Source organism: Notamacropus eugenii, chromosome 5 (assembly GCF_028372415.1).
Source record: "Notamacropus eugenii isolate mMacEug1 chromosome 5, mMacEug1.pri_v2, whole genome shotgun sequence".
Taxonomy (NCBI): Eukaryota; Metazoa; Chordata; class Mammalia; order Diprotodontia; family Macropodidae; genus Notamacropus; species Notamacropus eugenii.
In genome coordinates this window covers 460,140,562-460,212,650 of record NC_092876.1, presented here as the reverse complement: position 1 = coordinate 460,212,650, position 72,089 = coordinate 460,140,562, and the positions used below count along the sequence as shown (strand labels likewise).

The window sequence follows — 72,089 nt, the reverse complement described above, 5'->3', positions numbered from 1 at the left end:
ATCAAAAGACTAAAGTATTATAAGAACAAATTGAGTGTCTATTATCCGAAACAACTGATCAGGAAAATAGGATAGGAGAAATAATTAAAGAAGCATTGGTTTTCCTGAAAATAATGACCCAACAAAAACTTCTGGATGCCATATTTCAAGAAATCATAAAAGAAAATTTCTTAGAACCATTAGAGTAGTCAGAGGAAAAGTGAAAATAGCAAGGATTTATGTTACCTGCTGAAAGAAACCTCAAATTCAATACAATCATAACTGTCATAACCAAAATCCAGAAGTTTTCATGTAAAAAACTTTTTTTGCAAATTTCTATAAAGAGACCAAGAGATCAAAGGACCACAGTCAGGTTCATATAAGATAGTAGTTATTACCACAGAGGAAATCTTGGAATATACTATACCAAAAATCAAAACAAACTGGACTTACAAACACACACAAATTAATCTAGAAACAGATTTAAAATGAAAGAGAGCTAAGTAGAGAGAAAGAAAGAGAAGAGAATTTAAGGTTATAGAATTGATGAGACAATAGTGACAAATAAAATAAATTTCAGCTATAGTGAATGGATAATAGGAGAGGAAAAAAAATCAAGGTCTGGGCTGAGTGAAGGAAGGACAAAGTACCTAGAACACTGTATTTACACATTACAGGTATTGATCTGAATTCCTTTCTTTAATCACTTCTTTTTACTTTGTAAAAAGAAGAATGCAAATTTAAGAAAGAAAATTGTATAATTAGAAAGGATGGGAGAAAAATAATCATAATGATCATAATCACGAGTGTAAATGGGGCAAATTCACTCATAAAATGCGAGAATGGTATGCTGGATTAGAAAAAGAATATCCAACAATATATCATTCATAAAGAATATATCTACATTTATACATAAATATTAATATAAGATGAGGGATTGGAGTAGAATCTATTATGTTACAACTGAGACCACAAAACAGGGTGATAAACATGACTTCAGAAAATGGAATAATGAAAATAGATAAGATAAAAAGATATAAACAGAGAAACTATAATATATTTACAAGCATCATAGGTAATTAAGAAATTTCAATATTAAATATGTATGTCCTAAATGATAAAATCTCTAAATAGTTTTAAAAGTTTAATCAAACTACAGGGAAAAGTAAAAACAAAATGATAATTTTGAGGGACCTTAACGTGCTCCTTTCAAACTTGGAGAAACCTAATAAAAAGATTGAAAAGCAGTTAAAGATTTGAATAGAATTTTAGAGAAGTTACATAAGTAGGCCTTTGATAACTACTGAATCGGACTTATAAAAAGTATACATATTTTTCAGTTTTGCAAAGTATTTTTACCAAAAAAATCCTGTATGTACTAAGTCATAAAACACTAAAATAAAAAAAGCAGAGCTATGTAGCAAATACTATCCTACTGACAACACAGTAAATCCAAGAACTAGCATTATTTGGAATAGATGAATTTTAGAAAGCTTGCCACTATGTATGTCATCACTACTTTATTTAACATTCTTCTACAAATGCTAAGAGGCTTTAACAGTACCAGATGTCAAACTGTATCATAGAGTAATAATCATTAAAACAATTTAGTATTGGTTAAAAATAGAATAGTTGATAAATGGAATAGATTAGATAAAAACTAAATAGAAATGATCAAGCCTAGTAATATAATGTGTATTTAACCCAGGGACACTACCAGGTTAAGGACTTCATGAAATGAATACATAAATGAAGAGCTATTTTAAAAAAGATAACAGATATAGGCAATCCGCTAGGTAAATTGAGTCAAAAAAGGAGGAAAGCTAAATTCCCAATACTAAAAAATGAAAGAGAAAAATTAACAACAAATAGGAAAATTTTTAAATTGTTAGAAATCATTTTGTCCAATTATATTGTAACAAAACTTACAACTTAAAAGAAATAGATGAATCTTTATAATAACACATCTGTATTAATAGAGCAAGAAATAAAGAATTAAAATAAGCATGTTCCAGAAAAAGAAATTGCCCAGGCTACCAATAAATTTACAAAGGGAAAAAAAGGCCTATATGAGTTTAAAAGTGAATTCTGTTAAGCAATTCAAGAAAAAATTAACTTTAATACTAAAGTGCTTGCAAAATTAGAGAAAGAAGGAATACTAACAAACTTTTATGAGAAAAATATTTTATTTCTATATAAATCAGAAAGAGATAAAGAAGGTGAAAACTATAAAACAATATCTCTAATTTTGAAACAAGATATTGAATAAATATTAGTGAAAAAGCTTGTAGCAATATTATTTTAAGACTATTCATTACCATCCCATTGGATTACCCCATTAATTGCAGTGGTTCAATAATAGTAAAACATACTGTCTATATTAATATTATTAAATAATTATATTAACATTCTATATTAATAATTAAAACAATAACAGTCATCAAATTTGATAAGTGCAGAAAAGACATTTACATGTATTTTTTTTTTAAAACCCTATGAATTGAAGGAATGAATGAACCTTTTCTTAATGTGATGACTAATGCCTATCAAATTCAATAACTTAACATTGCGGTATGTTAATATAAAGGGATTTTACTGTGTCATAAGAAATGATGTATGTGATGGATTTAGAGAAATGTGGAAAGAAATGTATAAACTGATGCAGGGGGAAATGAACTGAAACAGAACAATTTATCAGAAGACCACAATAATCACGTGAAGGAAGCACTATTGAAAGACTTCAGAACTCTGACCACAGCAGCATGACTGTGGGTAGTCATAGTCATGACTTCAAAGACTGAGGATGAAATATGCTCCCACCTTTTGGCAGAGGGGTGATGGATTAGGGGAATGGAATGAGGCACACATTCTCAGACATGACCAATGCGTTCATTTGTTCTGCTTGACTACATTTTTTACAAGGGAAGGCTTCTACTGGGGAAAGGGGTTAGTGGTTGCTAACAGATCTAAAAAGCATCAATAAAACATTTTTTAAATGAAAAAAGAAGTGCACAGATGATTTTGTTACCATTTCTTAAAGCCTGAGAGATTTCTTTAAAAAATAATAGAAACTTGAAATCTTTTTTTTACAAACCTTTTTCCCTTTCTTTATCTCTTGAAGGGTTTCTTGATGATTGCTAAGTTCACAATGAAAAGGAATTTTTAAAAAATATCTCCAAGTTCTCCTCCTGTTTGTTCCTTTTTAGTTTACTTTGCTGGGTCTTCAGGTCTTTTCCATCTATATATTATTTTTCTTGGTGATCTCATTGGCTCCTGTGGAGTCTATTGTAATCTCTATTTAGATAATTCTCAGGGTTCTTTATAAAACCCTGACTTCTCTCCAGTTGTGCATATCCAACAGTCTGTTGAACAACTTGAATCAGATATTCTGTAGGTGTCTTAAACTCAACATGTGATGAGCTGAATTCATTATCTTTTCCCCCAAACCCTTCTGTCTTCTTAACTTCCCTAATGAGTGCATCACCATTCTCTGGTCACCCAAGATCACAACCTAGGTATCATCCCCATTTCTTACTCTCACCTCTAATACCTTAGGCTTGTTAATTTTACCTTTGCAACATCTCTCCTCTATGTCTTCTGTCCTGTGATAATGCCACCACTCTGTCACAGACCGTTATTACTTCATGGCTAGACTATTGGAATAACCTTCTGGTTGGTCTCTCCCAACCTTATCCCTGATTATCCTCCACTCGGTTATCAAAGTGATTTTCATATAGTAAGATCTGACTATGTCAATCCCTCCCCCTAGTCAATAAACTAAAGTGGCTCTGTATAACTTCCAGGATCAAATATAAAATCTTCTGTTTGGCTTTTAAATCCTCTCATAACATGGTGCCTTCTTGCCTTTCCAGTCTCCTTACACTTTTCTCCCTTCCACATACTTTGCAATCCAGGAAATGCTCAGAGCTGAACGTGCTATATAAATGTTAGCTGTCATTGCTAATAAGCAATGACTTCCATTTCTGAAGTCAGAATTCACTTGATTTATTGTTTTCTTATAAATTGATATTATCAGTCTGAGTCTTGGAGGAAATGGACTTGAGGCCAAACTTGGCACACCCTGGTTGTGCGACCTCAGGCGCAGCATCTGACTTGGGTTCTCCATCTGTAAAATGAGGAGGTTGAAAGAAAAGATCAGCTCTGAAGTCCTATGGTTGTTAATTGGACATTGAATAGTATTATTAACATGACAAAACGCTTTAAAACTATCTACTTGGTGTGTTCTTATGGTATGGGTTAGGGATTCAGGTTCTTTTCTCTGTCAGTCTCTTTCTGGGTAACCAAATGCAAGCCATATAACCAAAATAGGAATGATAAATCTAGATCTCTAAATTAAGAATATCAAAGATCAAATTAATATTAATTTTTTTTATTTAGACCAAATTCATAGGACACAGTGCTAAAGTCATAAAGACATTCAGGTGTGACAATTTTCTTCTCATTGGGCTGGTAGCTATAGTATAGTATATAGTGTATGTACTATATACTATACTATCCTATCCTATCCTATCCTATACTATATAGATAGTATAGTATAGCTATAGTTATACCTACTATATGTTATTGTGTCATTTTTCATCTGTGTCTGCCTCTTTGTGTGACCCCATTTGGGGTTTTCTTAGCAAACATACTGAAGTGGTTTGTCATTTCCTTCTCCAGCTCATTTTACAGATGAGGAAACTGAGGCAAACAGGGTGAAGTGACTCACCCAGGATCACACAGATAGTAAGTGTCTGAGGCCAGATTTGAAGTCAGGAAGATGAATCTTCCTGACTCCAAGTTTGGCACTCTCTGCACTCTGTCACCTAGCTACTCCCATACATACTATATAGGGACTGGTAACTATTCTACACATTTGAATTCCTGATTCAACTCAATTCAATAAATGTTTACAAAGTGCCTGACGTCAGGTAAGAGTCAGCAGGTCATAAATTGTGAATAAAAAAAATAAGGCACAGAATCCAATGACTTGAATTCAAGTCCTGTCACTCATACTGACAAATACACATATGTGTGTATATCTATACATATATATGTATAGATATACATGCATGCATATATGCATATGTATGTACACACATGCATAGAAAGAGCATATATGTTTATAATATATACATGTGTACACATGTGTTTATATACATAGATTTATATGTAGATTTATAAATAAATTATATTAATAACCATATACACACATGTGCATGTGTACACATAATATGTAGAATATGTGTGTATACATATTTCTATACACACAAGTGTATGTATATACACATGTGTGTACATACATATATGCATGTATGCATACACACATATAGACATATATATATATGAAGAGAGTTTGAGAAAGGAGACATAGAAAGAGAGAGAGAAAGGGAAAGAGAGCACATGTACGTATATAGTCAGTGATCGGAACTGAATGTGTGCCGCGCGTGTGTGTGTGTGTGTGTGTGTGTGTGTGTGCGCAAAACCATGGACAGCTCTCAACCAAAGCAACTAAGGCTATTAACTAAAAATGAATTGGGAATAAACTTTGTTAGAGGGACCTTCCGCACCAGCAGTTCCCACATCAATTAAATCACAGATTAAAAAAACAGTACAAGGGACTGTGCTAGGTACTAGTTATAAAGAGACTGAAGCAGCACCAGATTCTTGCTTCCATGCAGCCTGCATTTGATTGGGAGAGATACAATGCATATATTGCTGAGTAAACACAAATTATTTACAAAAAATGCAAAGTTATTTCAGAATGGGAGGGGGTACTAAGAACTCAAAGGGACTCAAAGAGATTCCATGCAGGAAGGAGCTTATGAGCTAGGTTTGGAAGGAAGCTAACAGGTGAAGGTGAGGAGGCAGGGGATTGCCTTCAAGACATGGAGACAACGTATGCAAAAACACCAAGAAGGTCGGAGACTAATTGACTAGCAGTAGTAGAGGTGAAATGTGGAGTAGCTGACTAATCTGACTGAATCAGAATCTGTATGCAGGGGGATAATGTGAGAAAAGAACAGAAGTTTAAGTGGGGGTTTTAAACGCCGGGCGGAGGATTATGTATTTTATCTTAGAGGCAAGAGGAAGCCAAGGAAGATTTTTGAGTAAAGGAATCGCACGATCAGATCTGTGTTGTAGGAACATCAGTTAAGTAGGCAGCTTCCTGGAGGATGAGCTGGAGATTGAAAACAAACAACAAACCGTGGAATCCAGGAGATCAGTTAAGAAATTCTTACATTAGTTTAGGTAAGAAATGATGTAAGCCCAACCAGAAGGCTATTTAAGTAGAGGGGAAAAGTTGTATGCAGAGGAAGCGCATGGAGATGAAATCAATAAGAGTTGGCAACTGATTGGGTAGTGGAGGGTGCAGGGAAGCAAGGGGAGTCAAGAATGACTCCAAGGTTCTAAACCTGGGGTACTGGAAGGATGGTGGTGTCAGCAAGAGACATAGGGGAGTTTGGGAGAGGGATGCATTTGGAGAGAATTTGAAAGTACCTATGAGAAACATTTCTCATTTGTAACAGGGTCTAAAATAACAATACATTATATCTAGTTATTCAGTTGTCCTAAATTAACATATATTTACCTTTAAAAAAACTACTTGTAGCTTTTTCCTATCATGCCTACAATTAGTTATTAAAGATTAAAGGATGAAAACTGCTGAAAGACTTTATGCAAAGTGTGCATGTAGAATAGGAGATGCCCTTTTAAAGAGGCCAATAAGTTAATGTAAAAGAATGAGTAATTTTGATGACTGTAATATTGAATTGTCTCCTTGGAACTCTTCCATCCAGCTTTGGAGTTTTGATCATCACCGAGATGTGAGCTGCTGATAAACGCTAGCAGCAGACCAATCATGGGCATAGTAATTGAGAATAGAGTGGCGCTTGGGAGGACAGAGACTCAGGACCCACCACCATTTTAAAAGAGACAGATCAGTTAATAGCAACACACCTGAAATAATGGCGGCAATGACAATCACATTTTGGAGCAGGGAGAACCACTGACCACAAAAACTGTCCTTTCAGTAATCACAGTCGGTAATATCATATTGGAATTTTAGGTGGAAAGGAAGTGAAGGGAATATGTATTTATTAAGTGCTATGTTTCATGGGCAGCCATGTGGTGCAGTGGTTATAGCACTGGGCTTGGAGTCATGAAGACTCATCTTCCTGAGAGTTCAAATCCAGTCTCAGACACTTACTAGCTATGCGATCCCTGGAAAGTCATTTAACTCTGCCTCAGTTTCTTCATCTGTAAAATGAGCCAGAGAGGGAAATGGTGAGCCATTCCACTATCTTTGCCAAGAAAACCCCAAATGAACTTGGGTATGACTGAAAAACAACTATGTTTGGGCATTGAACTAAACCCTTTACAATTATCCCATTTGATCTTCACAGCAACTCTGGGAGGTAAGTGTTATTTTTATTTCCATCTTACAGTTGAGGAAATTTAGGCATACAGAGGTGAAATACTAGTTCAAGGTTGTGCAGCTAACTGTTTGAGGCTAGATTTGAACTCAGATCTGCCTGACTCAATGCCTGGGGCTCTATTCACTGTACCAGAGAGTGTAATGTAGGGAGAAAGTAAAAGGCTAAGAAGCAGAAAGCACACAAAATATGGAGACAGAGCACAATGAAACCCTGGGGAGATACGGGGAGAAGGAAGAAAAAACTCTGGGTCTGAGGCAGAGAGTAAGGGTGTAACTAGAAGAGGGAAACTGGGGTTTTTAAGTCAGAATATTGAAATTTAAAGGACACTAACAGCACTTTTAATCCTTTAGCAGTTCTCAGAGACCACTGAGTTTAGAACATAATTAGCAAGAATAAATAATCCAAATTAGAAACTACCAAAGGGCCTACTTGTTTCTCTCTGTAGCCACAGCCTAGCTGAGCTCTCTTCTTTTCTTACCTCTGCTCCATTGACCCCCATCCCTAAGCCAGGAGTGGAGAACTTATGTGCATGAGGCCACATGTGGTCCTCTAGCTCCTCAAGTGTGGCCCTTTTATTCTATGAAGTTTGGATTCAGTCAAAGGGCCACGCTTGAGGAGTTAGAGGGTCACATGTGTCCTGGAGGCCACAGGTTTCTCACCCCTGTCCTAAGCCTTGTGGTGTCCTGAGGTCCGCTTAGATGCAACAATTGCTCATTAAAACTCTGGCACAGTGAACTAAGATTAAATAAGGCAAGTATTGCTTACAATGTAGATTTTATTATAGTACAAGTAACTATTACATGTTCTTGAAAGCATATAAAACACTACAGCTAGTAGAGATTGTTTCATAGGCTATTTTCTTGTTTTCTTTGTAAGAGAAAATGCTCATGATTGTTGCTGTTTTGCAAATTCATAATAATAAAAAGGAAATTTTATATAAAAGAAAAATGGAAACATGCTGATTTTTTATGTAACAGTCTAGCAGAGATTCCTTAGTCTGGGAAAAGATTTTTGTGGCTAAGCTTTACATTTTCTTAACTTCCCACTATAACCCTTCACTTCTCTTCTAAATTTCCTCCTGAAGCTGTGTTTCCTCCAATATATCTTCCTTCAGAATTTCTATAGTGAAAAATTTTTAAAAATATAATTACAAGATGCATTTCTGAGGAACATGTCTAGAAGAAGAAACATTTTAAACAAAGGGTAGAACACGTCACAAACAGTGTTAAGAGTTGAGCTGATCTGACACTTCATTTTTATCCTTGTACTTCAATGACTGACAATTTTGCCCATATGAGTACTTTCTCATTGTAAACTGTGACCTCTTCTACACTTTGGCAGATAACCTTCATGAATCTCTGTGGCCCCAAAAGGTCATCTCCTGTTAGCTGACTTTACGGTTATAAGCAGTCACATTTCTCTAACAAGAAACAAGACAGTAGGCTACCCATAAAATGATTGCACCACAAATAATGTATGGTTAATCATTACTGGGTCTGTATCCCAAAAAAGATCAAATAAAAAGGAAAAGGACTTATATGTACAAATATATTTATGTCAGCTCTTTTCGTGGTGTGAAGAATTAGAAATTTGCTATCCATTTGTGGATGGCTGAAAGAGTTGTGGTATACGACTATAATGAAATACCGTTGTTCCAAAAGAAATGATGAAAAGGATGGTTTCAGAAAAACCTTGTAAGACCTATGTGAACTGATGAGGAGTAAAGTTTGCAGAACCAAGAGATCATTGTACATGGTATCAGCAGTATTGTAATGAGGATCAACTTAGCTATTCTGATCAATAAAATGATTCATGACAGTTTCAAAGGACTCATGATGAAAACTACTCTCTACCTCCAGAGAGAGAACCAATGAACTCTGAGTGCAAGTATATTGTTGAAGTATATTTTTTAAACTTTTTTGGCAACATGGTTAATATAGAAACTTGTTTTGCAGTATTTCAAATGTATAACTTTTGCCATATTGTTTGTCTTTCCAATGAGTGGGAGAGGGGTTGAAGAGAAGGAGAGAATTTAAAACTCAAACCTTTTTTTTTAACGTAATAAATAAGTAACAAATCAAATTCCATGAAAAGCAAATTTGGGAAATTAACTTTGCAAACTTATTTTATGAACAACCTACTCACTCTCTTACACAAAAGTGTGTATATGTATGCAGAGTCAATCTTTAAATTGATGAATAAGAAATATTGCAGAAATTTATTTGCAGCCTATTTACTTAGAGCTTGAAACTCTTGCATTTATAGAATCAATGTTATTAATGATAACCAGCTACACAGGCTCACCCATAAAAGCTTATTTAATCTGCAATGGACCTGAATTGACTACCTACATCTGTTTTAAAGGACAAACAAAAGAAATCTGTTTAGTCAGACACTATTCACATATTCTGTATGTAACTGTAAATATGGATTATTTGTATGATGAGTACATATGATACCTATGAGTATGTAAGAGATACATATGATTCATATTATGAGTGTATTTATATGATTTGTACATAAGTCAAGGACAGTCTATAAATGGAATTGGAATAGATGACAACTATTTGATGGATTGATTGAGAAGATGCTGAGGTAAGAATAGAAAGAGAAAATGGGAAACTGATGGTCAAGCATGGATGATTCATAGAGCAGATTCTTAACTGAAGTCAGAAGGGTGTAGCCTGAGGCAAAGAACAGTCATTGAGGGGGATGGAGTCACGGGTAGAGATTGACCAGGAAGACTAAACAAAAGAACTGGACAGAAGGCGAAAAGTTGATAGCAGAGGGGCTATATGTCGGCCCAAGAAAAGAAAGTTATTTTTGGACTCAGAAACATTACATCTCAAAATTAATCTCATCCATACTCCTTATATATGCAAGCCAAAGTCTGAATAAAGCCCATTCTATAGAAAACAATAGTGGATGAAGTCAACATTCAGTCTATTAAAGCCAGTAAACACCAAGATTTTATTTCTGTTCTCAAATATCATCTGGTCTTAGATCTTTGAAGAAATGTGTTTGAATCCAAAGTTTGGTTCCCGTTGATTTTAACTCCTAAGTCAGATTCAGTGTGCCAAAAATCAGACTGTAGTTGAATAAAGCCAACCTATCCAAATATGATTTATAATATCTGATCCAAAATAACAAACTAAAAAGTAAAAATCCTTTAAAATCCCAGTTATACAGAGAGACTTGAAATGTGACTTCTTTACTTATCATTCCAAAAGCAATTATTCGTTAATGGAAAATTCACTCTACCACTCCCCTTCCAATTTTGAGTTGAGATTCTCTCAGTGTGGTGTATTTCTTTAGCTCTGCATTCCCTTGGAAACAAAAGGCCTTTTTATTTTCCCCTCCTGCTCTTGACTTCCCTTTTCTTTTCTTTTTTTTTTTATTAAACTTTTAACATTTATTTTCACACAATTTTGGGTTACAAATTTTCTCCCCTTCCCCCCCCCCCCCAGACCCAAGCTTTCTAATTGCCCCTGTGACCTATCTGATCTCTCCTCTATCCTCCCTCCCTGCCCTTGTCTCCGTCTTCTCTTTTTTGACTTCCCTTTTCTGGAAATAAGAACTAGTACCTCAAATTTCTGCAGTGGAGAGATGCTGTGTAAATGACCTACATGTGTAAGACACAGATAATTTGTGAAAAGGACATTGAATCCATAGCATTGACATTTTGTAACAAGAGGAAGACACTTCCTCATGGTCTAAACTAACATATTCCTCTATGGAAAGAACTAAAGATCAGAGAACTTCAGAACTGGCCATGACCTCAGAAGCCCCCAATCCGATCACTGCCTCCTAACCCCCAAAGAATCCCCACTCCAATACACTGGACTGATGGTCATCCAGCTTCTCCTGGAAGGCCTCCAGTGAGAAGGTGGTGGTGCTTGCTACCTGACATTATCCCATAAGTTATCTTTTCTGATATCAAGGGTACACTTTGTTGTTGAGTCATTTCAGTTGTGTCCAGCTCTTCACGACCCCTGTTGGGGTTTTCTTGGCAGGGATACTGCAGTGGCTGGCTGCTTCCTCCTCGAGCTCATTTTATAAATAAGGAAACTGAGGCAAACAAGGATAAGTAACTTGTCCAGAGGCCAGTGTCTGAAACCATATTTTGAACTCAGGGAGATAAGTCTTTCTGGTTTCAGGCCTGGCAATCTATTTCATTTATTTATCTATCTATCTATCTATCTATCTATCTATCTATCTATCTATCTATCTGTCTATCTGTCTGTCTGTCTGTCTGTCTGTCTGTCTGTCTGTCTGTCTGTCTGTCTGTCTGTCTGCCTGCCTGCCTGCCTGCCTGCCTGTCTGTCTGTTTGTCTGCCTGTCTGTCTGTCTCTGTCTGTCTGTCTATCTGTCTGTCTGTCTGTCTGTCTCTGTCTGTCTGTCTATCTGTCTGTCTGTCTGTCTGTCTGCCTGCCTGTCTGTCTCTGTCTGTCTGCCTGCCTGTCTGTCTGTCTCTGTCTGTCTGCCTGCTGTCTGCTTGTCCATTTATTTGTTTATTTGTATATTTTGTTGTTTTACTCTATTATCTCCCACTTACATTTATTTCTTGGTAAAACTGGGTGGTACAGTGGATATAGAATTAGGCTTGGAGTAAGAAGTCTTGTGTTCAAATCTTACCTCAGAAATTTACTAGATGTGTGACCCTGATCAATCAATCAATAATTATTGATTAATTGCTTACTATATACCAGGCAAAGGCTGGGATTCAAAAGAGGTAAAATAAAGTCCTTGTCCTCTACCTAAAGGGGGAGACAGCATGCAAACAGCCAAGTTATTTAACCTCTCAGCCTCAGTTTCCTTATTTGTTAAAAGGGCAGGGGGATGGGGCTGGACTCAGTGGCCTCTATATATTTTTTCTACTCTAAATATATTATTTTTGATCCAATGATTCTGCCCATTACTGGTCAGGGAGAAAGTCTAGTCTCTTATACATGATAACTCTTCAAATACATGAAGAAAGCTATAATGATCCTGCTTCCCACTCCCAACTCAGGATGAAATGCCCTTTTTAAAATAAAATAACTTATTTGTTTCCAGTTTTCTACAATCATTTCCATATATCTTAGATTTCTCTCCCTCTTTCTCCCTTCTTTCCTCTCTCCTTCCCCCATTCCTCCCCGAGATGGTATGCAATGTTTTATAGGTTCTACATATACATTCTTTTTTTATTATTATTATTTTATTTATTTTTTTAATGTTCTACAATCACTACCATAAAACATAGATTTTTACCCCCCTCAAACCTACCCCCCACTACCTCCCTCCCTCCCCAAGACAGCATACATTTCTATATAGGATCTACATATACTTTCCTACTGAATACATTTTCACTATAGTCATGCTATGTAGACGAACTAAAATAAATGGAAGAAATCATATAACAAATCAAAACGTAGCACCCACACACCCACACACAAACATGATCTGCTACATTCTGTGAATGAATTCCATAGTTCTTTCTCTGAGTGTGGAAGGCATTTTGTCTTAGAAAACCATTGGGAATTTTTTTTTTTTAAGTTCTTGCTTTATTAAGAAGTTCCAAGTGTACCAGAAAAAACTCTCTCACACTGTGGCTGTTGCTGTGCACAAAGTTCTCCTGGTTCTGCTCCTTTCCCCCAGTATCAGATCATATAAGTTCTTCCAGGCCTCTCTGAAGTCTTCTTGTTCATCATTTCTTATAGCACAATAGTACTCCATTACATTCATATACCATAATTTATTCAGCCATTCTCCAACTGATGGGCATAGCCTTGATTTCCAGTTTTTGGCAACTACAAAGAGTGCTACTATAAATATTTTTGTACATGTGGGACCCTTTCCTATTTTTATGATCTCTTGGGGATACAGTCCTAGTAGCAATATTGCTGGGTCAAAGGGTGTGCACATTTTTTGTAGCCTTTTGGGCATAGTTCCAAACTGCTCTCCAGAATGGTTGGATCAGCTCACAGCTCCACCAACAATGAATTAGTGTTCCAACTCTCCCACATCCTCTCCAACATTTATCATCTTCCTGTTCTGTCATGTTTGCCAATCTTATAGGTGTGATGTGGTACTTCAGAGTTGTTTCAATTTGAATCTCTCTAATCAAAAGTGATTTATAGCATTTTTTATATGACTATAGAAATCTTTAATTTCTTCCTCTGAAAATTGCCTGTTCATATCCTTTGACCATTTATCAATTGGGGAATGGCTTGTATAGCTGTACATTTGAGTCAGTTCTCTATATATTCTAGAAATGAGGCCTTTATCCCCGAGATTAGCTGTAAAAATTCTTTCCCAATTTACTACATCCCTCTGAATTTTGGTTGCATTGGGTTTGGTTGTGCGAAAACTTTTTAGTTTAATGTAATCAAAATTATCCATCTTGCCTTCATAATGCTTTCTGTCTTTTCTTTAGTAAAAAATTCTTCCCCTCTCCATAAATCTGATAAATACACTATTCCTTGCTCCTCCAATTTGTCCATGGTATCAAACTTTATACCTAGATCATGTACCCATTTGGACTTTCTTCTTGTGTATGGTGTTAGGCATGGGTCTATGCCTAGTTTCCACCACACTGTTATCCAGTTTTCCCAGCAATTTTTGTGGAACAGTGATTTTTTTATCCCAGAAGCTGGGGTCCTTGGGTTTATCAGACAGGAGGTTGCTATATCCCTTGCCTACTGTGTCCTGAGTGTGAAGTGTATTCCACTTGTCTCCTCTTCTGTTTCTTAGCCAATACCAAGTGGTTTTGATAATTGCTGCTTTAGAGTACAATTTGAGATCTGGTAGTGCTAGGCCACCTTCCCTAGCATTTCTTTTCATTGGTCCCTTTGATATTGTGGACCTTTTGTTCTTCCAGATGAATTTTGATATTATTTTATCCAGCTCCAGAAAATAATTATCTGATAGTTTAATTGGTATGGCACTAAATTACACATACATTCTCAATAAATATGTTTTCACCTTAGTCGTGTTGCATAGAACAATTAAAATGAATGGGAGAAATCATGAAAAACAAAACAAAACATAACAAAAGAGAAAGCAGTCTGTTTCATTCTGCCATCCAATTCCATAGTTCTTTCTCTGGATGTGAAGGCATTTTGCTTCAAGAGTCCACTGAGAATTTTTTAGGTCCTTGCATTGCTGTGAAGGGTTAAGTTTGACAGAAAAATTCCTTGCACACTGTGATTGTTGCTGTTTACAAAGTTCTCCTGGCTCTATTCCATTCACTTAGCATCAGTTCATATAAGTCCTTCCAGACTTCTATAAAGTCTTCCTGTTCATCATTTCTTATAGCACAATACTATTCCATTATATTCACATAGAAAAGATTGTTCAGCCATTCTCCAATTGATGAGCATCCAATCGATTTCCAGTTCTTGGTCACCACAAAGAGGGCTGCTATAAATATTTTTGTACATGTGGGAACCTTTCCTATTTTATGATCTTTTGGGGATACAGTCCTAGAAATGATATTGCTGGCTCAAAGAATATATGCATTTTTGTAGCCCTTTGGTCATAGTTCCAAATTGTTCTCCAGAATGGTTGGATCAGCTCACAGCTCCACCAACAATGAATTAGTGTTCCAACTCTCCTATAGCTTCTTCAACATTTATCATCTTCCTGTTTTGTCATGTTAGCTAATCTGATGGGTGGGATGTGGTATCTCAGAGAAGTTTTGATTTGCATCTCTCTATTCAATAGTAATTTAGAGCATTTTTTCATATGACTATGGATAGCTCTAATTTCTCCCTATGAAAACTGCCTGTTCACATCCTTTGACTATTTATCACTGAGGAATGACTTGTCTTCTTGTACATTTGACTTAGTTCTCTATATATCTTAGAAATGAGGCCTTTATCACAGACACTAGTTCTAAAAATTCTTTCCTAGTTTTGTGCTTCCCTCCTAGTCTCTGTTACATTTGGTTTATTTGTACAAAAACTTTGTAATGTAATGTAATCAAAATTATCCATTTTGCACTTCTTAATATTCTCTATCTCTTTTTTGGTCAAAATTTTCTCTTCCATAAATCTAATAAATATGCTATTCCTTGCTCTCCTAATTTGTTTCTAATATCAGTCTTTATACCTAGATCATGTATCCATTTGGACTTTATTCTTGTGTACAATGTCAGGCATTATTCTATTTCCAGTTTCCACCACACTGTTATCCAGTTTTCCTAGCAGTTTTTGTCAAACAGTGAATTCTTATCCCAGAAGTTGGGGTCCTTGGGTTCATCAAACAGTAGATTGCTACATTCATTGATAACTGTGTCTTGAGTACCTAACATATTCCTCTTGTCTACCCTTCTGTTCCTTAGCCAGTACCAAGTGGTTTTCATGATTGCTACTTTATAATACAATTAGAGATTTGGTAGGGCTAGGCCACATTCCTTAGCATTTCTTTTCATTAATTCCTTTGATATTCTGGACCTTTTGTCCTTCCAGACGAATTTTGATATTATTTTTTCCAACTCTAGAAAATAATTTTCTGGTTGTTTGATTGGTATGGCACTGAATAAGTAAATTAATTTAGGTAGAATTGTCATTTTTATTATATTGTCTTGGCCTACCTATTAGCAACTGATGTTTGCCCACTTAGATTGAAAGGCACTTTTATGAATACCCTCTGCAGGCATGGCCAGGGTGGCCCCTCAATGTGGTATCTGCCATACCCTGTCAAATCTGTGAAATCCAGCCATTATACTCTCTTCTCTTCTCTTCCCTGGTGGACAATCAGACAATGTTACAACCTTTGTCTGGTGGTGGACAGCAAACTTTCTAATGACCAGGAGCATGTATCTCCTCTATTGGCGCTCTCTGCTTCCTCTGCTTGGCCCTATGCCAGACTTATGGAGACCTTTTCTTCCTCTGAATTTCTCCTTCCCAACTTTCCCACCTCCAGCTTCTCAGAACAATGGACAGTGGCTGAGGGGCAAGTCCTGGCTTTGCCTTTCTTCTCTACCTTCTCCCTCACTACCACTCACAGTTTGACTCCTGCCCTCACAACTCGACTTCAGCCTCTTGCTCAATAATCAACTCCCTTCTCAACATCGTCTTTATTGCCCAATCCACAGACATTTTTCAGGCCTCATATTTCTGCAGCTTTTAGTGCTATTCTTTACCCTTACTTCCTGGAGACATTTTCCTTCCTTAGTTTCAGAGACATCACACTGTCCTGGTTTTCCTACTTCTTTAAGTGATCTTTGCTTCTTTATCTTTCTAATCATTTCCCCAACCCATCTTTGTAGGAGTTTCTCAAAACATTCCTTTTTCTCTCTATATACTTGCTTTCTTATAGCTATCAAAGGATCATCCATAAGCATAAATCAGACATTGTCATTCTCCGCCCACACCCTATTCAATAGACTCCATTGGCTCCCTGTTACCTCTAGGATCAAATATAAAATCCTCCTTCTGGCTTCTGAAACCCTTTGTAATCTGGCCCCTTCCTATCTTTTCAGTCTTCTTTCACTTCTCCTCCATAAACTCTCCAATCAGGTACAATCCTTTGTGCTGTCTCTAGCACAAAACAGCCCATCTCCCATGCATTTTTTCTTCCTTTTTCCCATGCTTTGAATTGTCTCCCTCCCTCTCCCCAGGCTTCCCTGACTTCTTTCAAGTCTCAGCTAAAATATTAATTTCTAGAAGAAACCTTTCTCAGTTTTCCTTAATGCTGGTGATTGTCTACAATTTTATCCCATATACATCTTCTTTGCATAAAATTGTTAGCATGTTGCTTCCTTCATTAAAATTTAAGCTCCTTAAGGAGCTTTTTGCTTTACTTTGAATACCCAGGCTTAGCAGAGTGTTTAACATCAAGTGGGCACTAAAATGCTTTTTGACAATTCATTAAACTGTAAGGTCGCCTACTGTCCTGTAGCCTTACAATGCCATGAGGATAAGGAAGCTATTGTACCCAAACTTGTTTTCTTTCCTAACTTTTAGCACGTTGTTCTGCAAAATGTAAGTCTGTTGATTGGTGATTTATTGGTCATTTTAATTTATTCACACAGGTTCAGGTACCATCTTTATATAAATGACAATCTATATCTAAATGAGTATGTGCTGCAAATTGGTCCTTTTTTCTGTCCATATTCTCTTTCTTTATAATCTCATCAGCTCACATGGATTCAGCCATCACCTCTATGCAGACATCTCCCAAACACATCTGTCCAGCTCATTTCTCTCCTGATTTCTAGTCTCATGCTACTAAATTGCTATTGTACGTGTATAACTAACATCTCAAATTCAACATGTTTAAAACAAAATTCATTATCTCACTCCTCCTTCCCACTTTTACATGAAAAAATTTATTGTTTCCAATCAGTAAAATCTGCCTTTATGCACTTGTACCCCAATATCTACCCTTTCCATTGGAGATTCAAAGAAAAACAAACCTCGTTACAAACATGTATAGTCAATCAAAACAAGTTTCCACATTGGTCATGTCTGAAAAATGTTGGCTCATTCTGCTGAGTTTTTTGTCTCTTTATCAGGAGATGAGAAGTATGTTTTATCATTAGTTCCTCTGGAATTGTAGTTGGTGGTTACTCTGATAAGAGTTACCAATTCTTTAAAGTTGTTTGCATTTGCCATATTTCTATCATGGTATTTCATCATTGTATTCACTTGGTTCTGGTCACTTCATTCCACAATTAGTTCATATAAGTCTTCCTAGGATCCTCTGGAGCCATTTCTTCAATAATTTCTTGCACCATATAAGCATTACAGCACATTTACATACCACAATTTGTTCATTTATTTACCACTTTATGGGCATCCTCTCAGATTCTCGTTCTTTGACACCTCAAAAGAACTACTTGATTTTCAAAGTCATTTTAGAGCTCTTCCATGGCCTGAGATGAATCCTTAGTTTTCTTGGAAGCTTTGGACATAGAAGTTTTGACTTTGTTGTTTTCTTCTGAATGTGTGCTTTGATCCTCCTTGTCACCAGAGTAACTTTCAATAGTCAGAATTTTTTCTGTTGTTTGCTCATTTTCCCAGTTTATTAATTGACTTTTAAGTCTTTATTAAAGTAGAACTCTGCTTTCAGGTTGGAGGACATACTTTCCCAAGTTTCAGGGATTTTGTATAGTTATTTTCAGGAATACTTCTAGAGACCTGTAAATTTTCAGCCTTTCCAAGGTGGTATGATAAAAAGAGAGCTGTTGATTACTGTCCTGGCCTGTGCTCTGGTCTGTGGGAGTCCATAAGCACTCTTTCCTATCCTGGAACTGTAAGGAGGGCTCTCCCTCCACTGTGGCTACAAGCTCTATTATGCTAGGGTTACTCCTTACCCTGGGACTGCCACACAGGATCCAGATCTAAGTATGGGCAAAGTATCAGAGTCCTGCCTCAGTGCTAGCAAAAAGCCTCCTATAATCTTCTTTTGACCAATTATTTGAGCCTGTTACCCTCTGTGGACTAAGAGCTCCCAAAGTAGCCACTGCTTTTGCCACTGCCATCACTACCACTGCTCAGTCAGTCACTCCCAAGGCCTGCTCCTGGTTTGCTGGGACTGGGGCTATGCTGGCACAGCTTGTACTGGACTGTGCTCCACTCTCACTCAGGTACATTCCTTCTGACTTTCTACGTTGTCTTTGGATTCTGTGGGCTGAGAGGTCGGGAAACCACCACTGCTGTGAGTGACTCAGTCACCTGTTCTGGCTTTGCTGGGGCTAGGTCTATGTTCATACAATTTGCTTAGGATTGCACTCCTCTCTCAGCCTGGTGCAACAGATCTTTCCTGCCAACCTTCCAAGTTGTCTTGGGCTGGAAATTTATTTTGCTCCATCTTTTTGTGGGTTTTGCTGCTCTAGAATTTGCTTACAGTCATTTTTAAAGGTATTTGGAGAGGTTTGGGGGAAAGCCCAGGTGAGACCTGACTGTACTCCACAGTCTTGGCTCTGCCCCTATAGCTCTAGTCTTTTCACCAGGAATATTTAGATGTCCTCTATTTCATTAAAGGTCCATCCCTCCAACCCACCCCCCCACCCTCACCCCCATCATTATATTTGATTTTTCAAGGGAAGTTATTCTTGGCTATAAACCCATATCCCTGGAAAATTTTATCCCCATGTTCTCTATTCATTTATAATGGTGTCTGCTAATTCATGTAGGATCCTGACTTTGGCTCCCTGGTATTTGAATTCTTTCTTTCTTGCTACTTGCAGTTTTTTAAAAATTCTTGTTTAAGTGAGAAAAACCTGGATTTTGACTATGATGTTCATGGAAGTTTTCATTTTGGGGTTTCAAGAAGTGAACAGTGGATTCTTTCTCTTTCCACTTTGTCCTCTTGTTCTAAGAGATGTGGGCAGTTTTCTTTTAAAACTTCTTGGCATACAATGTCTAGGATCTTGTTTTGATCATTGCCCTCAGAGAGTCCAGTGATTCTTATATATTTTTCTCCTCAATCTGTTTTCCAGGTGAATGGTTTTTCCATGAAGTACATTACATTTCCTTCTATTTTTTCAGTCTTTTGACTTTGTTTTGCTATTTCGTACTGCTCTTGGAGTCATTGGCTTCTCTTTAGTCAGTTCAAATTTTCAAGGAGGCTGTTGCTTGAGGAAGGTTTTGAAACTCTTATGTCAAACCGTTAATTCCTTTCCAATTCTTTCTTCCTTAGCTCTCATTTCTTTTTTTTAAACTCAAAACAAGTTTTGTTTTTCTTTCCAAAATCAAATATTGCAACAGGACTTTTACTGTATTTATTTTTTAAAAAGCAGCAGTTGTGCTTATAGATAAGAGGTTTCCTAGAGTTTGGTCCCTCTCTCAATACAGTGAGCTGATGTCTTAAAAAGACTTCCCACCCTCCCCCAAACCCTCTATTTCAAGTTGCAATATCAGTGTAAAGCAACTGGGTACAACATAGTAGGAATATTCACAATTTGGTATGGCCAAAGCTAGGTCACCACCAACTGGAAAGAGAGCCTACTTTAGAAATTGTTTACAGATATAACTAAACACTCAATAATCTAAAAATTCTGCTGGCTTAAAGGCACACCTGGAACTATGAATGCAGTTTTAGTGAGCAGTTACAGTGCAGATGTCTTGGCCGATGCCATTCTTTTTTGCCTCATTTAGATTTCCTGCCACATCCATGGGCCTTCTTGGTATGTTAAAGACCATTTATCAAACCTACAAAAAGTTCTTTTGCTTTGAACAAAATGATGACACCAAAGGTCCTTTCATTGACCCTCACTCAGAACTTTGTAGCAGTGGGAACAAAAAGAATGATGTCTCCTCGTACCATGGGATAAAAGGCCCAGAAAATTGACTATGTTCATCTTGTCAAGGACATGTTAGCAACACTTATGGGAACATGACTTTAGTCTACTAACAACTTCAGTTTAATAATAGGACAGGATTTTAGCCTGGGAATCAAACCTAGAAATCCCTCCTTAAATGAACAATTTTAGTAATATTACCTCCTCTGCCTAGAATAATGGAATTTACAGCTTCCTAAGAGAGTTCTAAATTCTGTCAGTAATTTGCTTGAGAAGCATTTTTAATTAAATGTTCATCTTGGTTTTGTTATTTTAAAAAATACTTAAACTATAATTGAAAATTTCCATTTCCTGATCAATGTCTCAGAATAACATGGAGGGCAGGACAGGGAAAATAAAAGCATGAAAATATATTGAAAACAATTGGTAAAATCATGCCAGAATCCTCCATGCAGTCAGTATTTTGAAAGACTCAAAGGGAGAGTTGTTAGATCTAGAAAAAATCCTGCAGCATCATGTCTAGTCCAGTTCTGGCAAGGGCACTGGAGATACTAGCTAACAAGCTTTGGTTAGTTAATTTAGACAGTGCCTAGGAAGGGCAAGCAGAGGCTTCCTCGACTAAGAGAGAATTGAGCTTGAGTCACTCAGGAGAAGAAGAGCAGGAATGATGCAGTCAGTCAGAATGAGCAAGATGGTGTAGGATGAGAATTACCAGGAGCCAGTAGAGATGGCCATGGCAGAGATGGGCTAGATCTAAGTATTCAAACTATACAAGATATTGTGGAAAAAGCTTGACTGTGCTTGGAAGCTGCAGAGATAAAGGCAGAGGTGGGGGCAGGGGGGAGAGAAACCTCAGGAGAACCTCTTAAGGAAACTAGGGTGAATGAAGGCTGAACCCAGAGAAGGAGGAGGAATCTTGTATCCTACTAACTCAGATAAGGGAAAACACTGATAATATGTTAGCTATGCTGAAGTAGCTAGATAAGAGTTAAGGCAATGGAAACAAAAGTATGAATGTTGACTAACTTCTTTTGTATCCACCAAGGCTCCCCAAGGTCAGGTGTACCTTAGACCTGTCATGAAACCCCAACCAACTACAGAAATTCACCCAAGCCTTCCAAAGCCACCAGAAAAAAATCCTTCAGCTCGACCTCCTCCTGATGATGGTGACAACTCTTGGTTGGGTCTTTCAAGTAAAGGTATACAGCAATAGCTCAATGCCAAATATCATGAATTATGGCTTCCCAAAACTTGCTCTGTCCACATTACCAACCAACAAGTTGAACACATCGAAGCCAAAGCTAGAAGGTGGTTCAGACTTGAAATCATCCGCTCTTGCGCTGGTGGGGGGTGGCTTTCAAGATTGTGATTTCAGATGGATGCCCAACCTTCCACATGCAGGCTGCATAGAAACTCCTGAACTCACTGATGATCCTTGCAGCTCTTGGTGTCACCAAAGCCCAAATTATCCAAATATGTGAGCTCTGGCAAGACAATACAAAACTACTGTTTGTTGTTGTAAACCTGACATGGAAGTCTTAATTGCACTCAACCACCATTCTGTTCATTTATACTACTCCTTTGACTACTGTGATGTTTTTACAGGAGCAGATATATCATCAGGGCATTGCCTCTTAACCTCAGGGATGGAACTTACCTCCTCATCTGTCATGGTGACCAGTGAGTATACCACTTCAAAGGCTGAGGCTCAACTGTTCAGCCACCCCCTTCATGTCAAGGTTAGTAACCTACATGCTTCATTCTCTCTGATGACTAGTGGACTTTTTCCGACAATCAATTTTTAATCCAATGTACCCCTGCTGAGACAAGTGACAGCATCCATAGTATCCAGCATCTGAAAAAAGATTTAGAACAGCAACACCTGCTTGATGAAATTGCTCCTGAGCTCAACAGAGTGAAATACTTAAGCACGGTTATGGATTTCTTCATTGATTCAATACCATCTCGACATCCCTAAAAGAGTTGGCTCTCCTAGATCTGTAGAGATAATGAGTGTCTCCATCCAACCCTAGATGTGTTCATCGACGTGTGCACACACACTCATTCTGTCAATCCTATAGCACTGGCAATTGGAACATTATTAGATTTAGAAGCATTTAAGCACGATATCCTGGGAAGCATATTATCTATTGCCACCTTCCACTCAGTTGATACAGGATATATAAGCTTACTTAACTTACTTTCCCTAGTAAAAGATACGTATCTATAAGTTGTCAATATAGGTAGCTTTCTCTTCATCACTCTGGGCATCCTTAAATCCACTCACAAGCTTTGTATCTTCGTCAGATCAGGTTTGTGGAAACTTCCAGTCATTGTCACTCCAGTGCCTCAAAATAAGAAAAAAGAAAACATTCTTAAGCAGCTAAAAGCCTAATGAATGAGGACTGAAGTTGTAGGTGGTAATGTCTTGTTCCACCATCTTGTAGATCTTAGAACTTTTAAACAGCTAATAATCTAGTGCTATACACATAATGTAAGAGAAAAAGAACCAATAGAAAATAGTGACAAAGCATCATTACCTGTTTCCCAGCAACTATTGTAAGTTTTCTAAATCTAGTGTACAAATGTGGGAAAATAACAAGGAGGTCTAAGACTCCAAGGGATTAAACAAATAGATCATATCATAAGTTTGTTATTCACATACTAAAAACTGGAGGGCACAAATAACTCTCATCTTGATAACCAGAATATAAAGACATTCTTTGGTGGCATAAAATTCACTACATGTGGGGCTAATCTATGGAGTAAAGACTCAGAAGAGTCAAAGAGCAGTTAAGTCAGCACAGATTAAGGTGACATATCTATTCATGTTTTGAGTCATACCTGTTTATCAAACTCACAGTTTTCCAGCTGTGAGAAAGGCATATTTGTCTGATCTTATCAAACACTGCCAGCAAAGTGCCCCAGAAGAACTTAGATTTCAGTGCTACTCATAAAGCACAAATCCTGGTAACTCACACTTTAAATATGAAAAGACACATAAAGAGATAAAAATGATAACAACTTAGGACTATCTCCTGGAAGTTCCTACCAGATTCCCTGCCCAATGAAGACTGTCAGAAAGCAAAGAAATAATTTTAACATTGGAAAAATTCCATTTCAAGACTATAGCTATTCAAATGGGAAGTCAATCCTGTTCAATAAATATCGAATGCTTTTATGTGTAAGGCACTGAATGAGACACTCCATTTTTACTTGACATTAATTAAATAAATGTGGCAAGGAAAAATAAGTCAATAAGCTTTTTACAAAAATCAATAAGCATTCATATACATTTCTATTTTTTTAAAGACCTTAGTTTGAGCCCTCAACTGGGTTACCCATTTTAGATTGTAGCAAGAATTATTTTTTGAAATAATATACTTTTAGAAATGACTAATTACTGCTTTTAGCTATGGCCCAAATCCAACAGAGCAAACTGTAATATTCATAAATTAACCCATGAATCCATTGTATGGGAAAAATCACCACAGATGTTTCTTTTTCTGACTGTTACTGGTTTAAGTGTTACCATTAGTTCTTCAGATATACTACATTTCTGAATAAGTAGATCATCTTAGCTGACCCAGTTTCACTTCAAACAGTATCATCTGGCAAAAAAAGCCTGAACCACAAATTATAATAGCTATCAGTTTGACTGAGTGAGCCAAGCACTGCAATGGCATTTTGTGAAACATGCCATACAATTTTCATTGTGTCTTCCTCCTACGAGTAAAGAAGGGATAACCAAGATTTTGACAAGGGAGTTAAGAGAAAAATGCCAGTCTATTTATTCTACAGGCTTCCAGTAATGCAGCAATTCTACCATCTGCTTTCCCCTTCCAAAGCCAATAGAAGTCTATAAGACAAAGGATTCTCTACAGAAAAGGGAAGAAAAAAAAAAGCAAGAACACTTACCTCTGATTTGTTTCTGGAAAGAGACTTTCCCACCTACTTCTCCCAAAGTGACGCAAATAAGTCAGATGGTAAGTTTCAGAAAATGAGCTCTCTCAAACACAATTCATCGCAATGATCAAATTAATTTTCCAGGAAGGGCTTTGAAAAAATCAACAGCAGAGGAAAGAGCAGGTTTCAAGAAAAGTCTCATTTAGTAAATATCATTAAATCTCAAACCAATGAATGCAATGAGTTCCATGGCAGAAGACCTTCAAAACCATCATGCCCACCTTGAAACAATACTTGACAGTAAGCTATTGTGCCAGCAGTGCTGCCTCGCAGGGTAGACAGAGAGTTATTGTTGAAAAGGCCCAAACTCCTGCAGGACAGCAGATGGACACATTTCTTTGTGAAACTCAACCGACACCTTTAATGACTGAAAAACCATTCCTCTTTTGGGCAATGCTAAGGCTTTCATATACAGTTAATAAAAACCAAAACAAACCACTCAAGGAGTAGGACAAGCCATAGAATGTCCACTGCATTCTCTAAAACAATATGGTCACACAGTCATCATGTTCCTAACAGGGCGAACACCATCTTCTACTTGTGCTTAGACTCATAAACTTGCCCAATCCTTTTCAGCAATGACTTTAATAAAGGAGATGAGCACCTAACATGATAAGTGCTTCTAGGAGACAAAGTGCAAAACTTGAGGAAACTGCCATGACAAAAAGGAACATAGAGATAGGCTTTTATCCATTTCTATCTTTTCATAGGTCAGTTTAATAGAATGGTGGTGTTTGAGGAGGGATAGGGGGCAGCTAGGTCTGTGATAAAGGGAACTCCCTGGAAGAGCAAATTCCCTTCGCTACTGCAGGTCAGCAACCTCTCTGCAACTTATAACCTAGTGGAGTCCTAGACTGTTTCTCAAAAAGCAACTGAAAAAGACAGAGTTAGATTCTAAAACCAATCCTCACAAAATTACTCAGACAATTAATGTCTTAAACTTCAGCATGAAGTCTATAAAATAAGAGAAGTTAAATGTCATTATAGCAGTGGTGAATTATCAGGGTTGATTTAATTATCTTTTATTTGGAGGCAATGTTGATCAGGAATAAATAATTAAAGAGTGAAATTACTGGACCATTATTGAATTTCAGTAGGTAGGCCTGATTATTGGTCAAAAACTAGTTCTTAAAGATAGAGCCAAGGAAACACTTATTAGCTATGCTCTAAAGTCTTCTGGGACAACCAACAACAAAACAAGGGGGCATCTATGAATGAGAAAGGGCTTGGATAACTTTCTCCAAGTTGTACTAAGTACTAGAGCTTCTATCAAATAGTCCTCTCTCCTAAGGGTCCAAATATGGGGTATTTTCTGACTAAGCTATAGTCTCAAGGTGAAGTCTAGGAATCTAATCCAGATATTAGCAATCCTGGTAAAACTGACAAGAAATTTAAAAAGATCCAAACAATTAACAAGAAATGGAGAAAAGGAATTTTTCACTATATTAAAATTGGACTTGTTTTCCACCCATTTCACAAGGAACACCTTTTCCATGGAGCTTTCTCAGATCACTATTTTCTACTCTGCTCTTTATCATCTCTGAAATGCCAACACATTTATTGACAGGCAATTTAGTCATTATTCTCTAATTGTTTCATTTGTGTTGTGTCCCCCTACCTAGGTTTTGATCTCCTTTAGAACCAGGGTTCTATACTATGCCTTATCTCTTTTTAAACCTGCCACTTAGTAGTTCATCATGGATCTTCTATGTCGGGTCATAGAGCAGTTAGGATTCAACAAATTGTGGCAAGTGGGAAGTAGAGTAGAGTAGAGGCTAGAGTGTTGAACTTGGGAGTCAAGAAGACTGGACTACCTCTGACACTTCATTGTGTGATCATGGGCAAGTTTTTTCAGCTTAATTGAGGCCATTTTCTCATGTGGAAAATGGAAATCATGATACCTGAATGAACTAATAAAGCCCTTAAATAACAGATACCAAGCCTGGTGATATTTGAAAACAGAGAAGAGAATCTATCCTTTCCTAAAAATGTTAAGTACATTGACTAAGTAATTATGTGTGTGTGGGTCTTACTTTTTATTTTTGACAAACAATTCAAAAACTGAAGTCCTTATCTCCCTTTTATATTTTCACCAGTGTGCTCATTTAAAAAACAACTTCCTAATTAGTATTAAAAACTAGCCCCTCAAAAGAGATGAATGGTTAGGAAATTTCTGTGCTCAGGGCAAGTCTTCTAAAAAATTTGCTGCCATCTTTTTTCCCATGGTTTCCCATAGAAGACATCTATTTCATGGTTTAGTGATGGTGCCTCACCAATCAGTCCTTAGAAATCACATTCCCGAATTGTGCACTAACAAAAGATAATGCCCTCCTTTATCTCTTGGGTGCTAAAAGGAAGATATTTTAAACTAGACAGATGTTTTAAACTAGAAGCCTAAAAGTCTCTGAAAATCTATCTGAATTAGGGTACAAGTTAAAGTTTGCACTTTATTTCCAACATTAGCAATCTATTTTTCTTCGACGGTGCAGAAAGGAACCAGCCTAAATAATGGTGACAAAAGTGTGTGCAGGCTACAGTATGATCTTTACACAGATTGAGGGCTAGTTCTGTTGCCATCCTCACCCTAGCCTCTATTTTACTCTCCTGTTAGCTCAAAATAATGGAGGGTGTAAGTGAATGGTGGTGTATTCATTTAAAATAGATAAATTCTTCTTTGGAGATGAATATCAAATTCTCACCTGATATACAATTAAATGAGGCTTTTGGTGGCAGGAAAAATTCCAACTGTTGAAGATTTCTAAGAACAGCTTTTCTTGCATCAGTTATTGAATGCTGCTTTATGGACTGAGTTTAAAGGTGTTCTCTTAAGAGATACTTTCAGTTCTGATGCCCCTGAACATTCTTTGGCTGTAATAGGTGATGGAGAACCAAAATCTTCAAGTAGCCCAGCTACTGGACTATTTTACCTTGGGGTCGAAATAAATTTGGCTTATCCCTAACTAAGGAAACCCACCATTCAGAGTTACTTCTTCTGTCTTTTCTCTGAGGCAGCCCTGAAGCACCACAGGTAAGATCAGCAGTAAGACCAGTTTCTAATTTACGGTTGTCATTTTGCTGCATGATTGTAGAATTGCAACTAAAACAAAACAAAAACCTCCTGCCCTTCTTAAACCCTTTGTTGGATTCAGAAAATGCAAGAGGCCAGGAAATGTTATGCTGTCCTTTTCCCAACACAAGAAGTTTTTGAAATTATGGAAAATCTTAAGATATCATTAGCTTGAAAATGGTATAAAGAATTCAGTAATTTCTTTGAATTACTATTCCCTCGTAATATGCTGGTATCAGCAGCTTCCATAAAAGAGTTCCAAATAAAGAGTAATGGAGAAAACTACCTAAGGCAGCCATGTTAAAAGCCATCCTAATCTATCTCATCCCATATTTGACAGTCAACTTCCCAACAGCACATATACCATTGTTCTTCTACAGGAGAGACGAGGGAAAGATAAATTTCATTTTTTAAATAAACTATTATAAGGAGCACTTTTCTGCACATAAACAAAAGTCTGGGTATTTTTGTTACATGATACTTCTTACATGAAACTAAAATAAAAAATGAAGACAATTTATTTTTTTCTTCCAAGAGTAAAGAATAAGATGGGGATGGGAAGCGGTTCTTTTTTTTTTTTTTTCAATCTTGCCCTTTCTCTGCCACAGGAAAACGAGGTCACATTATTTTTCTTATTTCGAGAGAGTGATGTGCAAGACAGCATCCCTCTTTTCCAAATGGAACAAGCATTTCCTTCCACCAGTATTAAGACAGATGGTATACTTAGGCTTTCATTTGGTCATTAGATGGGGGGGAGGAGAAGGAAAGAGGAGAGAAGAAGAAGGACAAAAGACAGAGGGAAAGATGCTGTGGAGGAGAGCCCAGACAAAGAGAAGAGCACTTGCCTAGTTTGACTCTGTGATTCTAGGAGCCAAGCTGCATACTTGGGGATGCAGAATCCCAAGTGAAAGGACATGGGGCAGCTGAGAGAGGTCAGGCCATGGTACTAATTTCTTTCTTATACAAAGACAGTCTCCTGAGGACAGAGGCCTGCCTCTTGTAATGTAATGTCACAGTCAGGGTCAGAAAGCTTCCTCGGAGGGAGGTTGGTGAGATGTTCAAAATATTCACTTGGGCGTCCTTTCTGCTGAGCGTGCTTCACCAGAGACTTCAGTGCAAATTCATTTCTGATGGGAACTTTCTAGAATTTATACTTATATGAGAAGTTTACCACATCTAGAGAAAGAACTATGAAATGAAAACATGGAATGAAGGAGACTATTTTCTCTTGTGTTGTTTCGGTTTAGTTTTTCTCATGGTTTCTCCCATTTATTTTAATTCTTCTGTGCAACATGACTAATGTGAAAATGTGTTTAATAAGAATGCATTGTAGAACCCATATAAGATTACATGCCGTCTCAGAGAGAGAGGGGTGAGGGAGGGGGAGAAAATTTCAAACTTATGGAAGTGATTTCTGAGAACTGAAAACAAATAAATTAATTTTAAAAAAGTTCAGCTAGCTCTGGAAGAGTGATTTGTTCTCTTTTTCCATCTGCATACCTCAGCTTCAGCTGTGTTTTTAATCCATTCATTTTCAGCCCTTCTGACTTCTCAGGCAACACCTCCAATACTTCAGAATCCATGCCTAAAGGTACTTGGTGGTTTGTTGCAGTTCCAGGCTCAGTCCTAGCTGAGGTCTCAGTCTAGGGTCTCCCGGCTCTCTTCTTTCCTATGCAGCAAGTGTTTGTGGGGAGTCTTCATAGATTTGGTAAGCTTCGCTACCTCCTCTTCCTCATCAGAACCACAAACTGTTATGAATTCCTCACTTCCAGAAAAAAGTTCAGATTCAGACTCTTCATCTGAGCGGCTATCCTGTTTTGCCTGTGTGGAATAAAAATGTGTCTCTCACAAGGAGGCTCTGATAGCAGGTTCTAACTGGCGGTTTTCACTTTCATCTATAAGGCTCTCAGAGTGGCCACAATTTGGGGGGTATTGCTGGAGAGTCCATCCAATTGACCATGTTCACCCAGGAATCCTGTCACTTCATCCAAGAAAGAAGTCACATCTAGCTCATGTTGCTTCACTAGCTTCTGACCTGACTACAATTTCAAGACCTGGGTCCTTTGCAGTCCTTTTTTCTTACTGCTCTTGCACTCTAGCAGGTCAAGTGAACTAAGTTATTTCTCCCTGTGTTTTCTCTTTTTCATCTTCTGGAGGCCAGACCAAATATTTCTGTCTTATTTCTCTGAGGACTGTAATAGAGAGAAGTTGGCTCTTCTAGTGGGCATATCAAGAAGCAGGAGTTTTTCTCTCTCAGTTGAAGTTGAAGTTTGTGTGGCCTCATGTCAAGGGAGGCTCAGTGGGGGCCAGGAGAGGTATTCATTGCCATTTTCCTATCCTAAGTTCCAAGATGGAGATGTGGAGAAAATTCCTTCATTTGGTAAAACCATATGTATCTCTGTCCTTCCTCACTGTCATGCTACACCTGCCTGAAAATGAAGTGCTCCCAGATAACATTCTTCACAGCTTCATTGGTCCCACTGGTAAGCGAAGTCCTGTGCATTCTAGATGTTGGTCATGAACCACTTGTTCTGCATCTGACCACATTCTTTGGCAGTTTCAAAGCCATCCTTATGCATTAAATCAATAGGTGGTTAGGTTGATCTGCAAGGGTAGGGAGCTTCCTATCTACTGTCCCTCCATTTTTCAACTCTTGTTCCTACTGAATAGTTTTCACCCTGAAAATCTCGAAAGCCATCCAATATTGAACAAGGAGTCCACCATCTTCTAGGACTCTGACTGTGCCAATATTTCCAGCTTTTGAGGAATTGGAGCTCATGTTTCATTTCTATGTGTGGCCTCATAGAAGATACACTGACTGAACTGGCGTGAGGCTTTTCCAAAAAGAATGTGACAGCCATCTCCAGGTTATTGTTGGAGGTTTCAAGAGTATGTTTCCCCACACTTTCCCTTGCACCTGTGATGGTGGTGAACTGCTGGATTAACCCCTTCAGTGCCAAGGAGGCCCCAAGCCCCTATGCACTGCCATCTTGCCACCACTGCAGCCAGGGTAACAGCACAGACACACAAGTTGCTCTCGTTTCTTTTCACTTGTTTCCCCTCAAGTTTCATCTCATTTATTAAGAAAAATTATGCTCTTGCTTCATTTCTTCTAGAAATTTTAGTTGAGTTCCTGCCCAAGCCATATTTTCCCCAAAGGCTTTGTTTGCACATGTTTTAGAATCATTCTCCTCCTCTGAATTTGTCTTGAAGGCTGCTATTTCTTATGGTGGGATTCATTTTTTGCTTGCTCAATCTTCCAGCCTACTTCTTGACTTACAATTTAATGTTAGGGCTGGGTTTTACTGCATTTCTGGAGGGAAGGTCTGGGCTAGTCCTGCTAATAGGTGTAGTTGAGTGCTATGTTATTCCAAGAGATCAGGGTCAGTCTGGGAACCTATATGCTTTCAACATGCTTGAAATGGTCTGATTCAAGGCAAAGCCTTTACAAGTTCTTAACTGGGGTTTAGATTTGAGTAAAGTAGACTACTGGTGAACTTCGCCACTACCAGCTAGCTAGGAAGCTTTTCTGGTTCAGAGTTACATAACTGCAGGCTCCTCTTTGGTCTGGGATTCCTATCTTGGCTATTCCTCTTTAGGTTGGGCTAGAAATGGAACTGAGATCCCACTCTGTTCCTAGGATCTGAGCCACATTGCTGTAGGTGCTTGCCTAACCCTAATCCTAAATGCTTTATGAGTCCTTTGGAAATGTTTTAGGTCTTTGCATTTCTGTGAAGGGCTAAGTCTATCAAAAACAGTCCTCGCACACTGTGGCTGTTACTGTGTGTAATATTCTCCTGGCTCTTTTCACTTCACTCAGCGTCAGTCCATATAAATCTATCTAAGTATTTCTGAAGTCCTCCTGTTCATCATTTTTTGTAGCACAATGTATTCCATTATATTCACATACCAAAACTTGTTTAGTCATTCCCCAATTTCCAGTTTTGGGGTCACCACAAAAAGAGCTGCCATAAATATTTTTGTACATGTGGGTCCTTTTCCCATTTTTACTATGCCTTTGGGCTACAGTCCTAGAAGCGATATTGCTAGGTCAAACGGTGTGCACATTTTTATAAGCCTTTAGGCATCGTTCCAAATTGCTCTCCAGAATGGTTAGACCAGTTCATTTTTCTTTGTATCTCCAATTCCTCATGTGGTGCTTGGACCAAGTGCTTGATCAGCACCTGTTGATTAATTAATGACAGTATCTCTAACTCTGTTCTATCTTCTGAGTTTTCAGCTGTCAATAAGGCATTTCAACGTGCTAACATGTGTACCTTACTAGCATGTTCAAATCAGCAAAGTCTCAAACTGAGCTTATTGTCCCTTCCCCTAAACCTGCTTTTCCATCCACTTTCACTCAATGCCTCTGTTGCATTGTTCCTTATCTCCCATGTTTGCAACTTTGGGTTTTTCTCTCGAACCCTTTCTTATCTCTCACCTCCCATAATCCATCATTTCTGTCTTCTTGATTCCAACTCAACAACATCTTTCAAATCTAATTATCCCTATTCCTATTCTACCACCACTTGCATGAAAAATCACAATGGCCTCAACCTTGATCTTCCCCTCCACTCCTTTCTCCCAAGCCCTCCTTTTTATGGGAGCTAGCCATTGAGGCTGATGAATTAAACGCATGTATTTATTTTTATCATTCTGTTCAACAAACGAAACTCCCCAAGCCTTCAGGGACTGTCTCGTTCCTTCCTGAGTCAAATTCAAACTCTTTTGCCTAGAATTTAGAATCTTCCACAGTCTGGAGCTATTTTGTCATTTGATTCTTATTACATATTATTATCCCTCATGAATTCTAAATTGGGACAACCTAGAAATTATTTGTTCCCTATCCCACCTTTGGGCTTTTCTCTCAGACTGTTTTTTACATCTACAACTTCTGCCCCTCTCCTTTACCAATACATTCTTTAAAATCCACCTCAAATACACTTTCCTTCTTGAATTCTTCCTTGATATCCAAGGACCTTTTTTCTCAGACCCCCTCTAAAACTTTGCAATTTTTCACATGCTTATTATGCAACAGTGTATTTCTTTCTTTGTATAAAACATTGTATATTATAGTTTTCAGTGTTTCCATTTTCTCTTCCTCATCTACTATAAATTCCAGGTTAAAGAATATGTCCAATTTAAATTTTGCTACTCTTCCAGTGCCTAGCATAGTACTCTCTACATAGTAGGCACTTAATAAAATCTTCATTAAATGAATGAGATTAGTTGTGCCACCTTTGTCAAGTCACTTTGCCTCTCTTGTATTTAGTTCTCTTATCCATTCACTGGACTTTTAGACTAGATTATTTTGGGGGACTAATCCAACTCTAACATTCTATCTATACCTTCATTTTCTTTATCTGTAACTTCCAGGGAGTGAGACCAGAATAGAGGAATCTATAGTTCTCACTTCTCCTTCTTTGTCACCTCCTGACTTGACACTACAACCTTGTACCATGCATTCATTTCTGGAAAAATCTGACAAAATTCATTCTTCCCCCAGAACTAGTGACTACTATATAATGAACATCAACTCACCAGTTCCTAAACAAGAAAACCTCTTAGCAGCCCCATGACCCCTGCACACTTACTCTCTGCTAGGCTCTCAAGTATCATGCTCTTCCCTCTAATGCATCCTTCCTCATTTCTTCTCTGTTTTTTCACAAATTCTCTTTTCCTGTTCTAAATGGATTAATCAGTCTTTCATCATCAGCCTTCTTGTTTCATTTTCCCTTAACTTTTCAATTTTCAGTGAAAGAGATACTTCTTCATCTTTCTCTAATTTACCGTCAAGGCATTTCACTCCACTGCCCTCCCCAAATGTCATGAAATTCTTTTCCTTGACAGTCATTTCCAAGGCCACATGCTTCTGGCATCTGTCTTTCTCTGCCTCTTTTTCTCCTCTTTTTTCTCTCCTCTCTCTCCCTATTTACTTCCTTTTGCAATCATATTAATTCTTTTTTCTTTCTTATGACTCTGTCACTTTCCGATGGTTTCCCTGCCTTGGTCCAACAAAATCCTCACTTGAAAAAAAGAACTACAACTTAGAAGAACAAACCAACATTCTGGCCATATCTAAAACTGTCTGCCCTACTCTCTAGCAATAGTTCCTTGCTTCTTTGCCAAGAATAGTGTCTTTCTTCCATTTTAATTTGTATATGTTATATAATTCCTATTTCTATCTTATCTGTACAGGAATAATTTACTATCTTGTCAGTCTACTTTCTTGTCATTTACTTGAGCTTTTAGAGAAGGTTGTTTTTCTCTTATTTTTCTGATACATCCTGGCTATGGGACTCTATGCAAGTCATCTAACTTCTCAGTGCCCCTGCACAACTCTCTAAGATTATTACAAACTACCGAGAAGTTCCAGTCTGCATTGGTAGAGAAAGTTGCTCATTGGGAACAAAGAGTTTTATATAAGGGATTCCTTCTAATTCTGATTTATCTTCTTTTTTGATCTTTCCCCCCATTTTTAATATTCTCCAGCATATCTCCTTTAATTCTTATAATTGTCCTCTAGAAGTGGAAGTAGGAAAGGTTCCCAAGTGCTCAAGATGTTTCCTTAAATTAGAAAGCAGCAGAGAAGGACACTTTGATCCTATTGTCCATGCCTAGTTAATCAGTTTTATCTAAACCTTAAAATGAAAATGGTAAATGATGAAGATGGAGGAGACCTTAGAGACCATCTAGTCCAGTGCCTTCAATTTGTAAATGAAGAAACCCTGGCATAAAGATGTTAAATGACTTGCCTAAGACCACACAGATAGGAAGTGATGGAGTTTAAACAAAAGGCTGGTTTCTTAAGTCCTTCAAGGGTATCAGATGTGATGCCCAAGAACCTCCTGCCAATATAGCAGGTGATCAAAACCAAGCAACAAGAGTATGTCTGGTTGTTAGAGAAGAGGGGTTTCCTTAAGCTATGAACACATGATTAGTTGTTCTAATACAAAACACAGATTTAAGGGCTAAGGGCAAGGCAGCCCAATAAAGAAAGTCTTTGGGAGAGAAAAACATTGCTAAATGGATGTGCTGGAAAGGAGATAGAATGTTCTCAAACAAATGGCATATCAGGAATGTCCTTTTTTCTTTTGGTGGGTGGAACTCATTCCGTGCACAGTGTTTTCATTGCACCTGAAAGCAATAGAAAGAAAATGAAAGTAGCCAAATTTATAACAGTCAGGATTGAACAAAAGTTCAGAATGTTACAATTACAACATTCTATTGCCTCACTCTTAGGAAATGATGAAGAAAGTAGTTATCTGTCAAAGATAATGGCTCCCTGTTGTTTGGGGCTATTGCTGTAACTGTAGAAGAGCCAAGATTTCTAATTGGTAGGAAAATATGGGAGCCATTCTCTGAGTATGATTCTTTCCCAGTGGGCATTTATTCTGCTTTCACTGAGACAAAAGCTGTATCTTACTAAGGAAATGAAATTCCTTGGTCTTTTGTTATTTCAGAATGGAGACCTTAATAAGGGATTTGATGATTTAACAGCTTTCAAGAGTCTGAAGAATTATATAGATTTTTCCCCTTTCTTTTTTTTAAAGGAACTGAGAAATTATAGTTTTTAAATTGGACAATGGAATCCTTTGAAAATGAGTAGTCCTGTCAAACAAAATATCAAGGAAAGTGTGAGAGTCAGTTCCCAATTAGATCCAAATCCCTGCCTTAAGAAGGGTCATTTTAGAAAAATAAAGGTGAGTAGGTGGAAGATTCCTTCTTGTTGCTAGTAAGGTTCAGCACATTGGACAGGGAGACCCTTATTGTCTAGAAAGGCTCTGTTAAGTTTAATTATTCAAACAAACTATATATGTCATCTCATTTAGGATTATTAAGGGATTTTATTCATAAAGAAAATTTTAGTTGGTAAAAGAAATTTCAAGAATCACAAACCCATTTCATAGAAAGTAATAAAGACTAAATTTGTACATATTACATGCAAATAAGACAAAGTATGCCAAACACTTCACAAACCATAAAGTGTTATATGAATTTGAATTACTAATAATAGTATAGTGGGTGGAGAGTGAACTTTGGAAGGAGAGAGACCTGTGTTTAAATCCTGCTTCTGACACATACTGGCTATGTGACTCTATGCAAGGCATCTAACTTCTCAGTGCCCTACACAACTCTCTAAGATTATTACAAACTACTGAGAAATTCCAATCTGCATTGCTAGAGAAAGTTCCTCATTGGGAGTTCCCCATTCAAATGCAGTCATAAGTCTGGTAAAAAGAAAAAAAAGAAAAAGAAAAAACAACAAATTATCATTACCCAATGATATGTTAATAAGGTAGTGCATAATAAGGTTATTTATAAGCACATTGTAGATATGGGATTATTTGCACCACATTACATTATAAGTAATTGCATTGATGAATTTTGATGTAGGTCTAGAAGTATGTGAATTAGACTTAATAATTAAGAAGAATAATTCTGTTAATGAAGTCATTCCAGTTTGTTGGGGGCAAATATTGGCAAAGAAACAGAGAGGGAAAGAAAGGGGGGAGAGAGAAATAGAGAGGAAAAATGAGGAGGAAAATAAAGGAAAGAAAGAAGGGGTAGAGCCAAGATGGCAAAGTAGCAGCATAGACCTGCTGAAATTCTCCCCTCAAAGTCCTTAAAATACCTGTAAAACGGACTCTATACAAACTCTAAGCCACAAAATGACAGTGAGACAGATTTCCAGCCTAAGACAAGCTGGAAGGATGGTAAGAAGGGTCTATTCCACCAGGCTTGGAGTAGAGAGCAGCCAAGTGTGGGCAACGCAGCAGAGACAGAACTGGAGCAGGTTTCAGGGCACTGAATCATGGGTAGCTGCTGTAGTTTCCAGATTTCTCAGCCCACAAATGCCTGTCTGTCTGTCTGTCTGTGTCTGTCCTTCGTTTTTGAAGAAGAGCTTGACATCAGAGAAATGATGACATGAATTGCACTTGACTTTATTTTGAGTGAGGGAAGACTGTTTAAGGTCACCAACCTCACTTTCTCCTCCTGAGTCATCTGAATCCAGTGATCGGATATTCATCAAGATGACTAGAGAAGGCTCAGGATCCAATGGGAGACCTTGGTCTATTCAGGTACTCACTTAGAATGAGGTAAGACCATTGAGTGAATAAGCCTCTCTAAGAAGTAATTAGGGAATGGCTCTTTAATGAGCAAAAGCAAAGAATAAATAAATCAAACTGGGAGGGAAAGAGCGATAGTTACAAATTGTGATACAGTGATTGATAATCATTCTGAAACCAGGAGGGTCCAGAAAACAGTCATTAAGTGAAGTTTGGGCAGGGACCTATTGGTGTACAATCTATGGACTTCAGACTACACTGTGTTTAAGGTTTGGGGAAAGACAAGGAAGAAAGAAAACAAGAACGCAAGAGAGAAAGAGAGAGAGAGAGAGAGAGAGAGAGAGAGAGAGAGAGAGAGAGAGAGAGAGAGAGAGAGAGAGAGAGAGAGAAGAGAGAGAAAGAAAGACAAATAAAGAGAGAAAGAGGGAGAGAAAGACAGAAAGAAAAAAATACAGAAAGAAGGAAAGAAAGAAGGAAGGAAGGAAAGAAGAAAGGAAAGAGAGGAAGGAAGAAAGAAAGAGAAGAGACAGAAAGAAATCCAGTCAGTAAACCCCGTTAACTGGGCATCCTCTGGTCATCCATATTTACCTTCCTTTGAAGAGAAGGAAGAAGGGGATAAAAGGGAGCAGATGAGCTGAGTTAGCCAGCTAGCTGGGTCCCCATTCAGGTAGCATGATCTACTCACAGATCTGTGTTCATCCTTCATTTTCAAAGAAGACCATGACATCAGAGAAATGATGATATGTCTTGCACTTGACTTTATTTTGAGGGAGGGAGGGCTGTTCAAGGTCACCAGTCTCACTTTCCACTCCTGAGCCATATGGATCCAGTGATCAGATATTCAAAATGCCAAAGACAACTTCAAAGGTCAATGAGAAAGCTCTTTCACATGGGTGAGAGAGGAACTTGATCCAGTTCCAGTCGTAGCCCAAGGAGGTGGCAACCACTGCCTCAGCAGTTGCCACTTCTGGAGCTCTCTGCCTACAGCTCTCTGCCTCTGTCTCATTCCTGAGTGGCAGTCCTGGGGTGAGGAGGAGTACTGGCATGGTGGAGCTGGTGGTGGCTGTGGAGAGAGAATTCTACTCACAGTTCCAGGGAAGAAAAAAGTGTTTGTGGTTGCTCACAGACCAGAGCACAGGCCAAGAGAGAAGGAAAGACCTCTCCCTTGATTATGCCACCCTGAAGGAACTGAGAACTTACAGGTCTCTAGAGATATCTTAGAGAATAACTACACAGAACCTCTGAACCCTGGGGTAGTACACACTCCACTTAACAAAGGACTCAAAAGCCAAGTTATTGGCCAGAAAAATTCTCCAAATGGGGAAAAAATAAGATCATAGAAGGTCACTTTCTTGGTGAAAAGGTATTTTCTTCCATCCTTTTGGAGGAGGAAGATCGAAACATACAACCAGAGGAAGAACAAAGCATATAACTGGAGAAAGATAGCAAGGTCAAGGCTCCTACATCCAAAGACTCCCCCCAAAATATGAAATGATCTCAGGTCATGGAAGAACTCAAAAAGGACTTTGAAAATCAAGTAAGAGAGGTGGAGGAAAAACTGGGAAGAGAAATGAGAATGATACAAGAAAATTATGAAAAGCAAGTCAAGAGTTTGCTAAAGGAGACACAAAAAATGCTGAAGAAAATAATGCCTTTAAAAATAGACTAAACCAAATGGCAAAAGAGATCCAAAAAGTCAATTAAGAGAAGAATGCCTTAAAAACCAGAACTGGCCAAATGGAAAAGGAGGGCCAAAAACTCATTGAAGAAAATAATAGCTCCATTAGAATGGAGGAGATAGAAGCTAATGACTTTATGAGAAATCAAGAAATTATAAAATAAAACCAAAAGAATGAAAAAATAGAACACAATGTGAAATATCTCATTGGAAAAAACAACTGACCTGGAAAACAGATTCAGAGGAGATAATTTAAAAATTATTGGTCTACCTGAAATCCATGAACAAAAGAAGACCCTAAATATCATCTTCCAAGAAATTATCAAGAAAAACTTCCCTGATATTCTAGAAAGTGAAACAGAGATCAAAAGAATTCACTGATCACCTCCCGAAAGAGATCCCAAAAAGGAAACTCCTAGGAATACTGCAGCCAAATTCCAAAGTTCCTAGGTCAAAGAGAAAATATTACAAGCAGGCAGAAAGCAATAATTCAAGTATTGTGGAATTAGGATAACACAGGATTTAGCAGCTTCTACACCAAGGGATCAAAGGGTTTGGAATATGATATTCCAGAGGTCAAAGGAGGTATGATTAAAATCAAGAATCACCTACCCAGCAAAACTGAGTATAATACTTTCAGGGAAAAAATAGAATTTCAACAAAATAGAGGACTTCCAAGCATTCTTGTTGAAAAGACCAGAGCTGAATAGAAAAATTGGCTTTCAAATACAAGAATCAAGAGAAATATGGGAAAGGTAAACAGGAAAGAGAAGTCATAAGGAACTCATTAAAGTTGAAGTGTTTACATTTCTACATGGAAAAATGATATTTGTAATTCATGATACCTTTTTCAGTATTAGGGTAGTTAGAGGGAATATATATACATATGTATGTACGTCTGTATGGGTATGTATGTATGTATGTTATATATGTGTATGTATATGTATAGGTGTATATATATATAGGTGTACATGTGTATGTGTGTATGTATGTGTACATATACATATATAACTATATATACATGTATGCATGTGTGTATGTATACTCACACATACACACACACACCTACATAGACAGAGGGCATAGAGTGAGTTGAATATGAAGGAAGAATACTTAAAAAAAATAAAGCTTATTGTTGAGTGGAATGTACTAGGAGTAAGAGAAAGGGAGAGGTAAAATGTTGCAAATCATCTCACATAGAAGAGACGAGAAAGAACTTTTACAGTGAAGGGGAAGGGGAGGAGATGAAAGGGAATAAGCAAGCCTTACTCTCATGGGATTTGGCTTAAGAAAGGAATAATACACTCAATTGGGCATGGAAATCTATTTTACCCTGCAGGAAGGCAGGGCAGAAGGGGATAGGAAAGGGAAGATAAAAGAAGAAATAGCAAATTGGGGAAAGGGATAATCAGAAACAAACACTATTGTGGGGATACAGGTCAAGGGAGAGAATGGAATAAATGGAGGGCAGGACAGGACAGAGGGAAATGTGGTTAGTCTTTCACAACATAACTGTTATGAAATGTTTTTCATGGCTACACATGTGTGTGACCTATATCTAATTGCTTGCTTTCTTAGTAAGGGTGCACGGGGAGGGAAGAAGGAAGAGAATAAAGAACTCAAAGCTTTCAAAATGAATATTGAAGATTGTTTTGTATGCAACTATAAAATAAGATGTCCGGGCAATGGGGTATAGAAATCTTTTTTGCCCTACAGAAAAATAGAGCGGAGGGGGATGAAAGAAAGGGGTGATAGAAGAGGGAATAGACTGGAGGAAGGGATGGATGGGATACATGCTGTCCTGGGGTGGGGTATAGGAAAGATGGGGAGAAAATTTGGAATTCAATTTCTTATGGAAGTCAATGTAAGAACTAAAAAATAAATAAATTGTATACATTTTTTAAAAAGAATGAAAAAGAAAGGAAGGAAAATGAAGGAAAAAGAAAAGGAGGATACAAATGCCATATGAGGATCATGGGTATGACAATTATAATAAGCTAGTGAGAAAAAAGAAAAGGACCATCACCTTGTCTTTTACCGCATGCCTTTTACTATACTTTCTGTCCCTTGCAGGCTACAGCAAAATAACTCGTGTAGGATGAGTTCTGGCTCTTTTACCAAGAGAGGATTTTCTTACTTTAACATTTGAAGTGTATAGAAAAAAAAGAAAACTACAGCCACCACCAGGAAGCTTCTGTTGCAACCACCCACATTTTCTACATTATACGTAGATATTCAACAGGAAACTAAAGACCATTCAGTGGTGCCATAAAGTACGGCAACGACCAGCAAGGGGAAGGATTGAAATAACCAAAGAAATGCTGGAGCCCATTTCAATATATTGTGTCAGGGATGTGGATTTAGCCCTCACAGGCATGCAGCTCAATCTGCTCCAAAGTCAGACGTTGATATTGTGTGGACTGCTGATAGCAGAAGACACACCTTGACAGTGGCCAAATAGCAAAGAGAGTCTCAGAGAATGGGAGACCACATATGCACAAGTCTCCATGATACTGGACTAAAGGGGAGTCTTTAAGAACATTGTTGCAATCTTACCTAGATTATTATTAGTTCTAACCTTGAAATCTTAATCTCTATCTACCTGTTATTTGTTTATTCATTTGTTTTCAGTAATAATTTTAAGTTTCTTCCCAGGATTAGGGTTTTGATTAACTTAACAAAGACCAAGCACTCCATACTATAATATTCTGTATGAGTCAATGAAAAATGGTTGAGGCTCTTTAATCATAATTATAGAACAAAAAATATTTGTTCCTATGTCTACATCACTAAAAGTAGAGACAATACAGGATTGAATGAAAACCTCTCTAAAAAAACTTCCCATCTTTTCATAACTTTGCCAGTTTATCAGGTCCAATATTACATTTCTAAATTCCGTAAATAAGGCATTCAAACTTTGTATAGATAGAATAGTTTTGTCATTAATTTCCACACATCTTTCTCTGGAAAAAAATGTCTGGTTGAATTTGGTTTTCATATTTAATAAGATCAGTAATTTTAAGTCCAGATTTGAGTCTAGACAAATGGCTGACTTACCAATTGACATGAAACATTATATGAGCAATTATGCTCAATTCTCATGGAATTTAGAAATAGAAGGGATCTTGGGAAATCGAGTTCAACCCCCTCATTTTACAGATCAGGAAACTGAGACCTTACAGGTAAAGTGACAGATCTAAGGGTGCACAAGGGTAGTGCCATCAGTGGTTAGAGCTGAGAACTGAACCCAGTTCCTATGATTTTAAACACAGTACTGTTTCCACTGCCTCATGCTATGGCATCGTTTATCCATACGATTGATGTGACTAGGCCAGTTATAGTGCAGTTTTGTTTAAAGTCTTCTAAATCCTGGTTCTGCCATGCCTATGAGTGAAGGGCCTTTAACCTCTTGGTAAAAAAGAGATAATAATGTTGATGTTGTTGCCTAGGAGATGGCAATGTAGAATTTGGAAAGCCAAAAATGGACATTCAAAAGTCTGGGATACCATCCTGTTTCCCCAGTTTGTTTTATAGGTCACAGACAGTAATAAAGTGTATTGTGGCCTTCAGGGACTAGGGACATGTAAATGTGAAGACAGCGGTTATATTTTTTTCTTGTCTTGACCTTTATTATAGTTCCATCTTAAATCAAGGCTTCTGCCTCTGAAAGTTAATAGGAAGACAGTCATTCTTAAGGGTGATACCAAAGAGTTCAAATTTTCCACTTGACAAAACCTCTCAGGGGAAAGTTGATATGTCCATTCATCTTTTAAAAGACTTTTCAGTTAAAAAAACAACACAAGGGGTCTCAGAGTAACCAGTTTTATATTTCTACAATGTTGACAGCTCTCTCTACCGAGTCAGGACAATAGGATAATAGATTTAGAACTGGAAGGCAATCTTGAGTCTTCTGGCTGCCTCCTAAGTAGCACATAGTAGGTGCTAGTCCAATTCCCTCTTGTTACAGGTGGAGAAACTGAGGCCCAGAGAGGATAAGTAAGTCACTTAGCCAAGGTCACGTGGCTAGAAAGTAGCAACATCAGAATCTGAACCTAGGTGTCTTCTAGATCTATATCTAGTATCATTTTGACTGCATCATTGTGAGTTATTACTTATTGCTACAACTCTTCTATGTTGCAATTTCTTCCTCTGGAAAATAGGGATCAGAGACTTTGCTCCTTGTCTTTTAGAGATATTATAAAGACGAATGAGAAAATAGTTAAAAGTGAAAACATATCGATATAGTATGTTTAATTTTTAAAGGAAAATTGATTCCTAGATGTTCCTAGTCTTTTAATCACTATATTTTTCAAATGCTTCCTGAGAACATGTCAGACTCAAAGAGGGTCACGTGAAAAGACAGCAGCTCTAAGGGGGCACTAACACAGAAGTCTGGCTGTCAAAAAAACAACAACAACCAGAAGCCTGCTGGAGCTTCTCTGACAGGGCAAACTCTGTTTGGCATGTACTGGTCCTTGCTATTAAATCAGCGTCCCACAGAAACTGAATATATAGATGTCAGAGAGATGTAAAAGACAGTCTTATGAGCTTAGGATTCTGGAAGGAGACCAAGTGGTGCATAGTCTGGCTTTTTTCACTATATGGGGAGAATTCCTATGACTGACTTTGCTTAAGTATAATTTCCTCAAACCCCTTCCCAACCTGCAGGGTGACTGTGGCAATTATCTAGTTTTTCTGAACCTCAGTTTCCTTGTGTGTAAGAGAAGGATAATAGAACATGACTTGCTTTGCAAACCTTAAAATGCCAGGTAAACAGGTCAGCTCATCTTCTTGAGTTCTAGTCCAGTCTCTGGCACTTACTAGCTGTGTATCCCTGGGCAAGTCACTTAAGCTCTGTTTGCCTCACTTCTCTCATTTGTAAAATTGGAGGTAGTGACAACAACCACATTCTAGGGCTGCTGTGAAGATCTAATGTATAATCTTTATAAAGTGCTTAGCACAGTACCTGGCAATGTGTGGTTCTTCAGTCATATGTGACTCTTTGTGACTCAGAATGGGTTTTCCTGGCAAAGACATTGGCATGGTTGGCCATGTCCTCTTCTCCAGTGGATTAGGGCAGATAGGGAATAAAGTAACTTTCCCAAGGTCACGGTTAGTAAGTGTCCGAGACTGGATTTGAACACAGGTCTTCCTGGCACTGAGCCTGGTATTCTACCCACTGAGCCATCAAACTGCCTCTTAAGTAGCCCATAGTAGGTGCTCTAAAAATGTTAGCTATTACTATGGTTGTTTCTGTATGCCTCTAAGTTTACTCTGGAAATCAGCACCTTTGCATCCCTATCTTCCCTGCATTTTAGAATGGCCGATGCCTCTCCCAGATAGTTGGTTGGTACAGATTATCCAGGCAAAAATTTTCACTATGTAAAATGTATGGAAATCTGCCTAGCAGAGCACCAACATTTATTCCTGCTTTTCCTTCTAATAGTTCTTCAGAAGAGCATCTTAGATTCTGAAGAAACTAGATGAGAATGGCAAATGTCCCACTCAGATCTCTTTCGTGTTTGGCTACTGCTTTTTGGGAAAGTGCAAAGACTTGACCTCCTGCTGAGACTTGGCCTCCCTGATAAACTGCAGCAGAAAAACGATCCATATTAGGAAAAGGCCAGCTGGTCCAAAGGCCAAGTTAAACATGCCACACTGAGTTCTCCTTTCCCACTCAGGTTCCCATGTGTGGCTATACGTGCTATTCCAAATGGATTGAGACATCCCTGATTTCATCTTGCTGAACTTGGAACATGTAAACACTGCTCCTTTGCTCAGTGTGATGGCTTCTGTGGCCAGTGTCCAATGATTTCAGAGGGAAAATATTCCGTTTTTAAATTTTGTTATGTGTGAAATGTTTGAGAGATTTGGAGGTGCTTGGGGTGGGGAAAAACAACTAGGAGATCAAAGCTTAATAGTACATTTAATGAAAATAATTTCAGTGTAATGGAAAGAGTACTGGCTTCCGAATCAGGGGAACTCCACTCTAATTCTGGTCATACCACTCTTTAGCCATGTCTTCCTGGGTAAACCCCCTACCTATTGTCCATTCAATAACAGTCTACTCTCTATTAGACTATAACTTTTTTTATGTCAAGTCTTTGGAAGTAGGGTGAGTACTATGGAACTTTTAAAGAATATTATTTTTAAATGAACAAGATAAAATAACATGATTGCAACAAAGGAAATAAATTAAATTGAAATATAGTAATAATATATTTTTAATGTTCACAGACCTCAGATCAAGGACCCCAGGACTAGAGAACATCTCTAAGGATTCTTCCAGCCCTAATATTATATGATTTTATGAATTGGAATATGTTTTCAGAGCGGATGATGAAATCCTGTCACACCATTATAGCAATGAGCACAGGGGCTACGCAGTAAATGCTTGATGAATAAAGGATCAAATAAATGAATGGATTGTGCTTTTGCATTTACTGCGGAGGAATTTATGTAAAGTGAAAATATCCGATGTGCCAGAAATGCTTTTGTGTTCATTATCAATGTTAAAACACTCCCCATCCACCAAGATTGTCTTTGCCATGGTGATTTCTCTGAGCTTCACTAGTGAGGAATGAACTTTCCTTCCTCTTCTCATAGCACTCTGTACCTCTCCTCAGTGCTGAACTAGTCTGTTCTGAATTATGTGGGTTAGTCATGGGAGAAGTGTGAGAGGTAAGCCAAGGGAGCCCATTGGTTATGTCAAAAGGAAGTTAGGAACGTGTTGGACTTACTATGGCAAATTTATGAGAGAATCTAAATACATGGAAACATATGTATATACATATATAATGTGCGTGTGTGTATATGTATATGTGTGTATGTATGTGGCTATACACATATGAATATTGTAACACGACTAAAATATATACATATAATAATAGTGATAAGGCATAAATCCAAAGGAATTCTATTATTTGATGTCGTCTTAGCAACGTCAAAAGTTTCTCTTCAAATTCGAGTCTGCATAAGGAGTTGGGGAGTTTGCTACATAATTCTCACCCTCCCGTAGAGTTCCGCAGAATCCAAACTTACTCATGCCAAGAGAACACTCAACGCCAGAATTCGCAGTAGGCTGCCTGATTAACTTTCTTTCTTATTTAATTTATAGTTTATTTCTACAAAGAAGGAATCAGAGTGACAGCTCCTGAGGCTGATAGGAAAAGCACTAGTGGTGCTAGAAGGCATGACAAGGGCAGTCAGTGTTTCTCATATTTCACTTGACTAATGAAATCCTTCACATCAGTGACAAATGGCAAGAGATGAAGAATATTTCATGTTTTATTTCACTTTTTAACCGTTGATTTGAGTTTCCCTTCCAGCAATCAACAAACATTTACTCAATAGCTACTATATGACACTATATGTTAACTACCTACTATGTGACCATGTTGTGCTAAACATTGGAGATACACAGGCAAAAAAATGAAGCAGTCCCCACTCTCAAGGAACTTTTCCTCTCTCTAGAGAGATAACGTACGTATTTACAAAACAAATCTAAGGCATTTTTGAGGGGGATGTATTAGCAGCTGGAGAATAAAAAAAGGCTTCACGTAGGAGGTATCTGGGCTTGAGTTTGGAAGGAGCAAAAGAGAGAATTATAAAAGGCAGAGATGAGGTGAGACTGCATTCTTGGAATGAGTGAAATCCAATGAAAAAGCACAGAGACATTAAATGAGACGCTCTTTGTGAGGAAGAGTAAAACGTAAGTTTCATCCTGGAAATCCCCACGTCGATGATACCACACGGTCAGTTTACATCAGTCAGTGTTTTCTGGTAACCGTAAGAAGAGCTACAATAAAAAAGGAAATACACAGAGACATATGTATATGTATTCATATATGTGCATATGTGTATGTATGTGTACATATGTGTGTATGCATGTGTCCACCATCAAGCCTTCTGATTATTCGATGCATTTTCTTTATATACATATATGTGTGTGTGTGTGTGTGCGTGTGTGTGTGATTTGTTTATTTAATTTACCAGCATTCGTATTTAAAGTTTCTACTTGTCTCTGGTCTTTTACCATGAATGCTTGAAAGTCCTGTATTTTGTTAAAGTTCCATTCCCCATCAGATGAATTATAATCAGTTTTTCAGGTATATTTTTCTTTGCTGTAAGTTTTTAAGTTTTTCTTTTTTTTTCTTATGTCATAAGATTTCCTTTCTTTTAGAATAGTTGTACCATTTGTCTTGTGTAATTCTGATTGTGGTACCTTTATGTCATACACACGCACACAAACACATACATACATGGACATACATACACATAGCTAGCTAGCTAGCTAGAGAGATAGATAGATAGATGGTACCTTTTCCCTTTTCTTTGATCTCTTTGGGGTAATGGTCCAGCCGTGTTAACTCTGGATCAAAGGTTATGCATAGTTTACTAACTTTGGGGGCACAGATCTGAATTGCTTTCCAGAATGACTTTACCACTTCAAAGGCCCATTAAAACAGCTGTAATGAAGTTATTTTCCCACAGCCCCTCCAACTTTTTTCATTTTCCTCTCTTCTCATCTTTACTAGTCTGACGCACGCAAAGCAGAATGTCAAAGTTGATTCAATTTGCATTTCTCTGATTATTAGTGATACAGAACATTTTTTCTTATGGTTGTTGATGGATTAGATTTCTTCTTTTGAAAACTGCCTGTTCATACCATTTGACCATTCTCTGTTAGGGAATGGTTCTTAGTCTTCAATTTGAATCATTTCCTTATATGTCTTGGATATGAGAGTTCTATCAAGTATAATAAATTTGCCACAAAAAACTTCTTTCAGCTACTTGTTTCCCTTTTAGCTTTAACTTCCTTAGATTTATTTGTACAAAATATTTTAATTTTTAATAATTAAGATGGTCCATTTAACATCTTCTCAAGCAGTTGTTCAGTCATAGACTCTTCTCCTTTCCATAGACCTAAAAAGATAATCTCTTCCTCTTTCTAATTTGCTTATAATATAACTTTTTATGTCTAGATTACGTATCCATTTTGAGATTATCTTGGCATATTGGTTTAAACCAGGGTGGGGAACCTTCAACTTTAAGGCCACATGTGGCCCTCTATGGTCTCAAGTATGGCTCTTTGACTCCAAACTTCACAGAATCTTTGGGGATTTGTTCTGTGAAGTTTGAATTCAGTCAAAGGGCCACACTTGAGGCCCTAGAGGATGTGTGGCTTCGAGGCTGCAGGTTCCCCACCCCTGTTAAACTTAATTTCTTTCATGTTCTATCCAATTTTTTATGAGTTTGTCACCATAGTGGGTCCTGACCCTAGTTACTGGGGAAATCATTTTTGTAGATAGTACAGGGTGAGATCTGGTGCTAATAGAACTCGTCATTCTAACTTTTTCCATTTTTACTCGAGCTTTTATTAATCATTTGTTCTAGATGAGCTTTTAAAAATGATTTTGTCAAGCTCTTTCAATACTCTTTGGTAATTTGATTTACACACTACTGAACGAGTAAATTGACTTAGCTAATACCGCCATTTTTATTATAGTGGCTTAACCTTCTATGAGTACTTTATATTTCTCCCATTAGTTGGCTGTGTATTTCTGCAAAGAATGTTTTGCTGTTAGATTCATGTTGTTCCTGGATGAGTCTTGATAGATACAGTTTCAGTATCTTTTAAGGAAAAGCTAGCCTACGGTGCATGGGGCAGATGGTCTTCTTGTGAGACTCCTTAAAATGCATGCACTTCAGCATCCTTTAGGCCTCCTAATTTTTCAAATATCTTGTCTTGTTATATATAATTTGAATTTTCCTACATTTGTATTTCAAAGTATCTATGCATGCCTATTGTTTTACCAAGAATACTTGAAAATCCTGGATTTTGTTAAAGGTCCATTTTCCCCCAGCTGAATTACAATTAGTTTTTGAGGTAAGTTATTCTTTACTGTAAGCCTTTAACTTTTGCTTTTGGGGGCTCTGGAAGGTTATACTATATCACAAGATTTTCTTTCCTTTTGGATAGTTGCACCAATTGTCCTGTGGGATCCTGGTTGTGATACCTTTGTACTTGAATGCTTTCTTAGGGGTTTTTGCAACATTTTGATTGTGATATTTTGGGGTATTTTCATTTCAGCATTTCTTTTGGAAATGATTCTTGCTATTTGTACTTCTATCTGGTTTTAATACATCTGGGCATTTTCTTTTATGACTTTTTGAAATTCGGTATTTAGCATTTTTGTTTGTTGACAGATTTCAAGAGACCGTTGATTTTTAAAATTATTTCTCCTTGACCTGTTTACTAGGACACTTGCTTTTGAAACAGACATCTTATATTGTCTTCTATTCTTTTCAGTCTCTCAACTGTTCTAACATTTCTTTTCTCATGGAATCTTTAGGTTCTTCTTGTTCCCTTCTGTTACTTGAGCAAAGCTTTTTGCTTTCTCTTTTAAGCTATTTAATCTTTCAATTTTATTTTCCTAAACTCTCATTTCATTTAGCATTTTGAAAAATTTTTCTTTAATTTCTTCCAACTTTGAAAGAAGTTTCTTATAATCCTTGCATTTTTTTATAGTCCATGTAACCAAATCACCATTTTCTCTAATAATTTACTTGTAGTTTTTGTGTCTTCTTCTGGGTTTAATTCTTCATCTTATCTTAATGGACAGTACAGAATTAAATTTCTGTATTTTTTTTGTCTCTTCTGCTTATGCATATTTTCAGCCTCTGTCCTTTGGTTTGAGACATTACGTTCCAGTCAGTATAGTGAGGAACTCTTGTATGGGCTGGCCAGACCTTATTTGGTCCTGGCATTTCCAATCTGAATGGCATATCTGGCACTGTGCCCTACTTTCTGCTTCAATTGCTAGCTCTCTCTCAGTTTCCTGGTGGTCTGCTGTGGGTTCTGGCCTCTGTACATACATCTCCCACTCTTTCCCCAATAAGGAGCTGGTTTTAACCCCATCCGTGGCCACGAAACCCAGTGAAATGCTGGGAATCCTATTAGTCTCAAGTGTCCTGCACAACACCGCCCTCCCTTCCTTTCAGCTGTCCAACAGGTGCCCAGACTGAGTTTGTCATGCTTCCCATTGTGTCTTGCAGTGCTCTGAGGAGTGCGTGGCAGGTTTTCATCTCTCTGTGCAGTGATCCATAGGAGCTGCCTGTCCTCTTCTAACATGCTGAGGCTATAGGAACTGGTTTCCAAATGCTGATCATTAAAATTTAAGCTGGCATTTAACCCTAACTCCTCCACTTTGTCCCCTTTTAGAACAATGCTGGCTTCAGTTTGAGGGACCTAAGAGAGGTTAAGTGACTTACCTTTGGTCACACAGATAATAATCAAAGTGGAATCTGATCTGGGGTCTTTCTTATGCCAAGTTCAGCACTCTATCCATTATACCATTTGTGTTGGATCAGGAAAGCAGTATGCACAGTGACTGTAGGGATGGCAATGGTAAAGAAACTAAAACTGAACCCTGTGTAATTATAATATCTGTTGTCCTTTGTTTTCAAAGAGGACCAAAATGGCATCATTATGTTAGAATCAAGTTTTAGCTTGTCTGACTATGTCTGATCAGACCAGTCCGAGCTCAGGATGCTCTACCACTGATCAGGCACAAACAATCCATGTGAACATTTGGGGTGGATTCTCTAAATTTGCACATCCTGTGTTTCTTTTGAGCTGTTTCAATTCTGCTTTGCTTATAGAGCACAGCACCTTCTTTAATATGGGCACACCATGCTGACTGGTCCTGTGCCAGTTTTTCCCATGTTATATAATCAGTTCCAAAGTTCCCAAGAGAGACCTTGAGAATTTCCCTCTATCACTTCTGACCCCCATGTGAACAATTGCCCTGTGTGAGTTCTCCATAAAATAGTCTTTTTGGCAAGCATGTGCTTTGCATTTGAATAATGTGGCCAGCCCATCAGAGTTGCGCTCCCTGAAGCATAGTTTGAATGCTTGGCAGTTCAGCTCGAGCAAGGACTTCAGTGTCCGGAACCTTATCCTGCCAGGTGATCCTCAGAATCTTCCTAAGACAGTTCAAAAGGAAGCGATTCAGTTTCTTGGCATGGCACTGGTAGACTGTCCATGTTTCACAGGCATGCAACGCTGAGGCCAGCACAATGGCTCTGAAGACCTTCAGTTTGGTAGTCAGTCTAATACCTCTTCTCTCCCATACGTTCCTTCAGATCCTCCCAAACAGTGAGCTAGCTCTGGCAACGGATGCATCAACCTCATTATTAATGTGTACATCCCTGGAAAGTGCACTACCATGGCAAATGAACTTTTCCACAGAATTCAGGACTCCTCCATCTGCTGTAACCGATGGTTGTGTTTTCTTGGTGCTAATTGTTAGGCTGAAATTATTACTACAATTAGTCCCAGAAAAGAGAAATGAAATTCCTATTCCTCCCTTCTTTGCCTAGGTGCGGGACCATAGATTTGGAATATGACTTAACTGTTAGATTTGATTGATGTGTTGTTTGGCTGAATTGATTTATTTGCCTGTCTTTTTCATACTTTTTAATAAAGTTTGGCTCTCTGTGTCAGGGAATGGGCTATCTTGTGGGGGGAAATGATGTAAAAATGAAAGTTATTAATTTTTCTTTTGAAAAGGGGAATTGTGAAATGGCTTAGTCTTCTCTGTCTTCCTCTTTCTTTCTGTCTCTCTGCCTTCTTGTCTGTCTCTCCCTCCCTCCTCCTCCTTTCACTGTCCCACCACTAGACTGAATCGATTTGAGGAACTCAGAGGGAGGATTTTTTGCCCTGCTTCCAATTCCCCACCAGAAATGGAAACTTACCAGAATAGTGTATTGGGTGAATGCCCCATGCTTTCCCAGGCAAACCTCAAAGCAGAGGTTTGCCTTGCTGTTTCCTTATTCAAGCACAGGTCTGAGACCAGAGCTTTTTTGAATGGTCTTTCCATGAAAGCTCAACATTTCTCAGGAGACAGAGTTCTTGTGTTCCATTGTTTGGGCACCAGCCTCCTAGAGAAAGTTCTTTATGACAGTGTGGCTATTGGAGAAGGAAGAGGATGCCTACCCAAATGATGGCCCTGCCGTGTGAGATCACAAGCCAGGCCTTGGTGACTGGGGGCAGGGAGAACTCAGCCTTCCCAATCCTGCTCTTGCTTTGAGCTGCTCATCTGAGACAAATTGGGAGTTTGCTCAGTAGTGGCCTAGAGTATGTCTTTATCAGGGGAGTTCAGTCTAAAGAGATATTTATCCTTGTTTATTCATTCTTGGGCTCCTGTGAGTCCTTTAGATCTTATCCATTTTCTCTGCTATGTGAAATATATGCTGCCCCACACCCAGCACACACATTGTATATTGGGGATTCTGGTAACCATATTTAGGAAAACTAAAAATACCAGTTATATAAGCATTCTTTGGGAGGTTTTCATGAATTAGTTCTGGGTGGCAATGAAAAGGCAAAAAGAAATTAATCCTCCATGGGTAGACCCAGGATTGAATCCGATCCATGGGAGTTGGGCAGAGAAAAAAAGTGCTTTCATACTTTCTGATTAAGTTGCTTAATCATCTTACTTCGGTACTTCTAAACATCTGTGATTTCTTTGGAGTTGGGTTGGTCTCCCTCCGCCAGATCACAAACCCTGGAACTAGAGTGGGGAGGCCAGGCCTTTGTGCTAGGGAGCTGACATTTGGAGCATTTGCAGGGACAGCTCTTACATCTCTTCAGTAGGCAGAAGGAGGTGAGCTTTACAACTTGTTAGTAGGGAATATTAACAAATATAGGAAGTCACCAGCTTCTTCTTCATCTTTCACCTCCAATAACCTAAATGGACTCCTCCCCAAACCCTGCACTCTACTCTTTAAAGTCTCTCTAAACTTGAGGTGCCCTAAGATTTTTGTCTCTTTCTCCACCCAATCAATGAATGATCCCCTGGAGTCAGTTTCTCTCTCTCTCTCTCTCTCTCTGTCTGTCTCTTTCTCTCTCCCTCCCTCCCTCCCCATGGGGCCTTCTAGCTTGAGGTCCAAGGTCTTTCCCTGCCATCTGAATCTGTTGAATTGAAAAGTTACCCCAGGCACATTTTTGGTTCCTGCGATAGGTGCCAAAATTCCTAGTTATGACTCTGCAAGCCACCATGACCTAGTAGGTATTCTTCATGAGTTAGCGCAGCCAGATCAATTTCTCACTTGGTGGCCAAGCTTTCTATGATGAATCTCACTAATTCAGTTTGATCTTCAGGTGACAGGCAAGTGTGTCCATCACTGGATTGGCCACAAAGCCTTTCCAGTTTGGTATAATTTATGTGCTCTACTGGTGACCTTTGAGAAGTCAAGGTGACTTCCACAATACCATAAGAAATCAGAGCAGGACTTTAATCCTGAATATTCAAGAGAAAGCAAGTATACACAGAATATATAGGTATCTATGACTCACACTAAAAAACAAACAAGGTTCCTGCTACAGGAGCATGCAATTTAATAAGGCAACCAAGACAGACATACAATGAACAAAAATTTAATAAAACAAAATAAATTCATGGAGTTAATTGGACTAATGTCCCAAAGGAGTCCGTGAGCTTCAGACTAATAGGAGCAGGGATAAAATCCAGTGGATGGGAAGAAGGTTGGGATAATATATTTGAGATGGAATTAGTGTGGCTGTTCCTGAATCATTTCCTTTCTGTTACTTGGGGAAAGTTTTAATAAAACCATCCTTATTTCAGAAAGTTCAAAAACATTAATTAGAGATTATTACATGGATGGGGACTGAACCTGTGATTTTCAGCTTGCATGGAAAGACCATTCACAAAAGCTCTAGCAGCATAGATCCCAGATCAATAACTCTCTGCTAATGCCAGCTGGTACCGTGTCTGTAACTTTTAGTCTTAGAGTTGTCTAGGACACTAACAGGTTAAATGGCTTGCTCAGAGTCCCCCAGTCAGTATGTGTCACAGGGGAGCCCACTCTTTCTGGCCCTTATTTTGTTGTCATTAAGTTGTTTTCAGTCATGTCTGACTCTTCGTGGCCTCATTTGGAGTTTTCTTGGTAAAGATATTGGAGTGGGTTTCTGAACAGAACGGACTAGCTCCTTTTGCATCACTGTGCAGAGGAACCCGACATGATTGGACACTGAATTATCTCCACAGCTGGGATGAGGTGGGGATGCTAAACCAAAACCCACAATTTGAACAATTCAAAATATTTCACTGTCAGTATCGCCCTGGTAGAAATTGTATACAGTTTTTCCTTAATAAGAAGTTATTGAAAATTCCTAGGACGGTAAGTGCATTTGGAATATAGATTATAAGCAGAAAGTTACTTAGTTCATACTAAAAAAAATACTAGTACAAAAAAAGTAATCTCTTTTTCAATATGGAGAATTGTGTCTCTTAACCCTAACTTGAACTGGGCAGTAACCATAGCTGGTTCTCCTTTTGGATAAATTCTAATGGAGATTTATTTACCTTCACGAGAACAGAATTTGGTGTCATCCAGTCTATGTATGTACAGCCTATTCCATATCACACACACACACATGCACACACACACACACACACACACACACACACACACACACATGCCCCTTCAGCTTCCTGTGTGTGATTCTTTATATCCTGCCAACTGTCTGGAGGAAGGACTGAAAGAAGAATCTAAAATTCAGATCTAGGGGGACCTTGTTTTTACAGTGGAGAGTGTTGGACCTGGAGTCAGGAAGACCTAAGTTTAAACCAGCCCTCAGACACTTACCAACTGTGTTACCCTGAGCAAGTCACTTAACCTGTGTTTGCCTCAGTTTCCTCATATGTCAAATGAGGATAATAATAACAGCAGTTTTGTTGCGAGGATCAAATGAGAATCATTGTGAAGCCCTCAGCACAGCGCATGGCATATACCTGTACTGTATAAGCATGCTGGAGAAGTGCTGCTGTTTGGTTGTTGTGGTTAAAGATGGTCCAGTCCTCCCATGGGGCCCTCCACCTCTGAGAGGCTTGGGTAACTCCACCCAAAGTGGCCAATGATCGTAATTGCATTCACTCCTTTCAAAGACAGCATCTTCTGTATCCTGGGATCCTGGAAGCTTCCTAAGGTGAAGGATAACACATTGCTCGGGGTCCTTGGCATTCTCCAGGTGTCCGCTGGCAGGTTCCCTACACAGATTTTGCTGTTGACTTGCCAGACAACATCCTTGATACCAACTGCTCTCTGTGGCCTGTGCTCTCTCACTTTCAGATGATCCAGGCATATGCCGTTTGTCGTTGAGGGCCACCTGGAGAGGGAGGTGAGACCCTTCCCTTTATCCAATAGCAGAAAAGAGGCTTTGGGGCAGTCCTGGGAGTACAGGCTACTGTCTCTCTCCATAACAGCACATGTTCCAATTTTCATTCTAGATGCCAGAGTGCTAGACTAGGAGTCAGTGGTCCTGAGTTGGACCAGACAGTGCAATCTCTCTGAACCTCAGTTTGTGGTGGAACAGAAACAGCCAAAGGGCGGCAGTGACACCTTGGGCAAGTCACTTCATAGTAAAAGCTGCTATTCCTAGAAGGTTTTAAGATTTTCAAAGCATGTTTTATAAACATCTTATTTAAGCCCTTGTCACTCTCATTTTACAAAAAAGGACTAAGGCTCAAAGAAATTAAATTTTTAAGCCCAGGTCACATAGTTGCTATGTGCCAAATTAGATATGAATTTACATCTTTGCTTAACTTTTCTGGGTCTCAGTTTGTAAATCTGTAAAATGGTAGGGTTGCACTGGAAGGCAGAAATTCTGAACCTGGAGTTGGTCCATCAATGAACATTTATTAAGCACCTACTTTGTGCAAGGCATTTTGCTAAATGCTAGGGATACAAAGAAAGGCAAAAGACAATCCTTCCCCTCAAGGAGCTCACAATTTAATGGGAGTATTGGGGGAGATGATACATAAAAAGAACCTGGAAAAGTGTAGGGCAGAGATGAAAGGGAAACATGGGACCAGCTTGGGAGCAGGATGAAATCTGAAAAGTGCAGCAAGGTAGGAAATGAAGAATGGAGGGGGGGGGGGGGTTGTCCATGAACTTGTCCTTTTCTACGTATTGATAGATTTTTTTCAATGTAATTTGTCTCTTTTGTAATCCTATGTATTTTAAATTATGCATTGAAAAATATCATTCTGGGAAAGGTTCTTTACCAGACTGCTTTAGTTAGTAAAAAAATGACTAAGAACCCCTAGGCTGGATATTCTTTAGGATTATTTCCAGTTATGAAAGTTATAAAAATGGAAATAATGATATTTGAACTGCCTACTACAGAGGTCTGCTCAGAGAGAAAAGTTCTTTAAACCCTAAAGTGCTGTAAAGGTAAACTATAACTAAGTACAAAGGAGTAATCAAGGCTTGGAGGTAGTTCCCATTGCAGAAATTAAAGACAGGAAGGTATTAGGACAAAACATTGTAAAGACAGTAGATGGAACGGGCTTCCTTAGACGGTGAGGCAGTGCTACCTCCCTTTCCCCAGGGGTAGGGTTCAGAGTGGGCAAAGTAGATGAAATGACCAAAATTATGGAATATCTTCAAGAAAACTAGCCCCATCAATATATCCATTTTTTAAAGTGAAAACAAAATTCAAGTAAAGGCAATGAAAGTGTGACTAATCCAGTAAATCCCCTTTGACAGACAGTAAATGAAGCACAGTAATGATTTAATACAGTGTGTATAAACTGAGGTCAAATTTGAGACCTGGGGCATAAAGTTGGGCTGGGTTGAAACCAGTAGTTAGGGCCTTATGCATGAGGGTAAGAGAGGCTGAGGGAGCTGTTCTTCTTCTTGGCTAGTGGGGAAATGGGCCTCCTCTTCTAGAAAGACTGAGGGAAAAGGTCAAGTTGAAATGAACCTGTTGAGGGAGGTATGGAAGAGTTATGCACATCTGGTAAAACCAAAATATTTGGCTGGAGTTTTTCTTCTGGCAGTGGGCAGGTGAGATTCTACCTATCCACATACTGAAGTGCCCCAATCCTTCGTTGACAGGTCCCTCAGCCTGAGAAGAGGAGGGTTCTATATTCTACCCACTCCCATCCAGTGTCATTAAGGTTACTTGGACCTGGAGGGTTTCCCAGCATGGCCATCTGGGAGGGAGTTTGAGGTTATTCATGAGGCTGCTGTACCTTCAGGGTCTTGGGAAAGATGGAGAGTGCAGTCATCACCTAGATATGGAGTCAGCAGTCTTAGGTATCATGTCTCCCTCGTAGAAACGGAGTCACTTAAAGACAGGAACTAGCTTCCTTTTGTATTAGCACTCCCAGAGTACCAGGAATGTGATTGGATGAGTAAGGGTGCATCAGATTTCTAGGCAGAGATGCCTCGAGAATGCCACCATCATTTGTAAGTAGGTTTATTTTCTCTGAAATTAATTAAAAATATTTACTATATTCAAAATACCAGGAAGTTGTAGCTTATTCTTCCTGGTAAGAGAATATCATATACTCACATCAGAAAGATTGTGGTAGTTTGATTGAAGCCTTTTTTCCTTACCTTTGGTTTTTACCTGTTTGTTATTCCTGTGTAGACATCTAAGCATGTATGAATTAAAGCCCTACCACAGGCAAGGCTGTCCTGAACATCTGTGACCATCTGTACAGAAGACTGACTTTGACCCTAGCACCAATTCTATCTGCCTTGTTAGTCCGTGTGGCTGCCAGTGCTCCTTAGGTTATCTGAGGAATGGAGAAAGTTGTCCAATGAACGGCTCCTCACCTGACGTTCGAGAACTCCTGAGGTTGTAGGCAAAGGCTGGGAGGTGGATTCCTTTCTTCTCTTTTTTGTAACTAGAAAAACTATAACCTCACTGAGAAGCAGATGCTAAATTTCTTCTACTTTAATCCTCTTATTTTTTTTTATCTTATTTTGTACTTGAGTCTACTCACTATTTACATTCAGTTACTGACCCCGCTTCCTAACGATGTATGTTATATATAGTTATATATGTATGTAACACCATATATGTTGTTCAGTCATCTCAGTCATGGCTGACTCTTTGTGATGCAATTAAGAGTTTTCTTGGCAAAGATATTGGAGCAACTTGCCAGATCCTCCTCTAACTCATTTTACAGATGAGAGGACTGAGGCAGACAGGGTTAGATGACCTGGCCAGCATCACACAGCTAGTAAATGTCTAAGGTTGGACTTGAACTCAGGTCATCTTGACTCCAGCCCAGTCCTCTATCCTCTGTCTCTCTGTCTCTGTCTCTTTCTCTCACACACATACACACATACATATGTGTGTATTTGTGTATATGTTTGTGTATGTGTACATGTGTGTATACCATATCTTCCCTATAACCTTGACCTTCCTTCCTGGCTTTTCACCGGTAGAATTAAAATATTCCCTACATTCCCAGCTTGGATCTTAGCCATTAACTACGTCTAGAGCCTTCCATCTGAAAACTTCATCTTATTGTAATTTACAGTCCTTCCCCTGAACCATATTCCTCTGTGGTTTCCATTATGTCATAAACTAATCAATCGATTACTTCTTATGCTTACCATAGAATCATAGAAATATACGTGTTGAGGGCAACTTGAACTGTCCATCTCTCATCTCTCCTCTCACAGGCTGTCTCCCCTGCCTGGGATGCCCTCTCTCCTCTTCTCTGCCTCCAGGCTTCCCCAGCTTCCTTCAAGTTTTAGCTAAAATCCCACCTTCTACAGGAACCCTTTTCCAATCCCTCTTAATGCTAGTGCTTTTCCTCTATTAAGTATTTCCTCCTTATCCTGTGCTTAGAATACACACACACACATACACACATATGTATGTATGTATGTATATGTGTGTGTTTGCTTATTGTCTTCCCCATCACATTGTAACCTCCTCAAGGGTCAAAGTCTTTAACCTTTCTTTGTATCCCCAGTGCCTGGTACACAGAGGTGCTTAATAAATGCTTCTTGACTGACTAAGGTCAAGACACAGATGGTTTTCTGTGGTCCTTGCTGCATTTGAGCATGAAGTATGTGACTAGGAACTGCACCTGGAAGTACTTCACTGGTTTAAGGAAACTCCAGGTGAAGAAACTGCTTTATCCACTTTATCCGCCTAAGTGCCCAGGTTGTGGTTACTCAGAAAAACTTTGAGGGTAGATTTCTCATGACACTGGTGTGAACGCCTGTGTCTTTGTTTTTAATTTTTAGTTTCTCCAGAATTAATAAATAGTTTCTCTACCTTAAAACTGTTTCCACACTTTTCCCTGGGGAAGATGGGAAGAATGAAAGCCAGGTTCTTCCCTGAAAATGGAATAAGGATGAGAGCCAAGCTTAATTCTTGCCTAGTTGAGATCATTGCTTTTGCCTACCTAAAGTGTTTGGATTCAAAACCTGCTTAAGGACCATGTCTTCTCTTTCAAAACTCAAGGTTGAGATATTGATAATAGAAAGAAAATACTTTTATTCTTAAAGGAATTATCTAGAAAGTAGTAACCATTCTGGAATGTCAACAAAAACTATATTTTATCATTTTATCTTTTCCTATTTCTAGATTCCTACAACTATTACCTTCAGTTTTCTTGAGACAGAGAATTATGTTAGAAGGCATTAGGGAGTATGCCTATTTGGACACATTTCTGTCTTCAAGTTAGAATTGGCTTGGATATACATTAACGATAAATTAAATAAAATTATTTCTGGCAGACTTGAATATAAATCATATTATTAGTGATCATGTTTTTTCTTTGACACTGGATAATAATAATAGATAACTTTATATGTAATTTACTAGGTACTAGGCACTAGGGTAATTTCTTTACAATTATTATTTGCATTTGTTATATCATCTGAACCTCACAGCAACCTTGGGAGATAGATGCCATTATTATCCCCATTTTATTGGTGAGGCAATTGAGGCAGGCAAAGGTTAAGTACCTGCTCAGTGTCACACAGCTAATAAGTATCTGAAGCCAGATTTGAGCTTTGTTCTTTCTGACTTCAGGCCTAGAACTCTGTCCACTGCTCTACTTAGCTTCGCCTTCAAGACTAACCTTGCTAAGTTCAGAGGAACTATGTTCACAAGAAGACTGGCCAATAGGTAATAGCGTCTTTTCTTTTTGTCAAGGCCAATCACAGAGACCATGTAGGAAGGACAGAAGGAAAAAAAATAATTATTAAATGCCTCCAATGTACCAGGTATTGTGCTGAGCAGTTTTTACAAATATTATCTCATTTACTCCTCACAACAACTCTAGGTGGTAGAAGGTATTATTATCCCTGTTTTACAGTAGAGGAAACTGAAGCAGACAGAAATTAAGTGACTTGCCCAAGGTCACACAGCTACTAAGTGTCTAAAGTAAGGTTTGAACTCAGGGTTTCCTGACTCACAGACTATTCAATGCACTGAAAAAAAAAAATGGGTTGAGATCTCTATAAGCCTTGGGAGAGCCCGTGCTGATGAAACTTACTTTTCCAAAATACTGGAAATGAAAGAAGTCATTAGAAAATTCATTAATGTTCAAATTCCTCTGAAAATCATGTTACAGAATTTGTTCTGCTTGACTACATATATTTGCTATGAAGGTTTTATAATTTCAAAATTTCCATAAATTTCAGAGGTTTGATAAATGGGGGTTATGCCCAAAGGGTTTTTGAAAACAAAGAGAAAGAAAGAAAATAGGGTAATTTAAGTATTTTTGTTTAAGAATGTGCAAAGAGAATAGAAAAAAGGTAGAAGGAAGCAGAGACCAACTGGACAGTTTTGAAAGTTACATGTTGAACTTAATATCTCCTTGAAAGGACAGATGAGTTTCTGTAATAGAGACTTGAAATAGAGATTCTGTAACAGAAAATGTATGATTTTCCTTTTCTGTTCTACTTTGCATTTGAAAATGTACACTTTACACTTTATTTGATGTTTGTTAAGTATAGAATTATTTTTTACAAAAGAAGCTAGAAAAACTGTGCTACAATAATGGAGTAGTTGCATATAGAAGATGATGCTGGGAAACCTCATTGATCAGTGAACACAAAAGACCATGTGACAAAATGAAAAGGTATCCAACAGGCTGCCTCCTTAATGAAATTAGCATGGGTTTCTACAGGATTCTGGGACATCAGTATTGGGATTTTGATTCCAAATGAACTCAATAAGAGGAAATCTGATTTGAATTTTCCAAGCGGTGTGCCCAGACATCTATGACCCAAATGGCTTTTCATAACAACATAAAAGAAATATGTTCCCTAATGTGAAGTAATTTTCAGTTCTTGTTATGTAGAGCACACTGTAGTCAAGATTATTCAGGGACCTTAATGATCAAATCCAATGCCATCTGCCTGTTGCCTCATTTTCTATTAAAAATAGAAAAGCAGGGGATGAGAGCCATGGTGCCATCATCCACTCAAGCTAGTGCAGGAATTTTTCATTCCCAAACCAGGGCTCTCATTGACCTTTTATCTTGCCCTGCCATCCTGTCAGGTTTTCCTTTAGAGATATTTCCTTGGAACAAAAGTGTCACCACTATATAACAAGAATATTCCCAAGCCCCATTTATGAAATTCTGGTAGAACAAAATCATTTGGAAGTGCCCTCCAAGTCTGACCAGAGGTTCATGTGCTGCAGGAAGTATGCTAGATGTAAGAGTAAAGGAGAAAAAAGGAAGGCTGAATCTAACAACCAAAGGGTGGTGCTTTTTGTATACTATCACAAGTTAACCAAGATAAGCTGCTAATTACCTTCAAGTGACCTTTCCTTGTCTAAAAATATTTATCACAAGGGCTTTGTTTACATATTTTCCCAGTGGGGTGAAAGGAAGTGGGGGAGGAGAGAGAAATAGATGCTTATGATTGAAAAAAAATGAATTGAAACAAACCTCAGAGTTATATAATTTCCTAAGGATGCTTAGGGTGGTTGGGCCCCAGAAGCCATGACTCAGCACTGAAGGCCCAAGTAGGGAACCAGGGGGTGCAACATGAGACATGCACCAACATGAGATTGGGGAGAAAATAGGGGAAGACAAGGGGTAGACAAATTTTACTTCCCTAAGAATTTTTCCCAAGAGGGGCAAATGGAAAGTGGCAGGGTGAGAAAGCTTAGGTTTCCCTTTCCTCTTTGCCATATCAAATCAAGAGGAATGGTTTCCAGTAGGACAACAAAATTAACAACCGAAGTTGAAATGAAGCAAAACACCCCAAGGTCATTCTTACAGAAAGAACTCAAAATAGCCTCAGTAACCTGGCGCTCCTCTTAGAATCCTAAATCTCGAGTTGAAAGGGACCTCAGACTCCCCCCATCTCATCAAAACGCCTCATTTTGCAGAGGAGGAACATGAATCCTAGTGATTTGTTAAAGCCTGATACGAAGTGTAAGGGGCAGGATTTGAACCCAGTTCATCTGACTTCTAAGTCCTGGCATTTTTACTAAGTCATATTAGCTTAGAAAGACTAGGACTAGGCTGACTTGGATCCCCTCCTCTCTCCTGGCTGCTATACCATTATCCCTTCCACATTGTGCAAGGTTAGGGGCATAGGCCCTTCGTAATGTTGAAAATCTATATAAAAAAAGTTTGCCTCTCCCTTCCTTCCAGAAAAAGAATCTAAATTATTATGGTATTACAAGATAAAATATGTTACTATTATATAATTCTATACATGTGTTTTATGTATTTCTGAGTTTCTAAACTTTTTCTGTGTCATCTGCTGACTTTCATCTACAGCTTCTACAAAATACCCCCAAAATTCTCATTTAATTTTTTATGCCAACCCATGATATATTGAAACCATAATGGAGAAGGTCACCGTGTAGAAGGGATGCCTATAGTTTTAGGCATTGGTCTTGAGAGTCAGTCTCAAGTCAGAAACCTGCCCTTATTTCTTGAGCATATTACTATTATGAACATTAATATGATGATGGGAGCTAGACTGAATCCTAAGACAGTATTTGCGCTCAGGTTTTCCAATTCCAGTTATTTCCAGCTCTGTCTATTACGCCACCTAGCTAGCTGCCTGAATGGGTTGAGGTCCATAAATAAGAGCAGCCATGAGACTTAGGGTGGAGGAAAGGTGACAGCTATATGAGGATACAACCCAGGTGGAGATAAGATCACAGTCATGCTGGGACGGTGTCCTGATCAGACCCACTTCTCATTGGGTTGGGAAACCTTAAACATGGGCGTAGCCCAGAGATAGGAGAACATTCATATTTATTAAGGAAGGAAGGGTCTAGAAGCTGTCCTGCTGAAACTATTTAATACATTATAGGAGTTAACAGGCAGCCAGCAAGAGAATTGCTAGAAAGATGAAAAAGAAACCCAGCTGCAAAGTCTTCCTGGGTTGAGGCCAGTGATTTCAACTAGACTCTGGGTTAGCTTAGAGACAGGAAAAAAAAAAAAGGTTGGCTGTCAAGAGAAGGTGGAGCCCAGAGAAGAGGGACTGAGAAAATGAAGACTAGTTCCAGCTGCAATAGTCTCTTGGTGTCATCCTAAGACAACAACCCAGCTGGTCACCCTCACTCCTTGAGTCACAGATTTCGCCCAACCCCATGGTCTGGAGAGAACAGAGAACAGAGCAGGACTTGGAAGGGGTTCTGAACAGTCCTGGATCTGCCTCTAAACCATCTCAGGAGGGACAGAGATCTAGTAACTTCAATACATGCTGACAGAATGAGAAACTGAATTCAAACTTGGTGAAAAATTAGAGAGACTGTAAGAAAAAGCCTTTTAAATGTAGTGAATGTCAAGAAACCTTTAATTTGTGTAAAGAATTCATATATTTATAATTATTGCATAGGCTTCAGTTACAAAAAGTCTCAAAAATATTTGAAAACTCATATTAGAAATTCCATAATGTGATTTATGTTGGCACACTCTCTGAGAACTTTTCTTTTTCTGAACATCAGAAACAGCATCTAGTACAGAGATTCTATGAAAGTGCTGCACCAAACAATAGACATTTATTAATTACTTCCTATTTCCTGGGCGCTGTGCTTGGTGCTGAGGATAGGAAACCAAAATAGTGTCTGCCCTCAAGGAGTTTTTATCTGATGTGGGAAAGCCTTCAGTCTGACTTCATACCTTATTTAATATTAGAAGAAACTCTATTAATGCAATGAATATTAAAAGTCTTCAGTCACTATTAAGCATTAGAGAATTCATAGTAGAGAGGAAACACACACACACATGTTAGCCTTCCCAGAAACTGGTTGGATGCGAGGTCAGAAATAGACAAGATGGGGACAGGGGGATTTTCATTTTCAGTTGTCTCTGATGTTTGGTGGTTTAGGGAAGATATAGTTTCTTGGGGGAGAAAGGACTTGTCTTGGAGAGCTGGAGAAATAGAGGAGGGCCACGTGGAAAGAAAGATGGAGGCATAGACCTTCTGACTTAGTGATGAGGAGCAGTGGGAAGTATAAGGTGGTAGAGGTGATGTGACGATAGCAGAGCAAGACCAGATACGGGGGTGGGATGGAGACCAGAGCAGAGAGCATGAGTATCTCTGAGTAATGGTTTTGTTCTAATTCACAGATCTGAGACTTCTTCATACATCTCTCTCTCTCTCTCTCTCTCTCTCTCTCTCTCTCTCTCTCTCTCTCTCTCTCTCTCTCTTCCTTCCTCTCTGTCTCCCTCTTCCTTCTCTTTATTTCCCTCTCACTTTTTCTTCCCTTCTCTCTCTGGTTTCAACCACTTCTTGATTCTTTAACTCCCATGAGAAAGACAAGTTCTATCATCTCTCTTAATGGCTGCACAAGTCTTGGGTGTTCAGTATTTTTATGTCTAAAGGTTGCTTTAATTCCTAGGCTAGTAAATACAAGGTTTAATTGTTAAGCTCTATGTACTAGTGTTTGGATGCAGCTTTGAGAGGGTTATCAGTAAACCTAGAAGGGAAAGAAATTTAAATGTCTACTTTTCCAATACCACTGGCTAGGAGTTCATCTTCAAAGAGAAAGAGAGAATTTACTGATTATTTTAGTAACTCTCTAGAACCAAGAGAATGCACTTACTAGGGGTGTCACCTAGGATTAAATCACAACTGTGGCTGACTGGGATGTTGTCATAACTCTAGCTGGCTGGAGGGAGTTAGGTGTTAGCCATGATTCCCTTTACCACAGTTGCCTGGATTGAAAGGAAAGCCACATGCCCCTCCCTGACTCCTGGAAGATAGGCAGGGGATGAGGGAATAGCTAGAGAGAAAGTTACTCTCCAAGGTGGGAGTGAGTTCTTAGGAAGCTCCATCCACATAAGGGGATGAAAGAGTTGGAGGAAGTAAGGTGATCAGTACCTCCACTAGCCTACTTGATAGTGGGCACAGTTTACACATGTAACAAAAATTGGAAAGCCAGCATCCGCTGCTTATCAAACGTTAGATAGTTAATTGCCAGGTATTGGTGCTATATGTCAGACAGTTTTGCTAGGAAAATTAAATAATTCCTCAACCCAAGGAGCTTATCTTCATAGTAGAAGCTTAATAAATGCCCAGTGAATTGAATTGAATTGTACTTGACCATGTATTATTTAGCATTTTATCAAAGATGTAGATAAAGGCATACAAAGTTTGATCATCAGATTTGAAGATAACACAAACTTAGGATATATAGGTAACATTCTGAATGACAATCAAGATCTAATGAGACAAAATTTAATAGGAATAAATATAAAAATTTTAATTTTGAATATTAAAAAAATCAACTTCAAAAGTAAAAAATAGGGGAAAGATGACCAGATCATAGTTAGCCTAAAAAAGGTATTGGATTTCAGAGGACTTCAGGCTTGATATAATTTCATAGTACATACATAATACAGTCTTATCTGTATTAATAGATGGATAGTGTCAAGGTCTAGGATGGTTACGTTTGTAGTGTATACTATGTATATGAGGGAGGACCCTGATAATCTAGAATGATTAGTAGGATGATGAGAAACCTTGAGAACATGGAATAAATTGAAAGGATTGGGGATATTTAGTCATGAAGAGAGATGATGTGGAGGAAAAATAAGTCATGATGCCTTCGAGTATTTGAAGGATTATGTAGAAAAGGGATTAGTCTTGTTCTTGTGACACCAGGGGTTGAATGAAGTAATGACAGAATTTTCAGAGTCAGCTAGGTGGCACACTGCATAGAGGGCCAGACCTGGAGTCAGAAATACTCACCTTATTGAGTTCATATCTGACCTCAGACACTTATTGTGTGACCCTGAGCAAGTCACTTAACCCTGTTTGCCTCAGTTTCCTCACCAGTAAAATGAGCTGGAGAAGAAAATAGTAAACCACTCCAGTATCTTTGCCAAGAAAATCTCAAAAGGGGTCAAAAAGAGTGGGATAAGACTGAAATGACTGAACAACAGACTTAAGTTCAATGTAAGGGAATATTTTATAAAATTAGAGCTATCCCAAATTGGAATGAATTATCTATGGAGGCACTGGATTCACTCTTCATGAGAAGTCAGGAGAAGGTTGGAATACCACTTGAGAATGTCCTAGAAAGGATTCTCAGTCAGGCTGGAATACCACTTGGGAATGTCCTAGAAAGGTTTCTCAGTCAGGCTGGAATACCACTTGGGAATGTCCTAGAAAGGATTCTCAGTCAGGCTGGAATACCACTTGGGAATGTCCTAGAAAGGATTCTCAGTCAGGCTGGAATACCACTTGGGAATGTCCTAGAAAGGATTCTCAGTCAGGCTGGAATACTACTTGGGAATGTCCTAGAAAGGATTCTCAGTCAGATACCAAATGGCTTCTAATATCCCTTTCAAGTCTAAGATTCTAGGACAGGCCTAACCCAGTTGGATGCAGTGATTCAAACTCAGGATTTAAATGCACTGAGATACTCTTGACAGTAAAAATACAATGATAACAATATTTACTGAATAAATTTATATGTTTAAAAGGTACAATTCAGATGAAATTGCTTCCTTCTGCCTCCGCTTTCCATCCAAGGACCAGACTCAGTAAGACAGAAAATCATTCCTGTTGGACTATAGAAATCCTGGTAAAACCTTTAATATCAGTTCCCACGTAGGCTGGGTCCTTTAAGCCTCAGCGGGGCAAGGAAGCCAAACTAATGGCAATTCTAACACAGCCTTCAGGCTTGTTTAAAGGGAAAGGAGCCCAAGCCACATAAAACAGGAATCACTCTTGCCAAGCATCCCACACTCTCCCCCCACAGTTCAAGACCCTGTCACCTCTTCTTGGAACTATTGAATAACCTCCAAACTGGTCCTCTATCTTCCAATCATTTCTCTACAATCTGTCCTTCACAGTTCTATGCCCCCAATGATCTTCCTAAGTTATGAATCCAATGTCCCCTCCCTCCTCAAAAACTTCCAGTTGCTCCAGTATCACATGCAAAATCCTTATCTCACCATTTGCTGTTTGTCAGATTTCAAAGAGGACCGAGGACATCACAGATGACATCTTGACTCATGGGTGAACGGTATTTAAGTGAAGCAGAGGTTCACAAGTCATCAGCTTCAATTTCTCTTCCAGAGTCATCTGAGTCCAGCGTTAAGTCAAAATTTAAGACTATTGTAGAAGGTTCAGGGTGCAGTGGATGACCTTGGTGTCTTCAGAGTCTGACCAAGCTCTAAGTACCCCACAGTGCCTGCTTCAAATACCTTCATGGCTGTTGGAATATATTATTCTCCTCTGTTGGGAGAAGGCTTCACAGGCTAAGGATAGACATCTCCCTAATTCACTGGCAGGTTTGAAGCCAGTCAGTTACCCTCGCCTTGATTTAGTCCATCTACTGAGACAGTTTTACCAGAATGTGGCCACTGCACGTGCTGCAACATCTTGGAGTCACAAATGAGACTTGGGTTAAGGTGGAAACGAAAGCTAGATGAGCAGCCCTGTAAAGGGGTCAGCAAGCCCTCACACCAGAGATGCTGGCCCTCCCTAAACACCCCCTACACCCATGAGTGGCATTTAGGTTCTTTTCCAATGTGACTCCAAGTTCTCTTTCCAGTCTTATTTCTTACTACTTCCCTTCATAGATGTTCCAGACAAACTGGATTACATGGTGGTCCTTGAGCTGCACAGGTCCTGCCTTGTGTATTTGGGCAAACCTAGAATACATTTCTACCTGCTCTACATTTCAGAATGGTTATTACATTTGGAATACTGGTCAGTGTGTGCAATTTCCCAATGAACCAAGATTCAACGTTTCAACACTAAGATAACATGAACACTAGTAACACAGCGAATGTCTCTGTGTCTGAAGAATTAAGGTGGAATATACTGGGTGTAAACAGAAATTCCCAGATCACACCTTTGTGGTGGTGGGATTGGGGGTGGGCACTTTATGGCCTTTTATTTAATTCTTTTCTCTCATTCCTTAATTTCTAGTAAAAATGGTCGCTCTCAACACCAGCAGCAGGTTCTATGCTAACAATGCATTTCAAACCCGAGTGGAAAGGAGAAGAAAGCAGAATTATTCTGGGGCAGAAGTGAGATGAGTGGAACGTTACCGTTACGTTGAATATGACTATAAGAAACTTCTTATCTTGAATGTAATTTTATAAAAATACCACAAGCCTAGATGTCCTTGAAAGGAAAGATGGAAGATAGTTTTTGAGTGATACAGAACCTCTGCTAAATCTCCCTCAAGGAGTTAGCATGGTATGAAGGTGATCTTGGATTTTCAGAAGCTGCATTATTTGGACTGCAGACTCTGGCAATTTGTTCTAAATTGGAAGATGTTTGAAGTTGCACACAGAGTCAGGCAGAATTCTGTCGTCCAAGGACCAGCCTCATTAGCTTGAGGGATCTTCATTAATAGAAGGCAATCCATAATTTTTCTCAACCACAGAAACTTACAGTTTATCTAATCCAGTGATTTTACATACACAGATACGCACACACACGCATACACATACACTATATATATAGTGTATATACATATATGTATGTGTATATACATATATGTGCATATATATGTACACACATATATACATATATATGTGTGCAAATTATGTGCTTCTCTCTCTGAAGAACTAAACTGGAGTTCAGTTTTGTTGGGATTGGAAGCTCAATTCCGTGTGGACAGTCTCGGGCAGGTAAAGGTGGGAGCTTCTAAATTTTAGAGCTCTCACGAGACCCCCCCAGGAAATGGCAGGGAATCGAGGTGAACCGAGCTATCTCGAGTAATTCCGCCTCTTCCCGTGAGAAACGTGATGGGAGAGAGATCTCCCCGCCCTCGAGATTGTCCCGGATCTGGGCACACCTAGTTACCTAACAGCGCGGTATTCAGATGCAAACTATGCGTCTGAAGGTTAAGTAGGATTGAGGAAGCCTGAAAGCTCTCTTAGCACGTGAGGAGCCAAGAGGACAGTAGGCTCCGCTTTTCTTCTTTCCTCTCTCCCCTCCCCCTCTCTCCCTGCTTGTACTTCTACTTCCAATCCCTTAAGATCCTAGCCTCCTTAGGAAATCTCCCCCTCTTCCTCCTAAGGAAGACCCCCCTGCACTTGTAACCGAGACCCTGAAATAAAGCTCAACCCTTGTTCGACTCTGGAACGTCCTTTCTCTCATATGAGCATCCAGTTTTGGCCAACCGAAGACCTCGGAGGTGAGGTAAGAAGACTTGGGTAGCCCACACAGGCCTCTAGGCCTGGCACAGTTTTGTTCAGTTGTTTCAGTCACGTCCAATTCTTCATGACACCTTTTGGGGTTTTCTTGGCAAAGGTACCAGAATGGTTTAGTATTTCCTCCTCTAGCTCATTTTATAGATGAGAAAACAGGGTTAAGTGACTTGCCCAGGGTCATACAGATCAGAAGTGTCTGAGGCCAGACTTGAACTCAGGAAGATGAGTCTTCCTGAGTCTAGGTCCAGCACTCTATCCATTGTGTCACCTAGGTGTATACTGGCATAAATATAAATTTCCAGTTCATCCCTTTGCTAATGGGAGGGTTTGGAGTGAGAGACACATGTTGGGAGTGGAGTGGGTAATGGTAGTTGTCATCTATGTTGTGATCTGTGTTAGTGCAATAAATACCTAAAACTGATGAATTAGTACTTCCTTAAGTCTTTTTAAAATCAAAAATCTTTTACAATCCCATTCCTGGAACATTCTCTCTTCCGCACTTTCCCTATTAACTCCCCTGGCTTCCTTCAAATCCCAACTAAAATCCCTTCATTTTCTGGAAGCCAACTCCTGTTAATTCTAGTGCTTTCTCTTCATTAATTATTTCCTTTTCATTTTGACCATGTCTTGCTTGTGTATGTTTGCATGTCTTTGCCCTTAATAAGATGGTAACACAACTTCTTGAGGACAGGAATGGTCTTTTGTCTCTTTGTGTGTCCTGGTGCTAAGCGGCTCCTGGAGTGCGGTAGGCGTTGAATCCTTGTTTCCTGATTGATTGAACTTTAAATGTTTTATCTTCTTTTTCCTAATCACCGGCATTTGTCACTGATCCCTCTTCCTCCCTCCCTCCAGATCCAGTCCCAAACAGAACACTACCTACTGAAGCACAGTCCCTGACAACAAACTAACTCATTTTCCATATCTGACAATATGCGCCACCTCTGAGAAGCAGGAGGCATACTACATCACCAGTCCCTGAAGTCATGCTTGGTTACATTACTGAGACCCTGAAGGCTAAATGAAGCCAGTAAAAATGAAGTCACTTATTTAACGAATCCCAGTGTAAGAGGATTGTATTTCCTTTAGATTCATTCAGCACTTACTACCCCCAGACAAGCCCTTTGCCTTATTGATCATGGACAGATCTATTCACCATTAACTTGGGGGGGGGGGTACTTTAGGAGAATGGGGTCTGATGTGAGAGAATGACAACATTACTCAGAAATATTCTGTAAAGCTTTCCAGTCCTGGCAATCCCAAGTTCAACCTTTGTGCTGTGTTTTACTCCACTTTTAAGCACTTAAACATCACTTGCAAAAGACAAGTCACTGTGCACAGTGCCCTGTTTATAGGAATCTCCACAGCCAAGACACAGAGAAGGCTCTCATTGTTGAGCACGTTGAGGAAGTAACCAGATGTACAGTGAAATGACTACTTTTCACAAAAGCAGGTTTTCTGAAAGCTCTTGCTGGAGATGAAGGGCACACTTTATGGCAGCTTTTTATTGTTGCTATTAAGTCTTTTATATGGCAGTGGATTGTTTTTTTTAAATGTTTGCACAGCAGTAAATGAAATGTATATGAGCTTGGAGGTGTCCAGAATGTTCCTTCTTATTTCCCACAACTGGTAGCCAAATCTCTTGTAAGCTCTTGTAAAGTTGTAACTGCCAGAGGTTTGCACCTAAAGGAATTTACTGGCACTGACTGATTTTCAGTCTCCTGGAGACTTTAATCCCATGGGGACATTGGGAGTCATTGCCCCATTTCAAGATGCCTGGGCTCTAAAGGGAAGGCATCTCCACCTTGAGTTACACTACGATAAATAGATATTTCTGGGGTCTTTTAAGAGCAACATTCCTGTAGAAAACCTAGGGATATTTTGTTGTATTTCTTTAATTTTTTTCCAAAATTTATCAACTCCTCTGTGTCACAGAGACAATCTACCTCACAGGGATGTTATGGGTGCCTTATAAGCCCCTAAGACTATAGAAATGTGAGTTATGAGTAACGTCCAAAATTTCTGTCTATATGCAGTCTATGGTAGGAGCAACATCTCAAAGTTTGTAAGCTATCCAAGTCATTCTACTTTTTCATTAAAAGATATTGAAACCCATCTTCAAGATTTAATTAACACAAGGAACTCAAGCTCATGACATTGGCATGTTTCCCAGTGGCCCAAGTACAAAAAAGCCAGGATGTAAGGAGTTAGGGGTTCCTCTTTCATGCTTCTGATCAGTAGACTTGTATGGGCAACACAAAAGCAGGGAGGCTGAGCCCAAATGAATTCATGCTGTATCCTAATTGAATATTCTATCCATTCTATGGTTAAGCAGTTTCTTAACTGGGTCATTTCATTTCATTTTTGAACCTCAACTGTCACTGACCTACAATAGAGCGAAATGCTATCTGTCTAACCAAGGGCTAAATTGTTCCTTACTTAAGCAGATATTACTGTTGTAATGTATTTTGCCCTCTGTTTTAAATTCATCTTTAGAAAGATGATGCCCCTACATTGCCTCACTTAATAAAGCACTGCTGTTTTTGTGAAGTAATATCTCAATTTCATCAAAATTAAGATGTTTTTAAAGAAAAGAATGCATTTGTACATTTGTGTTGTGAAATTCCATAAGCTTAGTGGATTTTTTCTAGATGAAAACTGAGGTAGAGTTCAATAACATGACGAGAAAACCAAGATACAAGACAAGTTCAAGTTCTGGATAAAGTAAACGAAATCTCTGAGAAAGATAGCTGTTTACAATGGTCACAGAAGGCACCTTGAGTACTATCTCACCCTCACTCCTTATTTATACACATGAAAGCTAAGGCCCAGAGAAGAATCATGAGATAAATGCCCCTGTCAGACCCAAAGAAGAAAAAGGAGAAGGAGGAGGAGGAGGAGGAAAAGGAGATGGAGGAGGAGGAGGATGAGAAGGAGGAGGAGGAGGAAAAAGAGGAGGAGGAGGAGGAGGATGAGAAGGAGGAGGAGGAGGAGGAGGAGGAGGAGGAAAAGGAGATGGAGGAGGAGAAGGATGAGAAGGAGGAGGAGGAGGAAAAAGAGGAGGAGGAGGAGGAGGATGAGAAGGAGGAGGAGGAGGAGGAGGAGGAGGATGAGAAGGAGGAGGAGGAGGAGGTGGGAGAGAAATATTGAATATTTGCACTGAAGAGACCTGTTGGTTTTGTAGTACACATCTGCTAGCCACTCTGTATCCT

At 38.7% G+C, this 72,089-nt stretch overlaps 1 pseudogene; it reads right to left on the bottom strand.

Moving 5' to 3' along the window:
• Positions 1 to 28,628: 28,628 nt before the first annotated feature.
• On the bottom strand, positions 28,629 to 54,602 carry LOC140508060 (UBX domain-containing protein 7-like; annotated as a pseudogene).
• Positions 54,603 to 72,089: the final 17,487 nt, after the last annotated feature.